Here is a 72,089-nt window from a genome sequence, read left to right as displayed (position 1 = left end):
AAGAGTAGCCCCCGCTCGCCGCAACTAGAGAAAGCCCGCGCGCGGCAGCAGACCCAACGCAGCCAAAAATAAATAAATAAAATTTAAAAAAAGCAAAAAGGAAAAATCAAGCTGTGGTAACCTGGGCCCACATTGCTATAATTAGATACTAGCTAACACTATGAACCAGGCAGTGTTCCAGGCACTTCACAAATTTAATCTAAGTAACAACTTGATTTTTATGGTTCATACTTTAAGTAAGAAAAAACGGAAGCACAGAAAGGTTGAGTAACTTATCAGAGAGCTAAGAAGTTGTGGAGCTGGGTTGCAGACCCAGGCTATCTGGCACCAGGGCCTGAGGGCTTAGACCTGGGGTGCAGCTGGGAAGCTGCAATCCCATTTAGAAAAGCCTTGTTGCCTGCAGGGCATGGTCCCACCACTTCCTATTGTTTTCCTGTCCCCGGCAAACCCCATCCCAGTCTGAGCATCGGTTGCCATTTATTGTTTTATTTGCACTGCTGTTTTCTGATATTGGAGAATTATTTATCTATACCAAGTAGAATATTAAAAATATTAAAGGCATCTAACTTCCATGGGTAAGAATTTTAAAATTATTTATTTGTGAAATTTCTGTTTGTATGTTATCTGGTCAGATAGAATTGATAAAAACAGGTTAGTATTTAGGTTAAATATGTATGAGAAACTCATAACTATGTTTCCGTGCTTCTGAAACAGTCACGCTTCTGATACATACTTGGGATCTATCATTCCCAAGTATAAAAGATGAAAATGACACAGAGCGAAGGCAACATAATATTAAATAACTAACTTTTCAATTTCAGACAGTTTTATTTAGATAAGGTTGATCTGAGACTGAGGTCTTGGGAGACTTTGACAGTATGCTTAAACTTAGTTTCAAGTCTTGGGGGAAAAATACTGTTTATGTCAGTTTGGGGTCTTACAGTCTCTCAAGTGGAAGAGGGGGTGGGGTGACTTCGATCGCTCACCAGTCCCTTCCTTAGTAAAAGTGTGAGAGGAGGGAGGTGGGGGTGAATGTTAAACGTACAGTATTAATGAAAGGAAAAGCAACAATTATTAAGGTTAGTCAAGAAGGTTCTAGGAATGATGGCACTGACCCAGGAGAAGGAGCTGGTATTTGGAAGGGAGGCTCACTCTGGGAGCTGCAGCCCCCGGCTTCTTGCAGGACTCCACTGGAGGGGAGGGGTGGGGCAGACTGAAAGCAGCAATCAGATAACCAAGGAAAGCCTGGGAAGTGTGGTGAGGCTCAGGCTCTGTCTGAGAGTGGGAGGGGAATCTGGCTCAGATGGACAATTTTGCTAAGCTCTGCCCCAGAGATCCCCAGGCTGGAAGTATCCTCCTGGCCTCCACCCTGGGAAGACCAACCACCCTTCTGAAGATTAACAGGGACCCCTGGAGCCCTTGTGGTCATGAGGTTCCCCTACCAGAATGCAGTCACTAATTAGACTTCTAAAATGAGAACCTCACACGTACAGTGCCAAGCAAACTGTTAAAGTAGTTAGTGCCTGGAATTATGCTCGGGTTGTTAAAAATAAATGATTGTCCACAACCAAGTCCAAACAAGAAACCAAACGTCTGGTTGGCCTTTTTGGATTTTGACAAAACTATATCCCACCCTTGAAGATCTTACTGGACCCCATCCTAACCCACAAAGAAACCATGCATTGTGCTTCTCCTCTGCGTGGATTGGGCAGTCACCACAAATGCAGACTTGGGGAATGGGGAAGATGATGCAAAACATTTTCACTGGTGCAAAAAAAGAAATGGGTATTTGCCCTGAAAGGAAACTTTCTATGGTTGGAAGTGGTTGGGTTCTCTGTATTTGTCTCATATGAAAGTGAAGATGAGGAGAACTTGGAACTCTCATACATTGCTGATGCGAATGTAAAAGGGTGCAGCCGCTTTGGCAAACAGCTTGGCAGTTTCTCACAATGTTAAACACAGAGTTATCATGTGTCCCTGCAGTTACAGTCCTAGGCAAATACCCAGGAGAAATGAAGCATATGTCCACACTGTATTTGTACAGGAATGTTCATAGCAAATGCATGTATCTCAATAAGGTTGTTTAAAAAAAAAAAGAAGTCATCTCTGGGCACAGGCTAAAAATATCTGAAAATTACTTGTAAAGTTAACATAAATATACAATTTCAGCTGTAATATGATTTGATTGTGGTGGAATCTAGACAATGTAAAAAGGGGAATGTACAAAAGTAGTCCTGCTTAAACTTCTGGGTCAAGCTTTAAAGACCGAAGACTTCTGATTTTAATTTGGTTACATTTCCTTATATCTTTCATCAGCTGTTAGGTGTCTAGTTAATACAATACTGTGATATTTTCATTTATTGTTTATTTTTTTAAAGTGGTTTTCTACACTACAGCCCTCTGTTATTAAAGATAAATAATGACACTAGTGCTAAGCTTATTAATTTGTTGACAGAATTTTTATATACTTTAATTTTCTTGATGGTATCTACTTATATTATTCTCTGGTAGCTTTTATCATGATCTTTTCCTGGCTTCCTATTTTATGGCTCATCTGCCCTAGAAATGCTCCGCAAATGCCCTCAGTCAAGAGGTATAGTCCTGGCTGTAAACAGCCCTCATTCCCAAATATAATAAGAGGCCTCTGGTGGCCTAGATGAAGCCAAAACAAATAATATTGCATATACATCAGGTTTCGAAAAGCAGTTACTGCCCAGAGTGCTGTCCTGTTGACCCTGATATTGGGAGGCTTATTTGGCCTGTACCATGGGGCACCCAATGGTAGATTGTGGGATGTTGCCCCTGTAGTCAGATCTCGGATGCTTAAAATGCAAGTGAACAGGGGATTTTAGTTGGGAAGAGTAATCGTCTATAAATAGACGTTGGCAGTGAGACATACCACCTGCATAATAACTTTTATTCTCCAAACACTTATACTTTATTTTTATTTATTATTTTTTTTGTGGCGGTACGCAGGCCTCTCACTGTTGTGGCCTCTCCCATTGCAGAGCACAGGCTCCAGACGTGCAGGCTCAGCGGCCATGGCTCATGGGCCCAGCCGCTCCGCGGCATGTGGGATCTTCCCAGACCGGGGCACGAACCCACGTCCCCTGCATTGGCAGGCGGACTCTCAACCACTGCACCACCAGGGAAGCTCTAAACTCATACTTTATATGGCCATTATGTTTCTCCTTCTGTGCTTACAAAATGCCTTATTCATATGTTCAGAGTAAACTCATCCGGGTTTGGTGTCCCCAGCTGAGCATCAGATAATGTCAGAACAGTCATAAATGTGCCTAGAGAAGAACTGTTCACATTATAAAAGGAACAAAAGGAGGGGAAACTATCAGTTTTCTGAGCTGCTTTGTATTCTATTCACTATAGAAAACACTGACTGGAGAATTTCAGTAGTCAGCGTTTGTGTATAGAATGAGTTTGGATCTTCATAGCCCAAAATGCAGGCAGTCTGTTGTAAAGATAAAAAAAAAAAATCATAATATTGGGAATGATAGCTGGGAAAGCTGCTTTTTGTTTTGTTTTGCTTTGTTTTTTGACTCAATTTTATACTGCTTGTACAGTGTTGACATTTATATTTTGTGTAAAAGATTTATTTATGCAACAGCATAGGGCTGAGAAGCTGTGCCTCTCCTTGGCCCCCTTTGTCACCGTGTCTCTCTCCTTGGAACTCTCCTTTTAGATGTGGCATACATGACAGCTTGGCAGATGTCACATCCACTCCCAACCCTTTTTCCCTTGCCTTCTTCTATAGAAGCCAGAAAGTTAAACATTCAATTTCCTATCCTCCCTTGAAGCCAGGAGTGACCATGTGACTCAGTTGTAGCCAAGAAGATGAAACCGCAAGTTCAGTGAATAAAAAGAGAGACTCCCAAAGAAAGGGGAGAGTTGTAGCTAGTCCTGCCTCAGCCTCTCTGTCCCCTTCTTCCTGCCTTGAGTTTGGATGTGATGCCTGAAAGTACGGCAGCCATCTTTCAACCATGGAGTTTCAAGCCAACACCTTAAAAACGGGACAGAAAGAAAGCTGGAGCCTGGGTCTTTTATGATGGTACCAGGCCTGGACTGCCAACTTGCTATGTAAGAAAAACATCATTTGTTTGTTTAAACAACTTGTGGCCAGACTTTCTGTTATTTTCAGCCAACCACATTCCTTTATGACACACGAGATTTCTTCAATGTGCTTCTTTCCTATTCTCAACTTCTCAGATGGCTCTTTCTCAGTCTCCACCCCCAGCTCCTCTTTCTCTGCCTATGCCTGAATACTGAGATTTCTGTGTCTTCTCTCCTTGTTCTATTCTCATTTCTTGAATAATTTTCTCCATGGGCACAGCTTCAACTGCCCCTTACATACCAACAAGTTCCAAATCTAGATCATGAATTTGGGCCTCCAACCTGAACCTGGACCATTATTTTCAAGTGCATTTAAGACATTTCCCTTTGTATGGCCCTGAAGCAAATTCCACCTATCCATAATTAAACTCATTTTTTTCCCCAGCCAAGCCTTACTTTTCTCCCTTCTCTTACTATTTTGATTAGTTTCACCACCCACTCAGTTATCTGAGATAGAAACTTTAGAATCATCCACTCCTTGTTTACCTTCACAGGTCACATCCAGTTAGTCTCCAGGTGTTACTGAATCCATCTCTTAAATTCTTCTTAGGTCAGCTCTCTCTCCTTTATTCCCTCACCATTGCCCTGGTCCAGGTGCCCACCCTTTCCACCTGGACTTCTACCCTCTCCTCCTAATTGGTTGTGCTGCCTTCCTACTCTCCCTATCTAGTGTGTTTCAACTGCTGGGGTCAACTTTCTAGAACACATCTGATCACTTCACTCTACTATTTAAAACACCTCAGTGCCTTGGCCCCATTACCTAGGGCCAGTGGTTCTCAAATTTTACTGTGCACCCGCATAACCTGAAGGACTCGTTTAAACATAGATTGCTGGGCCACTCCTCCAGAGTTTCTGATTCAGTAGGTCTGGGGTGGGTCCTAAAATGTATATTCCTAACAAGTTTGAGGATGGTGCTGATCAGGGACCACATTTTGAGAACCACTGGTCTAGGCTAAAATTAAAACTCTTTAACATCAGGTTTAAATCATTTACAACCTACCTTCCCAGTTTCTGGCCGCTGCTCACCACGTTCCATAAGTTTTTTTGGTTTTTTTTTGGCCGCACAGCATGCAGGATCTTAGTTTCCTGACCGGGGATCGAACCCTATCCCCCTGCAGTGGAAACATAGAGTCTTAACAACTGGACCACCAGGGAAGTCCCCGTAAGTTATTTCTGAGGTCACCTGCCACTCTTATGTCCAGGTCTCAATCATTCTCTTCCCCGTGTCTGGAATGCACATCCCCCTTCTCATTCCTGGCAAACTCCCTACCAGTTCTTCAAGGAAAGTCCAGCTCCGGCTTCCCTACTGAAGAATTAATTTACTGCTTCCTCCTCTACACTCTTTTGGCACTTCGTACACAGGGTACTGTAGAGTCCTGCTACTTAACTGGTGGTCCTCAACCAACACTAGGGCCATCACCTGGGAGCTTGTTAGAAAAGCAGAGTTTCAGGCTCCACCCCAGACCTACTGAATCAGAATCTGCAATTTAACAGGATCCCCAGATGATTCCCATGCCAGCTGAAGTGTGAGAAGCACTGCTGTGCAGGGCCTTGTGATTGATAGATGCTCTGATGACAGTATTTCCTTTAGTTCCTCCAGCATTCCCATGGCTCGTTATTATTGTCCACAATTTAAAAAGAGGAAACAGAGGCTGGTAGTAGCAGAGCTGCGATTCAAACCCAGGGCCGTCAGGCTTCAGAAATCTGTGCTTGCTCTCCATACTATACCCATCATCTGCCTATTACTGGTCTTCACACATAGTATTGTAATTATCTATCCATAAGTCAGCTCCCTGTCCAGGTAAGGAGATGCTGAGCGGGGCAAAGTCCTATTGTCTCTAGAAATCAAGGAAGAAAACTGCACTGAAAACAAGGAAGTACCTTTGTTCTTTCTCACCGTCAACTACAGTTCTAATAGCAACTTTGGGTAGGATGAGGTTCCTGAAAGAGTTTATACAAATTTTAAAAATATAGCAGCTTTATTGAGATATAATTCATAAATCATATAATTAACTCAAAGTATACAATTCAATGGTTTGTAGTAAACATATACACGGAATTGTGCAATCACTACCCCAAAACGAACCACATGCCAATTAGCAGTCGCTCTCCATTTCCCCCAGACCCTCCATCTCTAGGCAACCACCAACCAACCTCTGTCTCTATAGATTTGCCTATTCTGGGTGTTTCATATGAATGGAATTGTACAATAGGTGGCCTTTTGTGACTGGCTTCTTCCACTTAGCATAATGCTTTTAAAATTCAGTCATGCTGTAGCATGTATCAGTTCTCTTTTCCTTTTTATTGATGAATGAAATTCCACTTTTTATTTATCCATTCATCAGTTGATAGACCTCTGAGTCGCTTCCACCTTTTGGCTGTTACAAATAAATAATGCTGTTAAAAGCACTGTTGAAGTTTTGGTGTGGATATGTTTTTATTTCTCTTGGGTACTCACCTAGGAGCTGGGTTATGTGGTAACTCTATGTTTGACTTTCTGAGGAGCAGCAAGACTGTTTTCCAAGGTGCTGTACCATTTTACATACTCAGGAGCAGTGTATGAGGATTCCATTTTTCCTACATCCTTGTCAACATTTGTTATTATCTGTCTTTTTTAAAAATTCAATTTATTTAAACTAAAAAAAACAAAAACACCCCAAAGCCTGTGTTTTTTATTATAGTCATTTTAGTGGGTATGAAGTGGTAGCTCATTGTGGTTTTGATTTGCATTTCTCTAATAACTAATGATATTGAGCATCTTTGCTTATTGGCCATTTGTGTATCTTCTTTGAAGAAATGTCTACTCTGATCTTTTGCCCATTTTGAAGTTGGGTTTTTTTATTTTATTTTATTGAGTGGTAAGAGTTCTCTATATGTTGTGGGTTGAATGTGTCTCCTCCAAAAGGTATGTTGGAGTCCTTGCCCTCGACACCTCAGAATATGACTTTATTTGGAGATAGAGTCTTTACAGATGTAACCAAGTTAAAATGAGGTTTCATGGTGGGGTTAATCTAATATGGTGGGTGTCCTTATAAAAAGGGGAAAATTTGGACACAGAGAGACATGCATACAAGTAGAACATCATGTGAAGATGAAGGCAGAGAACAGGGTGATGTAGCAGAAGCTAAGGAATGCCAGAGATTGACAGAAAATACCAAGAAACTAGATGAGTGGCATGGAACATTTTCTTCCTCGCAGTCCGCAGAAGAAATCGAGGTACCTTGATCTCAGACTTCTATCTTCCAAAACTGTGAAGCAATAAATTTCTGTTGTTTAAGCCACCCAGCCTGTGATACTTTGTTATGGCAGTCTCAGGAAACCAGTACACTATATATTCTAGATACAAGTCCCTTAACAGATTATATGATTTGCAAATATTTTCTCCCATTCTGTGGATTGTCTTTTCAGTTTCTCAATGGTATGCTTTGAAGCACAGAAGTTTTAAACTTTTATGAAGTTCAATTTAATTTTGACTCCTCTGCAGGGTTAGTTTTTAAGGGCAGCCTTTGAGATTTATTCTGATCCCAGGAGGGGTCTTCTTAGCGGTTTCTTTCCCTAGTTCTCACTGGTAAACTAGCTGACCTGTGTTTGTTGACCTCTTGGAGCTACCAGCCTTCTCTTAACTGTCTACCACCATTGTGGTGGACAGTTTGAACATCTCCACACTCTGTTAGAAATAAAGTCAGTCAGCTTTACAAGCAGGGTGCTATGCTGGGGTCGTAGGCTCTGATCTTCTTGACCTGCCTTTTTTGGTGTGGAACGTCTGCCAACCAAGTAGGGGCTGGCTGGAGGAAAGGTGCCTCTACCTCTCAGCAATACTCACCTGGAAATTAGCCTAGGCAACATGGAGTCGTGGGGGGATGCGAAATGCTGGTGGCCTGCCCTTCCCACGGAGACTTCTTTGCCTGGGAGCAGGGGAGTCCCATCTTCTTGACCACATCCACTTGGAGTGTAGCTTCTGTCACGTTGAGTTGGGAGGGAAAGTGAGGTAGAGCGTGCATAGTGGTTTAAGTGCTACAGACTCTGTTCTTACCAAGTTTCAGCAGATTTTTTTGAATAAATGTTTCTTTACTTATTATACGCCCTTAGGATAATTTCTAGAGACTTTAAATGTTGTTATTTTTAAAATAATTTTCACCAATTACAGTTGTTTTGCTGAGGTGGGGGGTCTGTGAAACTCTTTACACCACTATTCCAGAAGTAATTTATATACTTTTGATAAAAAAATGGGATCATAGCAGTTGTGGAGGTAGGGGTAGGGGTGGGGTTAGGGATAGCAGTAGCAGAGTAAGTCAGGAATAAAAGATTGGGTAACAACCCATCAGGACTTCCAGTTAGCGAACAAGAGAGAAGCAGTAGGTGTGAACAAAACCAGGAATCACTAAAGAAATTCGGAGGCTTTATAACTTCCCCATTCCTCTATTTTTCAACATATCCCTTCTGCCTCCCATACTGATAATCAGTCAGATAAATATTCATTACCTACTCTGTGCCAGGCACTTTGCCTGGTCCTAGGGATAGAGTTAGGTTAACAAGATAGACTTGGTCCTTGCCCTCAAGGAGTGAAAAATAAATCCATTTGGGGAATCAGGAAAGGCATCATAGATGAGGTAGCATTTGATCTGGACTCAGAAGCAAGGAGAGGGTTATTGCTGAACCTAGATTTAGACAGAAACCCAAAAGCTAATGATAAGATCAGGGAAAGTCACTGTTATGTAAGATGCCAGGAGATCATTAAAAATATGATTTAACACATTTTGATGAAATTTTTCAGGTCTAGGCAAATTCAAAACAGGCCATTTGTCATTGGCACCCTACGTTCTAGCCACTTTCTCTCTCCTTTCACTTTCAGGTGACCTTGGGCCTTCCAAAACTACCTACTAAGGCATCTTACCCCAGCTGGTCCTCTCCTCTGGGCTGGATTCTTGGCTAGATTCTTGGACCTCACCAAATAAGGGATGGTATCTAATTTTGAAGAGTCCATAATCTGGGAGAGGGAGGTAAAGAGTCAAGTAAACAGTAAAGTACTCTCACAGAGGTATATCAAGGAGGTAATGGGGGCACACAAGAGCCCATCTAACTCAGACTGGGCTTATTACCAAACCAAACTTGGGTCCACTTGCCCACACGCAGTAAAGCCACTCTACTGACACCTGGTTGTGGTGAAGGATAGTACAGCGTTCATTGCAGGGCCAAGCAAGGAGTCCAGGGCAGCTAGTGCTTGAAAGACCAGAATTCCCCAAATGGTTTCAGGAAAAGGTTTTTAAAGATAGGGTGAGGTGTGTGATCAACTCGTGGACATTCTTCTGATTGGTTGGTGGTGATGATCAGAAGTCAACATCATCAACCCGGTTCCAACCGGTCTAGTGTCTACATGTTGTGGGCAGCATACAGTTAATTTCTTCCACCTGGTGGGGGTTTCAGTATCTGCAAAACAGCTCAGAGGACATGGCTCAGAATATTATCCATAGCCCTTGAGAAGGAACCAAAGGTCCTTGACTTTGTTTAACGGCTACAACTATTATTTTGTCTTGCTTGACTGTTTTCCTTTCTGCATTTTCTCACTTCTCTGATTAAATTTATTCTTTGACTAAAGTTTATCTATAGACAAAAGGCAGGCCAAGGATATGAGGGAGGGGATCCTGTTCTGGGAAGGCCCCATAGGGCTCTGCTTGGTTACAGGATGGGAAGAGGGTGATCACGGAAGCTCCCCTGAGGAAATGAATCCTAGCTCTTTCAGAGAATGTAGGGGAGATAGCTGGAGGTCAGGCATTCCAGGAGAAGGAAACCAAGGCACAGAGATGGGTAAGCCCAGGAAGCGTTCCTCCTCTCTCCCCCACCCCACCCAAGATTTGGGGAATTCCAAACTGTATTGATTTTGACAAGAAACAAAGCTTCCCTCTCCCTAAGGAATTCAGATCTTTCTCTCTCCCTCTCTCTCTCCACTAGCCCTTAGCAGCCAGTCAGGTACATGAACTGGTGTCAGCTGAGTGTTTCCACCGCAGATTTCAATCAAGGAGTCAGTGAGGTAAAGATAAATTTATTAGCATGGTGGCTGGGTAGGGATGTTCTATCCAGATTATTTTTGCTTAAAGATAATTGTGTGTGTCCTGCTTCATAGCTCTCTAGAGCTGCCCCAGTTTATGCCTATTTTCTAGGTAGGATACTTGGCTGCCTCATGAACTCTGTGAGCCTCTGCTACCTTCCAATAAATTTCCTATTCAGATAGTGTTGTTTCAGTCACATGCCAACAAGGAATTTTGATCTTAGGCAAACCACTTAGAAGGCTCTTCCATAGAGATAATGAAGGCCTGAACTAAGGCATTGGTAGGGAGGAGGGAAAGTAAGATGGATGGATAGATAGACAGATAGATCGATTTAGATATAAAGAGGAAGAGTTCCTGGCACAAGGTATGTACTCAATATTTGAATGCATGATTGAATAATAGGAAAAATTACTCTTAGGTTTCAGTCAATTTTGTTGCTATTAACCAGAAAGGAAAATACAAGATGAATCTTTTTGGAGAAAGCTGCTTTTGAGTTTCAGGTTCTAGTAGTCCCATATTAAGGACTCATACAGAAATTTCTAGAAGACATTTGGATATAAGTATCTTGTCTGAACATTTAGATTTAGGATCCATCAAATATAGTCATAACTGGGACCATAGCGGTGGATAAAATTACCCAGGATAATTATCTGCAGGGTAAGAAGAAAGCCTGATGATTGAGGATTTAGGGCAGAGGCAGAGGAAGAGACCATGAAAGAGAAGGAAAAGGAAAAGGAAAAGTATGGCTATAGACAAGATAGGAAAATGTCATCAGGAGCATCAAATTTGTTAAATAAGATAGGGACTTAGAATTTAACAACAAAGATATAATTGGAGCTCTTGGCAAATGTGATTTCTGTAGTGGTGTGAGTATGTGAGCCAGATTGCGGTATATGAAGAAGTGAAGCAAAGGAGAGACTTTTAAAAAACAGGGTTTAGCCAGAAAGGAACTTGGGGCTGCAGAAAGGATTTTAAAGATGGGAGAGGCTAGAGTATGTTTAAATGCTATGGGAGGCTTCCCTGGTGGCGCAGTGGTTGAGAGTCCGCCTGCCGATGCAGGGGACGCGGGTTCGTGCCCCGGTCTGGGAAGATCCCACATGCCGCGGAGCGGCTGGGCCCGTGAGCCGTGGCCGCTGAGCCTGCGCATCCGGAGCCTGTGCTCCGCAACGGGAGAGGCCACAACAGTGACAGGCCCGCGTACCGCAAAAAAAAAAAAAAAAAAAAAAAAATGCTATGGGAAAGTGCTCATAGAGAGGTTGAAAATCAGAGAAGGATGTAGGGCGAAGTCCCTAAGATGCTGGTTGAGTGGGATTCAGAGTTCAGGTGGAGGAGGGACACCTAAATCCTGAAGAAGAGAGACGATAGGAAAGAAGTATAGGAGGAGAGATTCTACTTCATGTCCTTTAAGTCTCTGAAGGAGAAAGCAAGATCAACTGCTGAGAAGAGCGTGGAGTACGCCAGGAGAGTGGCGAGTGAGTTGAAGCCTTGCCAAGAGTATCTTGCCCAATTGAAGTTGGAGATCACACAATTTTAGAGGTATAAATTAGCTGATTTTCTCTACCTGTGTTCAATAGCTTGGGAGTAGGAGCAGAGAAGGGCCAACCACTGGGATGATACACATGGAGGCAGTAGGAGAATAAGTGGAACGGGAGATCAAAAGGGTGAGCAAATTTTGAGTGCTGGTGAGTGTTGGAATGACATTGTGATGATGAAGTGCAGGCTGGAAAGGGATAATGGGTAACCCAGGGGCCTGCATGAAGAGGTGTTAGAAGACTGGAGATCTAGATAAACTCACAAGGAAAATCACAGAATGAGAGAGATGGAAGGAAAGGAAGGCTGTGGCAAAAGACAGAAAGGCTTTGGAGTTTAAGGTTTCATAGGAAAAATAATTCTGGGTGATGAAATGATCCGAGGAATGGCCTTCTGTGTTATTTGGGAGTGAGTGGGAGTGAAGGTCTGTTGACTAGAGGTCAAAACAATGTGAGGCTAGAGCAAAGGGATGGGTCCTATATGCTTAAATGACCCAGGATAATGGCGGAAATCAAAATTAAAGACTATGAGTCAGAGGTCAAAATTTGCTAACAAACAATTTTATGAATGGTAGGTATATGGAAACCACAAGTTGAGAAGTGGAAAACGCAACAAACTAGGACATTAGTGTAATGTTATTTCCATGTGTCAGTAAGCAGCCCTTCCCTGATTGCTATGTATTTCCTCACTTGACAGAAAGCTCTGGAGGGCAGGGCCTGTCTTATTAATCCCATAGCATCTTACCCAGTTCTTGGCAGCAGTCGGAAAGAAGAGACCATACAATCTCTTTACTCTAGAAAGTGCTGATTCTTTATTCCCATTTACACAGTTCTCATTCCCTGGAATCCTATAAGTTCCTCTATCATACTATATGTAGAATTTATCTATTCATATGTCTGCTTCTCCCATCATTCTATAAACTTTGAGACCAGGAACTGTCACATTCATTACTGTAATCCCAGAGGAAACATTCTGTCTGATCCACATTAAGGACGCCAGTGTTTTGTCAAATAAATAAATGAATACATAAACGAATGAACCTCTCAGCTGTTAAGAACTACCATTCCTGATTAAGCACCACTGCCAAGTACTGGGCTTTGGTCTCTTCTTTCCCGTTGATGCCAAGCACTGGGTAAGATGCTGTGGAATTAATCTAATAAAACAGGCCCTGCCCACCAGCAGCTTTCTGTAAAGTGAGGAAATACATAGCAATCAGGGAAGGGCTGCTTGCTGAGACATTACATGCTTTTATATTCTAATTTAATCCTCACAACAACAAGCCTAAGTAGGAAGAGGGGAAACTGCAGCCCCAGAAAGTTTGAGCATCTTACCCAAAGACACACAAGCAGTAAATGTTAAAGCTGGCATTTGAATACAGCTCTGACTTCAAAACCTATTTTCACATTATGTTGCCACCAAGCCTAGTCTAAGTGTAACAACTAGAACTTATCAGAAAACCAGGTTTAGTGGATCACTCCACAGTGCTAACTTTATCATTAAGGCAATGATTCCCAAGGGATTCTTTTTCCACTTGCTACACATGCTAGTCCCGTGAGAAGCAGATGCTAAGATGAGATCAAATGTGCAAGGATTTTAATAAAAACATGTAAGAAAATGCCCTGTGAGGGAAAACGTGGAGGGAGGGGGGGAGAGAGAGAGAGAAAGCTGGGAGAGCCATTAGACCCCAGAAGCAAGTGAAGGAGAGGGAAAGAAGGTTGGATAGAAGCATCTTACATTGCCATGTAGTCTAATGAAGGTTGCACAAAGCAGAAGGGGAGTCCTGGAGCCCAAATCCACCATCAGAAGGAACATGTGTGCCTTAGTATCCCTGTTACAAGTCACTGGCTGAAAGCAGCTGGTAGGAGGTGTGTGGGCTCAGCACAAATGCAAGATGGATTTCAAAGCCAGCAGCTGGGGCATCATTTGGTCAATTATGCTCTCTGTGGTTGGAGGCTAGTCAGGCCCATTTCCATAGCTGTCACACCATGCTAGAAATCTTCTTGGAGTGTTGCTTTCTGTTTTGTTTCACCTCCTCTGTTTACTCACCTACAGACACTGAATTCCTATAAAGCCTTACTATCTTTGGTATCATCCACCACATCTCAGTAGGAGTGTGTTAAGAAAGTAAATATGATCTTTTAAAAATCCTCTTTCCTCCTTTATCACACACCGTGTTTTTCTCTAAATAAAAAGATATGAGTATTCAAAGCCTTGACTCTTTGGACCGATTGGCACTTTGGTTGTACTACATATGCATTGATTATTGTTTATCAAACTATGACTCAAAAATCCTGTTTTGGGGCTTCCCTGGTGGCGCAGTGGTTGAGAGTCCACCTGCCGATGCAGGGGACACGGGTTCGTGCCCCGCTCCGCAGCGGGAGAGGCCACAACAGTGAGGCCCGCGTATCGCAAAAAAAAAAAAAAAAAAAAAAAAAAAAAATCCTGTTTTAAGGTATATAGCCTCTTGTATAAAAAACAGAATTGGTGGTTTTATTCACTAAAACATTAAGCACCTCTGTGCTGAACATGCTATTCAAACATAAACATGAACATGTGACTTATGAGTCTTAATTTATAGAGGTGACTGGGTGATAACACGGAGCAGTCAGTGCCATTGAAAGAAAAGTTTAGTGTTACAGTTCTCCTAGAAACAAGAGGCACAGTGTGTCATACAGGGCCACAGGGGAAGCACCAGTGTCAGTCAGGAGGCAGAAAGAAATGAGGGGGAAGCATAGGACAGAGCCTTTACTGGGGTTTCCATGGGTAAGTCAAGGCATAGCAGGGTAAACAGTTTAGGGTTGGCTAGTTTGAATAATCCCAGCTGGTTTGGTGACACAAGGGGTGGTTCTTAGCAGTCTGGTACCTGGCCCTAGGGTGATTTAGGGCACGGGAAATGTTGGTTTGGTGTGTGAGAGTTAAGGAGGCAGCTGGAGTTTTGGACAGGAGATTGGTTGGTTTATATATGAAAGCTGGGCTCACTGACAAGCTGTTTACTGCCTCTAGGAATTAGCCAGTCCTGGGAGGAGCAGTCTCTCCCCAGCCAGCAAGGTCCCCCAAAGATGTCAAAACATCATATAAAAAATATAAAAGACCCCAACATAATTAGGAGGAAATCATGCCTTTTGATTTTCTCAGTCTCCATTAACAGTTAATGAATAGCAGAGAGGCAGAAGGCAGGTTTAGCCCATTTTTCCCCCTCATTCTGTTAAGAGCACAGGTTATTTTTTGAAGAGAAAATTTAAATTATGAGAGGCTTCTATTCTCTACCCATTGCTCATGGTTTTCCAAATATAAGCTAATAAATGCTTTTAATTCTTTCAACTCCTTCCCTGACTTTGCATACTGCATTTTTGTCCTGAAGACAAAATGCATAGAAAAGGAATCAACATTTATATTCTCCTCTTCTGTGCCAGAACTCTGTTCACTCTTCAACATACATCCCATTATCCAACAAGCCTGTAAAGTGAGTATTACGACTGCATTTCCTAGAATAAGCAAAGTATGGCTCAGAGAGGTTAAATGGCTTTATGGCAGAGCACAGGTTGGAATCAGAGCCGATGAAGCCTATCCACTTTCCAGGTGTGGCTACAGAGGAATTAAGTGAAATGAAAACAGCTTTACATTTATTATTTAAGACATATTCTAACTTGCCATTTTATTTTGATGGCACAATATAAAAACTAAGCATAACAAGCTAAAGCATTGCTTGCACTTTTTTTTTTTTTTTTTTTTTTTTTTGCGGTACGCGGGCCTCTCACTGTTGTGGCCTCTCCCGTTGCGGAGCACAGGCTCTGGATGCACAGGCTCAGCAGCCATGGCTCACGGGCCCAGCCGCTCTGCGGCATGTGGGATCTTCCCGGACCAGGGCACGAACCCGTGTCCCCTGTATCGGCAGGCGGACTCTTAACCACTGCGCCACCAGGGAAGCCCCTGCTTACACTTCTGTAACATATCTTTTCAAGATTTTACTTTTGCTAATGTAAAATCAGACATTGCCTCTGCAGTAAATAATGTGCCCTCTTCGACACCTGCAATAAAATTTCTTAAGTTCTTTACTCTTGATATTACTATAAGGGTATTTTTGAGAGCCAAATCAAAAGAACACTACAGTGCAAATGTTATGGATCACTTTCATAATTAAAAATTAAAATCATAAAAAAATTCTGAATAGTAACACTTACATGTGGTTCACACTAAAAAACTGATTATGTGCATATTTATATAAATTACACACAATTCTATAGGAGTATGCAGTGAAATTGCCTTTTTACTTGTCCCTAAGCCACCAATTCCTCATACACACCAATGTTTTTAGCTTTTTGTTTAGCCTTCTAGTTACTTTGTGAACACACTAGTAAATACATATATTAACTTGTAATTTCCCCCACTCCTTTTTCAAACAACCACTTGAATATATTTAAGGTAAGACAAAACAACGAGCTTTTGGTAAATAAAATTTAATACAACCATAGTCAAGTAATAATGGTTAAAAGACATTTTTTATTAGATAGAACTTTTTAAAAATTAAAGACAACTATGCACAAAGTATATTTATACAAGACATATAAGTATTAGTGTGCTGCAACTAAATTGAAAACAAAGAAATACAAAGCTTTTTTTTTTTTCCCCCACTGTGAAGACTCTGGAGCATCTGAAAGCAAAAGACACTTGGCTGCCACAAGTCTGTACAAGCTGTAAAGCACATTATGCTTTTGTTCAACTCTATAATCGTGTTGTCTTAGATAGCTCCAGAAACTCTCAACAAGATTTAAATTAAGAAACCACGGGGAGGGGTGTTGGAGAAAGAAAGACTAAGAACTTTTTCAGGAAAGATAAATGAAAGAGCCTGTAGAAGGAAAAACAAAAGAAACAAAACAGTACATAAGAATGAAACAAAAATAAGTAGACTTACTTTTTTGACTTTAGATGCAGATATTGCAAATGATGTTTACAAGGGTTTAATCAACCTAAGATAGATGTTTTTCTTAATATCTTAAAAAGCACCTTGGCATCAAACAAAAAAAGTCCCCCCAATATAATAAAACTCCAAACACCCAACAAATGTTAAGAAAATGTTTCTTAACATTTTCTTTCAAGCAACCACAAGGCTGGTGCTCATTAAAGAATTCAAGAAGGGAAATTCACTCTATAGGAAACAAGTATGAAACTTATCTAAGGTAAGCTTTATTTAGACTGAAAGAAAAGTTGAAATAGCACAAGAGAACTTAAGGCATATAAACAAATTCAGATGCAGTTATTTTGAAAACATTAAAACAAATTCTTTTCTTTGGGACAATACATAAAATAAGTTATAACTACTGGTATTCAAAACATTTTTTAATGATGATCTTTAGCACTACAAAAATTTAATATCTAAGGCAATCACACAAATGTAAAACACTCATAAAAAACATTTTTAAAAAGTCTGAAGTATGTTGAAACTGTCTCTGGAATTATCAATTCACACTCCTGGCTCAAGTGGTTTCTGATGACTAGCATTAGACGTGACAGTAAGTATAACTAGCTAGTCAAACCTACTGCCTTAAAGGCCAACCAAATTGCCCCATTCTGGTTTCTTGGTATGGTGAATTTATTTAACTAAAAGGAATAATGGGGTGAGGTGATATAAACCTGGTTTTCAATATAATGCACAAGAAATTCTAAGAAAGGCCAAAATTATGTTGAGGTTAACTGGTGTCTTGAGTTTAGGAAAATAAAGGCAGTCCACAGGAAGCCTTTAAGAGACGTTATCTTATCACTTGGCACCACATAAAGAGCAATCTCTTCTCTTTGAAAATACAGTCTGGAGTAGAAGATATCTTTTCCACATATAAATCTCAAGAAACAAAAGGCACACACTGATGATTCAACCCTCTCTTTTCATGTATGGGTTCTCACAGCATTTCTTTTTAAAAAATCTATTGCCATATCCACACAACAGGAAAAAAAAATACACCTGGTTTGTACACTGACAAAAGTAGTATAATTGAACCTTTATATTTTCCTGAGTTTCATTTCAAAAGGGTATGACAGTAGAGATACATAAACAATTCATATTCACTAAGAGAAAATGTATCAGTCCACAAAACATTTTCATCTTTCTAAATATAAAAAAATGAATGTTTAACCACCGCCATGTGTGAAGCCCCTTTACCAAACTGAATTTACTCTAGAATCATGAACTGCAAGTTACTTAGATATGGCACTTTAAACACTCCAATTAGGCAAAAATGACAAGTTAATACCCTCCCTGAGTATTTACATCATTTTTTTGTTAACACCTGGTTTAAATGGAGTAAATACCTATATTTCAGTCATCTAGGGGAAAAAAAAAGGTTACTGAAGATACAATAGGCTACCATTTCATACCTGTGCAGTAAAGTCAGTGGGAAGATTAGAGTAGAAAAGGAAGAAGGCCTTTTTGTTGTAAAAACTAGACCACTTTATAGCTCATTCACATATAGGAACACATGAAAAATGATTAAAGTTCATGGAGAAAAAACTGTACATTTCTGTTGACCCACAAAAAATACTTTTGAATTCCTTCCCCACTGAGGTATATCAATGGCTAGGTTTAGCAAACTTGTATCTCCCGTCAATTTGTTTTCTGATCTTGTAAAACTGTATGCATTATATAGATTCTGACTGTATATGAGTCATCATACTAATATTCATCATGTACTTTCATATGTAACAAAGTATTCTAGAAATGCCCAAATTAAAAAAATATACTTCTGGAATTGAATTTAATAAGATCAACTAATTTTTACTTTATGTGCCTTTTTCTGATCAGAAACTGATAAAATTCTTGATGTCTGTATGTATGTGTGTAGATGAGCATACCATCTATCTACATATATACACACATGTATTGAATATATACATACACACTAACCCAAAGGCTTATACGAGCATCACCCACCAAAAGAAAATATGTCAACTATGTGATGAGAGCATGAATATAATCTGATACCATTTTGGTTGATAAATCCCTTTTGATATACTAATTATACCCTAAAATTCTTTATTACTTTATCAATGCTAACATCATTATTTATCAAAAATCAGTAAATGAAAATAAATAATTTAAGAAAATTAAAGTATCAGTTGGGTAACTTTAAAAATTGTTACTTTAATTTCATAGGATTCAAACTAAGTTCTTGGTGGCTACTTAATTTATGTAGTTTTAAATTATGTAGAGAAAAAAATTAAGCAATATTGGTATGAGGTCCATGTTTAAACAAATTCTGTTTTATAGGATTTCCAATTTACTACAACAGACACCTGAACATTAAAAATAAATGTATAACAAAATACAAGTAAATAGTTAATACTTTTATAATAGATGAAAGTACTAAAATACAGGTTATGTTGAGAAAGTCTTCTTTGTGTGAAGTGTCTATTTATGGATGGGCATGATCTTACAAATACACATGAAAATAACAAGTATCATTTGTATAATTCTCAGCATTTACAAAACACTTTTCTCATATACCACAGAGAATTTCTGAACTAAATAGGTTCCATTATCTACAAAAGGTATGATGCAGAAGTAGAAGTTTACTCTAAAATTAAAACAAGTATCCCAATTGTATCTACTACTGTCTTTCAACTAAAATGGTAGAAAAGTGGTTTCTGAATTGCTCTGATAATTATCACAAAAAGGTATACATCATTTCAAATTATGATCTGAAAAATAAAAATTCCTTAAAGATTTGTTAAGTGTTTTAGAGTTTTCCTCAGAATTCAGACTCCAGCTAGGCATTAAAAGTTGACTCTGTATAGGTTTATTTCAAATCTTTGCATCATTCTAAAATGAGAAAGAAAGAGTAGTTTATCAATGTTAGGTTTTTGATTACTACCTTGTTTTTAACAGAAATCTGGTGACACTATAATCACATATTTGCATCATTTCTCCTATGGCAAATATATAATTATGATGTGAGACAACAATAGTGCCTGGGGAAGTCGAAATATAGCAGGCTACCTGAACATCCCTAAAATGTTTTAAATTATATCTGTCCACCCAGGAATATCAATAATCACGTACACTATAGTTCCTGCCATTTCATTTGCCTTAGAAAAAGTTTTACACTCTTCTCTGAAAACCAGTAAGCTTTATAAACTGGAGTTGAAACATCTAGACAAAGGCAATTTGATGTAGAGAAGCTTGAGAATATTGATCACTATTTTACACAATGGGTACCAAATGAAAGATTTATCTTAGAAGACTGCAACTACTGCTGTTAGTTTCTTCAGATAGCTAATTTTAAAAGAAATATGGACCCACTGAGACACGTGGTCCCTGCTTTATCCTTTAAGGGCAGCTTAACAGTAGAGACTCCCAGGATTTTTAGCTGTTCACAAGAAAGTAGGATAACCAGGAAGAGGTCCTCACCCAAAGCACCATAGTAATGAGGTCAAACCCTACTGGGCTACGGAGAAAATCTGTCCCTGTTTTTCACAAGATAATATTGCAAAGTGGATTTCAACTCTTCTGCCATGTTCAAGAAAAGGCGCATCCCTTAGAGGATTTAGAGATGATATATAAATACTTTTGAGAGCCACAGTGGGTCATTTTCCCTTCAATGGTCTTAGATGATTTTTTCTTAGGAACTAACATGTAATTTTAATCTCCATTTTAAGGGCACTTGCTTTTGTATCTCCTCCCCCCAAAATACCTTTAATATAAGAAAATAATTCTAAGAATGAAGTCATAATAATTCAGTATTTTATGATACTCAGATTGTCATCATTACACTTTTATCAATTACAGAAAAAAACCCACAATAAAATTAATCAACTTGGATGTATTTTTTAGTGACAAAGATTTTTAAAACTGGTTTTTCTACCTTAGAATGATTCTAAGTATTCTAAGCATTATATGAGTCAAACTAAATGAAAACTTGCCATGCAATTATATATATATGTATGTGTGTATATATATATATATATACACATACACATATATATATATACACACACACACACATATGTGACAAAGTAAGGAATATACAGTCTTGCAGATAAACATACATAAATGAAGAAACCATCACAAATTCCTAAAAGGTACGCAGGCAGACATTATTTCCTACTCCACATAGGTTTCTTACAAATACTCACAAAGGTACACTCTCAAAGCCCAAGCAAAGACCACTATTACCTTCAACAACAACAATTTTTTTTTTCCCAATTACAGAAAAGCCTTTATTACAGTTTGAAAGATTGATATTTTGGGAAGAAAGGCATGACAATTATTATTTTTACTTTTCTGTGCATATTGCAAAAAGGAGATATGTCAAGTTCCCACTCTGGAGTTTTTAAAACCTCTCATCTTGTATTGCTGTGGCTTCTTGGGTGAGGTATCCTGGTTTTAGAGCTTAAAGCATTTCTCATTGTATCTATGAATAGTCACACATCCATGATAGGACACTGGCCTGGGCATTGCAGCTACCCCTGTGATGATACTTGTTGCAGGATCATAACAGAGAATAGTGTCTGTGGCTTCTCCATTTTCCCGTCTTCCACCCAGGATATATATTTTACCATTACATACAGACATACCACAGTTTTCCTGTTCAACCAAATTAAAAAAAAAAAATTAACTGTTGACAGTAAGGGATTTGGCAGCAAACTGAAAAGTAAAATAAGACATGCTTTAACAAGTCAAAAAAGGAGACATGAAATAATAAGCTCCCTTTTGCCCAACTCCTATGTGTGAATACTAGGTAAATTTGCATGGGTGAAGGGAGTGTTAAGATAGAATATATGTCACTAATTGGGGTCAAGATATGGGAGGTGAAGTGGGGGTGGTGGACTGAGAGAAGGGTTTTAGTTAACTTAATGGTAGTTGAATGAAAACATCCTTGAAGACTTGCTTCTCCTATTACAGGAAGGTCCTTTATTATAGAAAGTGGCTATTACATGATCAAAGGGTAGGAACATTATTCATTATAGGGGATTACCCACAAGTTGAAAGAATGAATGAGAGTTATAACCAAATTAAAGAAGCACTGTTATTAGGGGCCTTGGATGGGGCACAGAAACTCCCCAGATAACATTTTATAGTTAACTTTCCATGCAATGAGACTCTTAGCTAAATTTTACTCTTCTCTGTCAGTAATACAATTATTATATAAAACAAATACTCTTGCAAGGATAAGAGTGATTCTTCAAAGAAAAAAATTATACTAAAATTGTCTCACTATTGCATGAATCTGGTTATGCTGCAGGTCAATTATTCTTCCATTTAAATTTCACTTTAATTCAGAAAGTTATTGTATATTATTATCCTGTTTCCACATAACCAACAATGAGATGGGTTCTACCAGTGAGTACAATAAACATTTTTACTTGATCAGATTTGCTATATATAAATTTCACTCTTGTAGAAAAAATTAAATCTTGGTGGATTTCTATAATAGAGGATAGTATCTTTGGGTCTAGAAGAATTAGTGAATATTTTAAAATGTCTACATTAGAGTTTATATATTATATATAATATTATATTATATATAATAATATATATTATATATAATATATATATATTATATATTGACTTGGGGCCCATATATATATATATATATTATATATTGACTTGGGGCCCATTATCATCAGTGAATGACAAACTTTTATGTAGAATACCACCCATGAATTGTACCAATTATGTACCAGACTATAACATTTTCCATCGAAAGCACAATGAGCTCTTTCTATAAATTCTGAAAGTTCTGAACACAATAAAAGACAACATCCTTAGTTTTCAAGTACAAGCTGGCTTGCACTATTGAACTTTACAGTCACTTTGATGATGATTCTTAAACTATATAATTATAGGATCTATCTTGTTATTAACATCATTTCATAAATAGTGCTCAGAATTAAATGAAGCAAGCAACCTTCAGAACAGATATTCATTCATATCAGGAAATTACTTGCATAGTAGTTTATTTCACTCTATGAGAGTCTCAAGGGTAATGGCAGCTAGTAAGAAAAATAATTCATCAATACATGAAGTTTTAATGTTATTTTTCATGACTTAAATGAAACACAATCTTAATATTGTAAAATATACCCCTCTCCTTAATTATTATTTTTTATAATGCTTAATGCTTAAATGTTAAAACGCCAATAAAGAAAAAGAATCAGATTTCTTTTCAATTATTATTCTAAACTTTAACGACATTTTAAATACCTAATCCGCTGAAGAAGGGTAAAAAAAAAAATCTTCGTCAGTAAAAAAAAAAAGTTCCTGATGAAAGTTAAAAAGCAAAATATGTTTAAAATAGCAAGTTGTGGAATTTAGGAATTATGCAAAGTCAAAAGGCATGGAAATGGCGAGGTAAAAACAGAGAAAAAGGCTGGGTCCATTAGGACTGGGAAAAAAAAGCTCATTTTTTCAGTTCTTTTTTTGTCATTCAACATTCTAAGCATTTAAAAACACCACAACCTTTGACTCAAATAGCTGTCTACCATGAAATTACAGTTGATTTATCATTTTTCATTTGATTAGTATTAAAAGGGTAGGCAGGACTTCCCTGGTGGCGCAGTGGTTAAGAATCCGCCTGTCACTGTAGGGGATATGGGTTCAAGCCCTGGTCCGGGAGGATCCCACATGCCGGGGAGCAACTAAGCCCGTGCGCCACAACTACTGAGCCTGTGCTCTAGAGCCTGTGAGCCACAACTACTGAGCTCACATGCCACAACTACTGAAGCCCGTGTGCCTAGAGCCTGTGCTCTGCAACAGGAGAAGCCACCACGATGAGAAGCCCGCACACCGCAACAAAGACTGGCCCCTGCTCTCCACAACTAGAGAAAGCCCGAGCACAGCAGTGAAGACCCAATGCAGCCAAAAAAAAATTAAAAAAAAAAAAAAAATTTACCGAGCACCAATCAATCAATGCAAGATACATGAGATGAGTTAGAAAACACAGTATCCTTAAGAAGACTGAATTCCAGTATAGAAATGAACATTTATAACTATAAGGAAATTTATCACTTGCATTATAGAGGTGTTAAGTGTAGTGACAGATCAGAAAAACAAGAGATTAATTCTGAACAGGGCAACCTCAGTTTGTTGTAACTGTGAAGTGGTACTTGAAAGATGAGTAGAATTACAAATAGAGAAGGTAGAAAAGGCATTAAAGGCTAAGAGGACAACATGAATCAAGGCAAGAACACATACCATCTGGATAGCAAATGCAAGCAACAGATACTTAATGTAATTTGGGTAAAGGTGAAGAAAGTGAAGCTAAAAGGCAAGAAGAGGTCAGACAACAGGAGACCTAGAATGAAGTGGGAAAACTTTTAGATTTTATTCAGTACATTTCCAGAGAAGAGACATAATTTGATTTGCTGAAAAATAACTGGTGGTAAAATGGGTTAGAAAAGCAAGACATTAGAGAAAGGAACACTACTTAGAAAATACTGTTTTAGTTTAGGTAAGAACTGATGAGAACCTGAACAAAAGCAAGAACCACAGGAATGGAAAAGAATAGGAGAAACTCTTGAGGACACAGAACTGATACGATGGATTGATTCAATTTAAGAGAAATCAAGAAAAATTTTAAAAATTAAGTTTCTAAGTGTGAAATAATAGAAAATACATATCAGCCTCTGCCCCCAGTTCCTGACATAGAGCTCCTAAATCCCTTGCAATTTCCTGGTTGATGGGAGTGTCTTTTGTTCTAAGGAGGGACTGTTGCTGGGCTCCTAGATGGGGGTTGGTCACCAGAGAAACCAAGCCATAATTAGAAGCTTGTAAGTTTCACCCCACCCTCCCTTTTCTGGAGAGGGGAGCAGGGCTGGAAACTGAATTATAACTGATCATGTCTACATGATAAAGTCTCCATAAAAATCCCAAAAGTATAGGATTTGGAGAGCTTCTAGGCTGGTAAATGCATCTATGTCCCAGGAGGGTGGTGTACCTCAAATCCATGAGGACAGAAGGTTCTCTGCTTAGGACCCTTCCAGACCTGGCCTTAGGTACTTCTTTATCTGGCTGTTCATCTATGTCCTTTGTAATATACTTTATCATATAACAAACCTGTAAACATAAGTAAGTGTTTTCCTGAGCATTATTACTGAACCCAAGGCGGGGGGGCTGTGGAAACCTTGATTTATAGCTGATTTGTCAGAAGTACTGGTGAAAACCTGAGACTTGTGACTGGCATGTGAAGTGGTGGCAGTCTTGCGGGACTGAGTCCTTAACCTGTGGAACCTGAAGCAAATTTCAGGTCATGTCAGAACTGAATTGAATTGTAAGACACCAGCTGAAGACAGAGATCGGTTGGTGTGGGAATAAACCCACATACCTGGTGTCAGAAGTGCTGTCAGGGAGAAACAGAGTTTTTCCATTCACTAGGTTGTTTGGAAACAGAAGAAGTAAACTTGGGGAAGAAGGTGAATTCTGTTTTAAAGTCTTGGAATGCCACGGAAAACATCAAATAGGCAGTTGGAAATTTGAGTCTGGAGCACAGGAGAGAGGCTTTAATGGAGAATAAGATTTGAAGTCATCAGTACTGAGCAGTAAATGTGATCACTCAGGAACGGAGTATAATCTGGAAAAAGGGCAGGGAAAAGAGGCTCAAGGAATACCCATATTTAAGGGTTGGGTAGAAAAAAACAAGAGAACATGAATGAGACTCATGAGATTATTAATGACCTTTGGGAGTACAATCTCTCTAGAGTGGTACAGGTAGAGCCAGATTTCCAGCATCAGAGCCATCAAGCATTTTGATGGTGGAAGGAAAGAGGGTAGAGCCACGAAACAAAAGGCCAAGGGAAGGCCTTTATGGGGCAGGGGTAAAGGCCATATAAGGGTACAAGTGCAGTGTGGATGAAAGAGACCCAAGTACAGCCATTTTCTTTATAGCAAAAACAACAAATTACCTAGTTTCTAACCGCAGAAGGAAAGAAACCAGTTTGAGAGAATTTCTTCTCTTTCAAAAATGTGCTAGAGAGAGGGATAAGAACTGGAGTAGGAGTCTCAAAAAGGTTAAGGGGAAAAAAACCCAACAGCCCAAGAGCAATACCTACTTTACCATGGGATGGTAAAAAGTAAGTTATTTCAGGGAAGGAAGTCCAAAAGGGAGGGGATACCTGTATGTGTATGGCTGATTCATTCTGTTGTGCAGTGGAGGCTAACACCGCATTGTAAACCAACCATATTCCAATAAAAATTAATTAAAAAATTAAAAACAAAAGTAAGTTATTTCAATAAATTCCTTGGAAGGAGTTCAAAACAAGAATACCATATGCTTTATGTGGAGTTTAAACAATTTTTGAGGGACTTCCCTGGTGGCTCAGTGGTTAAGAAACCGTCTGCCAATGCAGGGGACATGGGTTTGAGCCCTGGTCCATGAAGATCGCACGTGACGCAGAGCAACTAAGCCCGTGCGCCACAACTACTGAGCCTGCACTCTGGAGCCCGCGTGCCACGACTACTAAAGCCTGCGCGCCTAGACCCCGCGCTCCACAACAGGAGAAGCCACCGCAATGAGAAGCCCGCGCACTGCAGCGAAGATTAGCCCCCGCTCTCCGCGCTAGAGAAAGCCCGGTGGGCAGCAACGAAGACCCGACGCAAACAAAAATAAATTTATTTATTAAAAAAAAATTTTTTTTTTTGGAAATAATCCAAGCATACATGAAACACATAAATAGTAAAGTTACTGTATATTCATACTGGTCCTGTACTTGGTCTCTCCTACATTGATTATTCTTTTGGACTGTTTTATGTTATTACCTGTCGGCTGAATGTATTCTGTACATGCATCCAGTAATCTTCAACGGGATCATAACAGTATATTGCCTTGGTCAGTCCACCAGCAACATATATCAGGTTGTTTAAGGATACGGCTGTTATACACCTCTTGGCAATTGGGATAGCTGCACGAAGTAGCCAAGAATTGGTTTCTGGATCATAAGATTGAACCTAATAATATATAGAAGTACTTAATTAAAATTTCTCAACAAAAATGCAAATTTACATAATAAATAGTCTGCCAATATACAGAAACATGATTAAAAATAAAATCCCATTAATTCACAGAATTAAGGGAGGTTGGCTTGAGAGTAAAATATCTGAATTATGAAATTCTCAAAAGAAATACAAATTTATTACTATCAAGCAGAATAGAGTAAGAAACACAGACCGTTTCCAAGATGAATGTCTAGCAGGTTTGCTTTTTTTTTTTCCATTACAAATAACAGTCTTCAAAAAAAATAAAATAAAATAACAGTCTTATAAATTCTGTTATATAGGATAAGTATGCCTCAATTTGAATATAATTTCTTCACATGTTTAGGGAGTCCTTTCTTCAGAAGAACACCAGCGAACCTCAATTCAGTATACTTTGAATTATCACAAATTCTGAATTAATGAATTCTAAATATGTAACATTTGACATTATATTAAAATTTAATTTAGAAAAAGAATTTATTGATTGACAAAGTTCAGTAAACTATTGCTAAATGAATTAGGCATTAGACACGTTTGCAGAATAAACGGGGTATTTTCTGAGATGTCAGGATGGCACATGTTCTTTTGTCTCACGAATTCAATGAACTGCAGCAGCTTTGAGCCATCCTATATTTACATTAGAGAGGTTTTCTTTTCTTTGTTCTAAGAATATTTTCAAAGTATGCAGAAAATGACCCAGTTGGAAGCAGTACAGTATCTTACCCTTTGCTAATTCACTTCCCAATTGTTTTATGTGAATAATTTTTTGATTTTGTAAACTATACCAGTAAAAAGTTTTAAAATGGTTTATAGTATAATGCTGAGATCAGTTTCATCTCAAAAAAACTGGATCACACTTTTAACAGAAAATTGTTGGATATGTTATGATCTCACTTTATGATCTCACTTTAGTAACTTGAAACTCAATGTTTTCCTCCCTAAGTATAAAGTACCAGACAATTTTTAAAAGCCCCCTCACTCTAAGGGACCAAACTACCTACTTGATAGGCCTTCCATATTTCTCTTCTTGTGTATATCATTGGTAATTTCTATTTAAAAAAAAAAAAGAGAGAGAGCATGGCTTACCTTATCAGAACAAGTATTATCATCAGGTCCTCCACCAATCACAAACAATTTGCCTATACAGCTAGTCACGGCAGGAGAACTCACTGCTTCCTTAAGGGGGGCAACTTCAGTCCATCGATTTGAAAAGGAATCATAACATTCTACACTGCTAAGTCTGTTTTGCCCATCATAGCCTCCAACAACATATACCTATATGTAAAATACATGGAGAAATCTTAATTATCAAAAGTTTGAATTTTTAACTAGTTGGCTAAAGAATTAAGGGATGGGGGCTTCCCTGGTGGCACAGTGGTTGAGAGTCCGCCTGCCGATGCAGGGGACACGGGTTCGTGCCCCGGTCCGGGAGGATCCCACATGCCGCGGAGCGGCTGGGCCGGTGAGTCATGGCCGCTGGGCCTGCGCGTCCCGAGCCTGTGCTCCGCAACGGGAGAGGCCTCAGCAGTGAGAGGCCCGTGTACCGCAAAAAAAAAAAAAAAAAAGAAAGAATTAAGGGATCTCTCCCCTTTAAAAAGCCCTTGGTAACTGTAATTGCAATATATTTAGCTCAGTTTCTGGACCTTTAAAAAAAATTATCATTCTCTCACCACCACCAAAGAGCCTTTTTAGACATTTTTTTCATAGTAGCCCCCTCCAGTGAAATTTTTAATACCACAGATATATTGTATATCTGTTTATATATTGTATCTGTGCTTTATACACAAAACAGTATGATTTTTTTTCACCCGCCCAAGAACCAATCTTCATCCCCTTAGGAGCAATATTGCTTGCACTGAGAATTACAGGATTTAGCATAAATGCTCATACTCAGGGATGGTGAAAATACTTGAATATTATAAAGTAATAAAAGCTATGAAACTAAAGTATTAAGTAAGGATTACTAGACTGTGAGATCTTTGAAGGCAGGGCCTATCTTGTTCTTTAATTTAGTCCCTGCAGTACCTAGAAAAGTACCTGATACATTATGAACTCTAGAATGTGTATTTCAAAGGGCTTCCATGTACATTTTCTTTTCACAAATATGAGGAAGGTAGGGCAGATGAACTAATCAACAAGCCATTAATTAAATCAGTTACATGCAGAATAATCCATTAAGCATCACAAGATATACAAGAAACTTTTAACCTATAGAAGCTCTCCTAAAAAAGAAAAAAAAAAGCTCTCCTGTTTAACACCTACAATTCTTTTAATGAACAGTCATCATCAACTCTTTTCTGCATCCATATCTAATTAACTATTAAGTTCTACCAAGCGTTCTTTCACAGCATCTCTCACGTCTGTCCCTTCCTTTTGTTTCCCACTGCCACCATCCTTGGGGTCCATATCATTTCACACCTCTCAATCTCCTGCTCTCCACTCTTGTACTCTCTGAACCACAGCTTAATCTTCCTAAAACACCTCATCAACTCCTTTTACTAGTTTAACAATGAATGCCTAAGGGTCAAGGCCAAACTTTATACATTGTCATTCAAGTGTGTCCACAAATCTATCTTTCTGTACTCTTCCAAATTTCCTCAGCAGCCAATGCTATTTCAATCTTGCATTTCTCACATTATGTGAAAATTATCTGTTGGTGGGTTTGTTCTCCCAACAGCAGGCAGCCCAGAGAGGTTAAGTAACTTATTCAAGGTCATGCAGCTAGAAGGGGTATGGAAACTGTGGCACAATGTAGTACTTAAAGGTATGGGCTTTGAAATCAGGAGAGGTAGGTCCATATTTAGCTCTGCCACTGCAAGTAAGACCCTGCTTGGGCAGTTTACCTATCTTCTCTGAGACTCCATCTTAATTTCCTCAATTTAAAAATGTAGACAATAATAGTACCTATCACATAATATAATTTTGAAGATTAAACTTTATTACTATTCCCCTACCTGCATAAACTAAAAATATATGCTGTGCGCCTTAAGATAAAAGGCCTCTAGGTTAGGAAAATCTGAACTTTTACCCCTGCTTTATCACTTTCTGTGCAACCTTGGGCAAATGACTCGATCTCTCTGGATTCAGTTTCTTTGTAAACTAAAGAAGTTACATTAAATATTCTCTAAGATGCCTTCTTGCGCTAAGATTCTATATTCCAAATCATCCTAGGTTTCCTTAACAGAGTGCATTTACAACTTTAAATAACTTTCTGTGTTTGAATTCAGCCTATATTGTAGTTTTTGGGATAACTGTTTTCCATGAATTGAGTACTTGCTGTGTAAGGCAGGAAGGATTCCTTTTATTTCTTGATTTAGTGCTTCCAAGTTTTGGGCACCTTCAAGTCAAATATACTAATATTTGTCAAATAAATTTGTGTTCATCAATCCATATATGATATTTGAGACATCAATCTTTTTCACATGCCTCTGTATGTTCAGACTAAATAATTATAATGTTTTTAGTAAGACCTCATCTCTTTTCAACACCTTAATTATTTTAGCTGCCACTTTCCAGTAATATTTTGTCATCCTTGAGGTATAGCTACCAAAACTGTATATAATATAGTAGGTACTAACAAACCAGTGGTTTTAGAAAATACTCTATTAGTATTTTATTTCCATTACATCTACCTCAAAGTCCTCATTATTTCATTGCTCTTATAGACAGCAGCAACACAGTAGATCAATACCCTTAGGAATTAACAATACCTTTCAAACTGCGCTTTGAGAAGCTCTAGTATTCTATAGTATAGAGATTTCAAGACCTTTCTGTGGGGAGATAGGAGGAGGGAATCAGAACTGATGGGTGGCTGAGTAGGAAGGGTTCCTGGCATTATCTCTGTTCCAACTAGAGCAGTTCTGCTTTCTCACTGGTGGCTCTAAAATGTCTTCAAGAGAGGGCTTAAGAGGCAGCAATCTTTTTAGAAGAGAGTACTAGGGGACCAGACAAAAATATACATGCAGTATATTCAATATCTTATGATAACCTATAATGGAATATAAGCTGCAAACAAACAAACAACACCCCTAAAACACGAATCACTATGCTGTACACTTGAACACAATATTGTAAATCATCTATACTTCAAAAAAAAATGTGCGAGCAAGTATGCTGCTTTTATTTAGATTGCTCATTAATTTGAAGTGGCTTTGGAGGAGATGATAGAGACAGAGGCAGGGAAGGGCTACAGAGTCCAAGTTAGCCCTTGATACACAGCTGTATTTTTATCTGCTTTATGTAATAGCTTTTTATATTAGATTTAACTTCAAAAAAGTTACTAGTCTACTAGTGATTCAAAAATCACTAGTCTACAAGTGATTCTCAAGTTCCTAAGGACAGTAAATGGTCCAGAATCAAATTATATGTTTTTCATATTTATTAGCTGCAGCCAATAATAAGTTTGCTTTAAAATATGTTGGTGAGTTTATCTTAACACTTATTTGTTTTGTCCCTACTTGTACAAATAAAAAAGATAAAATAATATCACTCTACATAAATATATCTTGGCCTGAATGCCAAAGTCAGTAAAAGGAAAAAGACTGCTTGGATTAGACATTGGCCTGTTTTTGTACTTGATGTAACTGCTTTATTTTCCAGTGCTTCTCAGTCATTTAGACCTCATTGGTGCCTGAGAAGAGAAATGTGCTGCACTGCTACAAATTCCTAGTTGGGAGAACAAAATATCCATTCAAAAGTACAGTGTCAAATTGTTTATATCTTCAGTTTATGTATTGAGGTTAGAAATGGAAGGAAATACAATCTGAGTTCAAAATACCCAGAGGGTGAGTAAAATCAAGGATTCATCTGTGGTATTCATTCTGGAAACGTAACAGCAATAATAATAAAAAGTGGTTTCTCTTACTTTACCAAGGAGGACAGCCATTTTGTGACGCCATCTGCCTTTATTCAGAGAAGCAACTCTGATCCAAATATTCAACTGTGAGTTATAAATCCAGACATCACGGCCATTGATTCTTCCACCTTTAAATGCAAAACAATGCACACACACTAACATGTGTATCACCAAGGGATCTTTGCCAAAGGCATAGATAATGAAAACATTGAGTTATTCACCCAGTCCGAGAATTTGAGGATTCAGTTCAATAAATGAAACAAGGACCCTCTTAAAACTTAAAATGCAAATGGTTCTACAGAGCAGATTTAACTTTGTCAGTTGTTATCCTGAGAAATAATAACTATATGTCCCAAATAATAAAATGCAGAATATGAATTTACTAAATGTGTAAGACTGTTCATTTAAGAGTCAGACAACAGAAGCACCCAGACAAAAGAGTTATTCTAGAAAGATTTTTAAAAATCACCCGTTTTTTAAAAAGCATACCATTGTACAAAATAAAGTATGCATTGTTATATTGTTCAACGTGTAGTAATATAGTAACCTGCAAAGGTGGTAAAATTAAATTTAACTAACAAATTAATCAACAAACTTAATTAAACTTCAGATTATAGATCCTATAGTTATACTTTGTATATAAGTCTGTCACTTTATTGTCTGTTTGATTTTAGAGGTAACATATCACATATTATAATAAAAGTTCAAGTTAAGAATTTTAAGGAAAATCCTATTTCATAAACGTTGGGGAGAATTTCAGAAAACATGGGTGGATTAGAGATGATTAACTGAGTACTTTTCATTTTGCATACGTTACTGTGTTCCTTAAAACAAAGTAAACAGGTAAAAGTTTTAAAAATTGTACCATATTCTATATGCATTTGAGAGCATTTAAAATACGATATGGCCTATTGTTTAGTGCAGGGAACATAGTCAATATCCTGTGATAAACCAAAATGGAAAAGAATATGAAAAAGAATTTATATATGATAACTGAATCACTTTGTTATACAGGAGATATTAACACAACATTGTAAATCAATAAAATAAATTTAAAAAATATGATATAGTTGAAGGCATTTTCTGGGGAATCTTTTGTAAATCATTCTGCATCATCTTGTGCCTGTTTTTAAGAGCAAAAAGTCATTTTCAGTTTTATTTGTTGTATAATATGATCTGCCTAAGGTGGGCATATCTACTTTCACTGTTTTCTTTTGACACTTATGGTTTAAAATGGCCAAGCTGTGATTAAATTAAAAGTAGCTACTGTAATAATTCTTTATTTACCTGAAACAAGAATGTCATTCCTTAGAGCACAGACCGCATACTCTGATTTGGTAAATTCTGGAAGCTTAGCCAAAGACTTCCACTCTCCTGTCACAGGATCATAGCACTCAGTGTATGGAAGATTAAATCCTCCAACTCGTTCACAGCCTCCAACGACAACTATCACCTCAGAATAGCCAGTTGACCTAAAATAATTATTATAAGAATGCAAAATTAAAATACCCTCAAGATTGTTTAAAACCCTAAAAGCATACCATTGTCATAAAGAAAGTAGAACACTATTATAAAGTGAACTGTTTATTCTCTCAGTATATGCCAACTAATACAGCTTGCTAATTTACTGACTTTGAGAACATTTACAAGGGATTTAGTGATATCATCTTTCCACAGAAAATTTCTATGGGTATTTTTTTCTATGAGTTTTACCTTAAAAGTTATAAAATGGTCCAAAGATCCTACCTAATTCAATTGGAACCCTGGTAATATCAAGGATGACTTTCAAATGCAGTCTTGCAGCAATTCAGATATGCATAACCACACAAGGTAAGATAATGCACTTTTTCTAAGTGTAGGAAAATGGAGCTTTTTCATCAGATTGCTAGTTCTAAAAAAACATTCACAGTACAATCTAAGTACCCTTTAGAGAAGTATATGTACTTGTTCAGACACTAGTTTTAAAAATAAACTTGGGCTTCCCTGATGGCGCAGTGGTTGAGAGTCCGCCTACTGATGCAGGGGACACAGGTTCGTGCCCCGGTCCGGGAAGATCCCACATGCCGCGGAGCGCCTGGGCCCGTGAGCCATGGCCGCTGAGCCTGCGCGTCCGGAGCCTGTGCTCCGCAACGGGAGAGGCCATAACAGTGAGAGGCCCGCGTACCGCAAAACAAAAATAAATAAATAAACTTTTTTTTGGCTGTACCTCGTGGCTTGCGGGATCTTAGCTCCCCAACGAGGGACTGGACCTGAGCCCTAGGCAGTGAAAGCGCAGAGTCCTAACCACTGGACTGCCAGGGAATTCCCTAAAAGTAATTTTTCTAAAGTTAAGTAAATTAAGGTAATCCAGTTCAAGGTGTTGGGTGGTCACTAAAGATGTTAACAGAGTTTATAACAAAGAATGCTAAAGGAAAAAAGCAAGATGAAAAATTGTACAGAAGGTCTGATCAATACTATGTAAATAATGTGTCCGGAGAGAGCATACCAAAGTGCTAATGATGGTTTTCTCTGGATTGTGTGGCTTCCTCCTTTATATCAACACAAATTTTCAAAACAATAATGAGCATGGGCTACTTTTAGAGTGGAAAAGACAACTTTTAAGAGCACTAAGGGAATCCAAAGTTTACGTTAATTACTGGCTTCTTTTACTTTGTAGTTTAAAAAGATACTGACAGGAAAAACTAAAAGCTTATCCAAGACTTTTCTTTTTGTTCATAAGGCTCATGGAAATGAAAAAGTCTTGTAATTGCATTTTATGACTGCTACGATATTAAGTCTCACAAAGAAAAATGCTAACAATGCCTCTTCTCTTACTTAAATGTGGAGGGAAAAAAGACAACATCAGAACACTTATTTGTAGTTTTAGAGTGATGTTTTACAATTACACTAGAAAAAACCAAAGTAAAGCGACATTGGTATGTCCCTTTAACAGAGCTGCTATATTCTAGCTACACTTACAGCTATTTCAACTAACAATCATTCACCTAGTCCATGCCAGGCATACTTTTTCCATTATAAAATCAAAAATATATACTGTAGAAAAGAATTTTGTTCACAGATGCAATAAAAATTACTTTCAGGAACCCAGCAAATTATATTACCCTAACCTAGAATATAGTAAAATATTATCAGAAGGACTCAAATACTATCAATAATATTTACTATTTTCCAAATAATTCCCAAATGAAAATATTAAAAGTAAATAGTGGACAACACCAGACACTTAGTAGTATAACTAATGACTAATTTATCCTTCTTTCCATAGAAGTATTATTTCCTAAAATCTTACTTAAAATACTTCTGAGACAAACCCAGGTGATATTCCTCAAAGTCGTATTTACTGATTGAACAAAACAAAAATTGTTAAATACTGTCACTGGGGTTCAGTCACTCCTAATAGTTTTAATACAAAATGAAGTTAATTATTACATAGAATTTTGACAGAATTTTGTTTTATACTTTCCTTATAGCAGTTTACTTGTTTTATACTTTCCCTTTGCTTGCACTTGCTTGCTTTTTCAAGACTTCTTAGCCCAGTAAACATATATTGTCTGTTTTGCACCTTGGAACAAGAAGAGAAAACAGCACAAAAAGCTAATGGCTAAAACATTTAGTCTCACTAAATAAGGGATTATTTTAGTGTCTATATGTGTAAGTATCTGAAAGGATCAGCAAACTAGTAATTTTGCCTGACTGAAGGTCTTATTTGCGACCAAATGGCTTTTAACTTAATTAGAGACAAATCTGGTGTTCTCATTAGAGACTGTTAACTCAATAAAATAGTTATTTTTATTTCTTGAGCTCAGAAAAATACTTATCTCAGGCAGGAAGATGACTGCCTTAAAGGAAATGAGTTGCTGCAGCTGATAACGGTGACTAGAATAAAAAAGTGGCCAAGATGATAGTATAGGATGAATAAAATTCTGGATACCCATGCAATCTATTTTTTAGGGTGAATGTTACTTTATTAACCCTTTTAAATGAAAATTCTGATTTTCTGCTGTGACAAACAAATATTTGCTGCTTTAGTATTACGTCTCACCATTTGTTCCTATGAAAGTGGGACAAGCAAATTCTCTTTTTTCTACATTGGTAAATATTTTTTAAAAAGCCATCACACTCTTTTATCATAAACTTGAGAAAAGATCAAATTAAAAAGTCACATTCTTGGATTTATGTGAAAGATAAAATAATTATAAATCCACAGAATATTCTAAACCTAATCAGTAAAATGGATAGTAATTACCAGGTTCAGTTAAAAATCTCAAAAGGTGAAATAAAGGACTTGCTAGCTGAAATAACAGACCTACTTATTATCAATGCAAACATGCCAGAGACAGATGAACTGCCAAACTAACTTTCATCAACAAAAAGGGTTCAGGGCTTCCCTGGTGGCGCAGTGGTTGAGAATCTGCCTGCCAATGCAGGGAACACGGGTTCGAGCCCTGGTCTGGGAAAATCCCACATGCCGCGGAGCAACCAAGCCCGTGCACCACAGCTACTGAGCCTGCGCGTCTGGAGCCTGTGCTCCGCAACAAGAGAAGGCCGCGACAATGAGAGGCCCGCGCACCGCAACTAGAGAAAGCCCTCGCACAGAAACTAAGACCCAACACAGCCAAAAATAAATAATAAATTCATTTAAAAAAACAAACAGGGTTTCCCTGGTGGCACAATGCTTGAGAGTCCCTCTGCCGATGCAGGGGACACGGGTTCGTGCCCCGGTCCGGGAAGATCCCACATGCCGTGGAGCGGCTGGGCCCGTGAGCCATGGCCGCTGAGCCTGCGCGTCTGGAGCCTGTGCTCCGCAACGGGAGAGGCCACAGCAGTGAGAGGCCCCCACACCGCAAAAAAAAAATAAAACAAACAAACAAACAATATCTTAAAAAAAAGGGGGGGGTCAAAAGGTGATCCTAGCTAATAAGAAAAATAACAATATATTTAAAAAACACAAAAGGAAATGTTTCCATATAGTGGGAAGTTGGAAGGGAGAAGGGGGAGGTGTTAGTGACATAGTCTATTTACCATTCCAAGACTCAAAAATACCTGAAAACCAAGCCATCACACCAAAAAGTGAACTTAAATAGAGATATGATACTTTAAGCCATAAAGAGAGCAAATGGCTCTCTAGTCTGCAGGATATGACAGTTAATAAACTTAATATATTAACTATATATCAAAAGAGGGGATTGGTCAGCCCTAGAAACAATAAGTAAATGAGTGAACAAATGAATGAAAGAGTAAATAATAATCACAGAGGCAAACATTTTCTGTGCCCATTCAAGTTATTGTCTAAAGGAAAAGAGAAACCTTAGCTAAGCTAACTAGAACATTACTGGGTTTTTGGTAAGAATATTTTATGGTAGGTGAGACTTTCTCAAGCCATACTAGCTGAGAAGACTCTGGTTCTAAAGACCTACTAGATCCCTTTGTTTGGATTCTAAACAACCTTTTTGAAAACTTTGGTTTCTCAACTGGTAACCTGCACATAGTAAGAGAATATGCTGGAAAGGGTGACTTAAAATATCTAGTCTGTTTGACAGTTCCACTTCTTATTGCCAATACATGTATATAAACTAAAAGATAAATGAGTTAATCAGTCTCTCATAATTAACATTAAATCTGCCCCTAACAGTCTGATCTTACTGTATCAAAAAAAAAAAGTTTCTAAGCCTAGAGGAATCACTGGATTATGGTTCATCAATATAAACGAATATAAATGACCCCTTAAGAGGCTTATGCCAGCCATAAACCTAATGGCTTTCTAAACTTAGTAAGGACAGTTTCAGCTTGTGTGGTAAGGCTTTCCACCTGAAACTGGAACAGACAGAATGGGTTCTATAAAGAAATGGTTGTACTGAAAGATTCAAAATGTTTACTCTTAAAAATAAGCAATTATATAAGAATTTATTATCAGGAGCTGATCACAGATGTGATTATATAGCCACAAAGATGTTCATCTCACTTACTGGTAAAAAATCAGGAAGAGTTCAAATTTGGGTGGGATGGCTATGGTTCACTGTAGATTTCATGTCATGAAAACATGTTTACCATCTATTAAATAATAACAGCAAACTATGAAATAGATTACAACTTTGTAAAAGAAATAATAAATTCCTAGAGAATAAAAGGGAAGAATAAAGCCAAATGCCACAGTGCTACCTCTCGGAGATGGGAATATGGATATTATTTTTTATCTACAATTAACATAAATTACTCCACCCCCTCTTTTTGCCTCAAGTTAAGAAAGAAAAAAGGAGAAAACCCATACCTTTCTATTAATAGCCACTACTGGGTTGTCTGCTCTTATATATGGGACAAGCATTTCTGCTATCACTTTTCTGCTACATGATCCTGCTCCCAAGGCCACAGGTAACCGTTCAGAGAAGGCTGTCTAGCTGAATCAGAGATTATCTCTCCACATGAGATGGGAGACATTCAGTCTCTCTGAGTGACTGAACTTGTAATATAGAAACCAAATCCCATGAGTGGTCATATTCAACCAGACTAGTGAGAGAGAATGATGCAGACATGCAGAGAAAAGCAGAGGCAAGCGTGAAGAAGACACAGTTTGGTTTCTGATGGCTTTTCCGTAGCCTGTTCTAGTCTTCTTGGAAGTCCTGTTCAATTTCTGCCCTCAGGTTCTACAAGATAACGACTTCCTGGACCCTTTTAATACATATATCTGCCTTCTATGCTTACAGCTGGTGAGCTGGTTTCAATTACTTGCAATCAGAATTCTGATACACTAGAGTTCAATGAACTGCAGAAAAAAACAACCTACAAATGGTTTTCAAACTCAGGAAAAGAGGCTCAATCTTCCACATTAAAGAAAGGCAAATCAAAATTATGGGATATAAATTTTCACTTTCCAGAGTAGCAAAGATTTACAAAAACTAATAATACACTGTGCTGGGAAAGGAGTGAAGAAATAGGGACTTTCGTATTTTCAGATGAAGTATAAATTGGAAGTCAATTTTTACAATATCTACCAAAATTTAAAATGCACATAACCTCTGACTGAGCAATTCCACTTCTAGTAATTTATGCTATAAATTATCAGACATATGTATAAGAATATTCACTGAGCACTGTTTGCAATGAAAAAAATCTGGAAACAACCCAAATGTCCATCACCAAGAGATGGATTAAATAAATTATGGTATCCATAAATGTGATACTATACATCTCTTTAAAAAGAATGAATTTGAAATTTTCCATAATGAAGAGTAAAAAAAAAAAAGAATGAAGACCTATAAGTGCTAATATAGAACAACCTCCAAGATTTTTTTTCGGTACGCGGGCCTCTCACTGTTGTGGCCTCTCCCGTTGCAGAGCACAGGCTCCAGACGCGCAGGCTCAGCGGCCATGGCTCACGGGCCCAGCCGCTCCATGGCATGTGGGATCTTCCCGGACCAGGGCACGAACCCGTGTCCCCTGCATTGGCAGGCGGACTCCCAACCACTGCGCCACCAGGGAAGCCCAACTCCAAGATATTTTTAAGTGATTAAAAACAAGGTGCAGGAACTGTGAGAGAAGTACACTACGGTCTGTATAAAAAACAGTAGAGACATATGTGTACATACATACACACACACACACACACACACACACACACACACTTCTATATGCAAAGAATATTTCTAAAAAGTTAAAAAATACTGGTAACAGGGAGATATCCTTTGGGATGAGAACTGATATATCAAGGGTCAAGTAGAGTGAGACTTAGGCATGTATACAGTACTTTTATGTAAAAATGAATTCAAAATAACAATGAACTAACATGTATAAAAATGGTAAATCATGCATCCGATGATATAGTAGATTATCAGTCTTAAAAGGGACTGGAACAAAAATTCAGAACACTCAGTTCTAAAATTTTATTTCTTAAAAAAAATCTTAACCTTAGTCTTCTCACTGATTTACTCAATAAGAACTTGAACCTTGTCCTCATTATGACAATCAGGTTCCTATTTTCATTATATAGTAACTGCTTATCAGACAAGAGGTAGTAGAAAGTATTAGAAGAGACATGTACTTAATTAACCAATTCCAAACTCAAAGTGATGAACTTATTAAATCTTAGCTATCTCTATTGTTTAATGGAGTGTGGCAGATATTTTTCCATAGTATGAACAATTTATACTTAAAATAAACCATTTGATAGCAAGCATTTCTGTCTCTCAAACCACAATTCCTATTCTATAACAGTATAGCTCAAATTTAAAATGTATTTTGATTATTCACAAAACCAGCAATAATTTTTATTAAGCATTTTTGTGTCAAATACTAGGTTATGCATTTTTCATATGACAGTTCTAGTCCTCACAACAATCTTACAAGGTAGATGGTATTATGCTTATTTTACAGATGAGGAAACTGACACATAGAGAAGTTAAAGTGCTTTGCCCAGCATCACAGAATTAACTAGTTATTAGAGCTAGGTTCTAGTCCAGAGGTCTATCTGATTCTGAAGCCAGTACTTTTGACACATCGTGGGGCTTGCACTATGTGTTTATTAAAAACACTATTATACATTAGTACAGAAATTTAAAGTTGTATAACATATATTAGTAAAAACAACTATTCCTAAGCTTTACTCCTTCTGTGATTGGTCTCCACTATTTCTTCTTTATATACCCAAGGTTTACAACTGGCAGTACCGATTATCAAAGTTTTCATGGTCTTATGTTCTATAGCCTCTTCCTAGAAACCTGCCATCACACTCCACTTCTAATATAATGTATCTTGGGTTTTTTTCTGCCATTTGAGACACATGGATGTATATAGGCAGACTATCCAGTATGGCTTGAGCTCTGGAAAATACTTGGCACACAATAAACACTAAAGAAATACTGGATGATGTGAAGAGTATAACCTAACTGCACAGTGGTGGGATGGGACTGTCACTACCCTAATCCAGAGCTGATCTTTGCCATCACTAATGGTGGAACAACCAGATACGCTGTGTCTCCCAACGTGATGCAATGTGATATATACATTACCTAGGATGAATTCTAATCAAAAATATTTAACTTGTCTCCATCGAGCTGAAGCTAACTTCCAGTTTCCAGGAAACAGCTAAATGCAGCTAAGTGACACCATAAGGAAGCAATCAGACTAATACAGAAGGTGGAATATTTTTCTGGTCAACTTGACCATGAACAAGTCAGAATCATAAAAAAGAAACTTTTGAAATAAAAGACTTCATGGAAATAACCAGGTGCAATAAGTAGTCCTGGACTGGATCCAGGTTCATTAAAGGACAGTTTGGAAAAGACTGGGGAAATATGAATATGGATTGGATATTAAATAATATGAAAGAATTATTCTTAACTTTGAGGTTAATTTTGCCTATGTTATTGTTTTAAAGATGCATCTTCAAGTAAATATATATATTTTATATATGTATAACTATATGTATATAATTAAAAAAAAACATTGGCTGAATGACTGAACAAATGAAAAAGTCTGGGCTGGAGATATAGTTTTGATAGTCAATAGCAAGCATGGTAATCAAAACCATGAGAATAGATGAGATCATCTAGGAAAGTATCAAGGCAAGACGAAGAGAGATTAACCAAGGGAATATCAACATTTCAGACACTAGAAAAAGTGCTATCAAATTGAAAATGAGTAGCTAGAGAAGAGGACCATGAGGGAAATTGTACTCCTGAAGCTAATGGAAGAGAGTTTCAAGACAGATTAAAGCAATTAAAAATGTCAGATCCTAAACAGAGATCAAGGTGAATAAAGACTGAAAAGAGGCTAACAAATAACAAACAGAAGGTCACTGATGACCTGATTGAGAGGAGTTTCAGTAGACTGACTGGAGCAGAAGTCAGAGGAGTGAGCTGCAGTTGAAGAAGTGGAGGCATCACTCCTCTTACAAAGTTTGTAGCTTCTCAGAAAGATGAGAACCTGTATAAATAATACATATTGTTCAGATAAGGAAATTCGTAGTGATTAGTACTAACATGCAGTAACAGGTAAGTGGAAGACAGAATATAAAGGATAGAAGGTGATGGCAGAGTTGTAAAATAAAGGATTCCTCCAGATTCCTCACGTAATACATAAAATATAAGATTTACATAAAATAAATATCTGCTATTATATTTACAATAGTTTGCAAATTCAATAAAACTATAGTTTGATTTTTTTCCTGCTGGCCTCCTAAAGAAAAGTGATATCATAATCTTATATAGATGTGTTTCACTGTATGAAATGGATTGGTTCCCTTAAAAATTGGATCCCTTAAAATTGTAATTTTGTAAATCAAATAACTAAGAAAATCAGAAAATTCTCTAGTTATAACGTAAGGCTAATTACCTTTAGGCTGTACTCTGATTTCATTCCGGTCATATCTTTATAAACAAATAATTTTAATATAAATGACTTTTGATTCTACAACATATATTCCTTGGTCCCTATTCTAATCCTATGCAGATGGGAGATATGGGGGATAGATATTATTAACTCTATTTGACCCAAAACCATTCTGTCTGCCACAGGGGATTCTGTTTGTAAAAGTATACGATTCTACCCTTGGAAAGACCCTGTTTGCCCAGAAAAGTTCTGGAACAGTCCCAAAGCTGTTTAGCTTTCTTAAGTAATACATTTAAGAACCTTGGTCTGTCACATTCTCAGGCTCAGTCGAAGTCTCTTAACAGTCCTAAATGGAAGAACTTAAAAAAAATCATCAGTATATTTTATAGAATAAAACTGCAGTTTTTGTTCTTTGTTAAAAGACTAGGAGTAAAGTATTTTATATTTCTTTTTTTTAAATTTGTTTTATTTTTTTGGCTGCGTTGGGTCTTCGTCGCTGCGTGCAGGCTTTCTCTAGTTGCGGCAAATGGGGGCTACTCTTCATTGTGGAGCACAGGCTCTAGGCACGTGGGCTTCAGTAGTTGTGGTGCACAGGCTCAGTATTTGTGGCTCACGGGCTCTAGAGTGCAGGCTCAGTAGTTGTGGCTCACGGGCTTAGTCGCTCCACAGCATGTGGGTTCTTCCCAGACCAGGGGTCAAACCCGTGTACCCTGCATTGGCAGGCGGATTCTTAACCACTGCATCACTAGGGAAGTCCTTATATTTCTTTCTTATAAAACAATTACTTTTAACTAAAGTAGCCTGACTTTGAAGAGAAAATGCACTCTAACCCTAATACGAAGAAATATTACGTTAATTTTTTTAAAAAAATAAATTTATTTATTTTTGGCTGTGTTGGGTCTTCGTTTCTGTGCGAGGGCTTTCTCCAGTTGCGGCGAGTGGGGGCCACTCTTCATTGCAGTGTGCGGGCCTCTCACTGTCGCGGCCTCTACCGTTGTGGAGCACAGGCTCCAGACGCGCAGGCTCAGTAGTTGTGGCTCACGGGCTTAGCTGCTCCACGGCATGTGGGATCTTCCCAGACCAGGGCTCGAACCCGTGTCCCCTGCATTGGCAGGCAGATTCCCAACCACTGCGCCACCAGGGAAGCCCCTACGTTAATTTTTGTAATAATAGTTACTCAATATTGTATCCAATTTATAAAGAAGTTCAGACTGTAAAGTACTGGGAGTTTTCTTAAAGTGGGTCAGACCAACACTACACTATATAAATAATAATGGCCAATAATTTTTAAAGCACTTCCTATGTACCACTTTCTATGCTGAGAAGCTTAAGGATTACTGCATTAAATAGTTTCAATGGCAAAACCTGTGAAGTAAGCACCATTTATCATAATTTTCATTTTACATATGAAGAAACAGATTAAATATTGCTATATCCAAACTAGTGTAGATTTTAAAGACATGTTATCTCACAGTATGCTGAATTTTAATTAAAAACATGCTATCTCACAATATGCTGAATTTTAATCACATGCCAAAAAGAATGATAATCAAAATCAATGCCAAAAATGTGGTTTGAGAGCTACGCTATAGTAAATTTATAGAAAAAGTGGAGGTGGTATGGGAAAATAAACATCAGTTTCACACAATGTGAATATATTTAACACTATTAAACAGTACACTTAAAAATGGTTAGGATGGTAAATTTTATGTTATGTGTTTTTTACCAAACACACCAAAAAAGTTAGCTTTGTTAGAAAAATATTTAAAAGATTCTTTACTATAATATTTCTCACAATAGCCAATTTTGGCTTATTCACAGTAAAACACGTTTAATACTATTCCTTCCCTTATTAAGGCATAGAGATTATTTTTCTACAATTTATGAATTAAAATCTATAGGTGTTTCAAATCTAGTAACTGTGGCAATGAGAAAAGATCTGAAGCCTTGGTTTTACATCTGAGAACCCCCTCAATCTATATTAGCTTACTTACTTCACCTCTATATTTCATGCTATCTGTTAGGAAAACGGTTAGTCTGTGAATATACAAATTGTTTTTTATAAGTAGAGGCAGTCCAACAGAGTCTAACAAAGTCTAGCTACCTTACATCCAAAGATCTTTAGGGAAAAAAAAAGTGGAATAAATTTGTTACCCTACAAAGGTTAAGAGAAATTAAATATGTTGAAACATACATAGCTGCAAAGACCCTCTGCAGTGCCATCTCGTAGCTCAGAATAACAGTAACGAAAAATGCTATTGTTGAATCTAGTCTTCCCTGGGAGAGAAATTCTAATGATTTGTAATCCAAAACAAATCTCAAATTATATAAAGCAACATGCAGATGATACATATAAATGACTACACTGAGATTACACTCAGGAAGTTTTAAAATATTTTAAAAACAAAAATTTTTGTTAATTATATTGTAGTTAATATGTAAACAGTCTTCTTACCTGCGTGGCCTTGTCCTTGGGGACATCATTTCATTCCCAAGTATGTGGTACCGTCTTGCTTCATGCAACAGCTGATAACACTCAGGAGAATTCTGGATCAGTTGGTCCACCTCAACTGTCTGAACAAAGTAGTTGGGATGCAACAGCGGGAGTCTCACATGTGTCAGGAGCTCATGTAACAGTGGTCTTCTCAGATCAACAGCACGATAGACCCAACGCATGACGGCTTCAAAAACCATCTCCTCTTTGCCAATGACAAGTTCATCACTACAAATATAATCAATAAGTTCATCTTTGTCAAGCTCAAGAAATTCTTCATGCTGGGACACATCCTCAAAAGTCTGTAATGCAAAATGCTTGCATTTTGTGAAGAGTGTTTTGAGGGAATGGGTATCAGCAAAGCGCTGGATTCCTAAGCAATTGCAAGGATCAAGTTGCTCCTCCAAGAACTTGGCACATGCATCACGGAGAACACTAATCTGAAAAAGGCTTGATGTTTCAAAGAGATACTGTACATTCTCTGTAGTGATCTTCACTTTTCCAGTATAAACATACTGCAAAAAACATTCCATAGCTTCAGCTAAAATACCATTGATCTCAACCAACATTTCTCGGCTTTCCCTGTGGTCATTACAAAACATAGCTCTGAAGTAGCTACTACAGGCTGAGAGAACAGCTCTATGGCAAGGAAATTCTTTTCCTTCCACACAAATGATAACATCTGTGAACAAACGACTATCTCGGAATTCATTAAATATCTGGAGTATGTTTTCAGCATGGGATGATCCTGAAGAGAAGTCAAAAAACTCACGGCCTGTCAGAGATTTAGGGTCCATTTCAAAAACTTTACGCTTTGTTGCTGGTGAATCACGCACTCCGAGATCCTCTCTGTTTAGTCTTCGTCCCAATATTAGTACCATTGTTACATCAGTTGACTATATAATTGTTGAGAAATAACTGTTAAGGATCTTCCTTATGTGGCTAAAAGTAAAAAAAATTAACCCATTTCAATATGTAGAAAGTTCAGTACTCAACTGACATTTCATTTTGATGTAAACACTACAATAAAATTACACAATCAATATATTTCATATAGGCTTTAGAGCACTATATCTCATTTTAATAAAAACTGATAAATAAAAATTTATACAATTAGAACATTAGGGGTAATTTGCAATAGTAGTCCTTAAACCCCCCCAGTTGAAAAGATGCTATGTAAGTTGTGAATTACTAATAACCTTCTGTTTCCCTTTTACACAACTGGGTTTCAGTTACTGAATGTAGAGTTAAGTCAGAATGCTGTAAGACACAGAACTTGAGTACATTCAAACCCTAATATAAATGTTTATTATTTTAACATAGTGCTGCTAAGAAGAATTCAGCTATATCTATCAATGGCCTTTAAAAATATGTATGTTGTTTGAACAGTAAGTAGATAGATTGCTTTCCAGCAATCTATCCTAAGGAAATAATCAGGATTATACGGAAAGATTTATCTATAGTTGTTCAATGCTGTATTAATAGAAAATACTTAAAACAACCTAAGTACCCTACAATAGCGGATTAGTTAAACCATAGTACATATTAAGGATGGAACACAGTCCCTGCAGCCATTAAAAACTATATAGACTATTTAATGACATGGGGAAGCATTAACCAGGTAGTAAGTAAAAAGCAGATATCAAAACATATGCAAAAGGGTATAAATACACTACCAAATGTAAAACAGATAGGTAGTGGGAAGCAGCTGCATAGCACAGGGAGATCAGCTCGGTGCTGTGTGTCCACCTAGAGGGGTGGGATAGGGAGGGTGGGAGGGAGACACAAGAGGGAGGAGATATGGGGATATATGTATATGTATAGCTGATTCATTTTGTCATACAGCAGAAACTAACACACCATTGTAAAGCAATCATACTCCAATAAAGATGTTAAAAAAAAAACTGAAGCAAGAGTTAGAGCTGGACTAGGGGTATCTGATAAGAATTTTTCTCAGATTCTCCCCATTCTAGGTAGGTCTCTAAGAATTTTTATCTAAAGCAGCTGGGAGACTTATGAAGCTCTCTGTATGCTACGTAGGCACAAATTATAGTATAGATGTATGTATGTATAAATGTTTTTACTGCTGGAAAAGGAAAAAAAATACACAAAAAACATACAAACAAAAAACATATGCAAAGAGGGGTGCAGTGGATAAGACTCTGCACTCCCAATACAGGGGTCCCGGGTTCGATCACTGGTCAGGGAACTAGATCCCATATGCATGTCGCAACTAAGGAGCCGACATGCTGCAACCAAGAAGCTGGTGAGCCGCAACTAAGGAGTCCATGTGCCACAACTAAGGAGCCCACCTGCCACAACCAAATAAATAAATATTTTTAAAAATACGCAAAGAAAATAAAAAAATTTAAGTATCATTACATCTAGGCATAGAAAAAAGGAGGCACGTATGTCAAATGATAAGTATTTATTTATCTTCTGTCTGCCTCTATTTTACCCAAAATCTGCACTATAATTATATAGTACTGGGTTTTTAGATTTTTTTAAATGTATATTATTTATGCCCTGCTCCCTTTCACTGATAAGAAACATACTCAAATCTCCCTCAAAAACGGCTCTGAATAGGTAACTGATGGATTGAGGCACTGGACTATAGCTATCAATTCTCTTAAATTTTGATTTTTAAGGTGGTTCTTCTACTCCTACTCTCTTTTCACAAATCTCTATAAGTTGATATGTGATCCAAAGTGTTATTTGTAATTGGCTTCTACCTCCATACATTTAAAAAATATATAAATTTATTTATATTTAATTTTGGCTGCATTGGGTCTTCATTGCTGTGCGCGGGCTTTCTCTAATCGCGGCGAGCGGGGGCTACTCTTTGTTGCAGTGTGCAGGCTTCTCATTGTGGTGGCTTCTCTTGTTGAGGAGCACGGGCTCTAGGCACATGGGCTTCAGTAGTTGTGGTGTGTGGGCTCAGCAGTTGTGGCTCATGGGCTCTAGAGCACAGGCTCAGTAGTTGTGGCACATGGGCTTAGTTGCTCTGTGGCATGTGGGATCTTCCCAGACCAGGGCTCGAACCCGTGTCCCCTGCATTGGCAGGCGGATTCTTAACCACTGTGCCACCAGGAAAGCCCCCATACATTTTTGCTTTCTCAAAGTTTAAATGAAAATGTGTTCAGAATGCAAAACAAAATAACATACTGCAAGTACTAAGAATTTCCCTTTGGCTAAAAGTGACAAGTAGGAAAACATAAATGAAAAGACACTCTGCTTTCTGTATCCAATAATTTTACTGTATCTGGTATTTGTTATCTGGTATCTTATTGTATCTGTATCTGATAAATTTGGGGATAGCATATTGAGTGAGTTGGATTACTATAAGGCTGATTAAAATTTTATATAAGTTAAAGGTCTTTTTATGCTATTTTCTGCCCCTGAATTCTCACGGCTATTTTCTTTGATTGTTGACTGCCAAGAGGTCTTCCACTGCTTTACCAGAAAATCCTGAATTAGAATAGCTATAAAATCACCTGGTATTAAATGCATTCAACAGCAACAAGATACTTGTCTACTGCTTTGTATGTAAAAGAGACTATCTCATAGATCTGGGCTATTTCCTTCCAAGAAGCTTCTGTGTGGCTTTTTGGACAGCCTCACTTTCTCTGGACTTTCTGAGAACTCTTCCATGAACTAGTCCACAACAGCACGAAATATAAACTCTTTGTATTGATGACACACTAAATGATTTATGCAATTGTGTCTTAGGAATATGAGATGCATTTCAGAGTGTATCCTTTGGGCTTCCAGATGTAATTCAGTAGACTTTAAAATTAGACTGAATTCTTCTAAAAATTTAGCAAATATCAAAGCATCATTATTCCCATCAGGAAAAAGTAGTAAATAAGTAGGCAAAACATGACGACAATGTTTGTTCCCGAGAAATATAATGACTGAAAATAATACCTACATAAGTTAGTGGATGCAAGGGTGACTGGACTCTCAATGACTGACTGCCAAAGACACATAATTTGTCTAGAAAAGGTAGTATCCCTCTCTTTCTCTCATTTCTTTCAGGAGCTTTATTCTTGGAACTAAACTCTCACTTGAAAGGAAGAATTTTAAGAGAAAGATTCTTCTGGTTAAGAGTACTCTAGAGTTTATTTCCAACTACAGAACTCATAAATGTTGTAGACCTAGTTTCAGATTGCTAGGTAGATTTAAAAATTACCTGTTTTTGGCCTATGTCCCAGAAAAATGAAGGGAGATAACTTATTTTAGTGTCTTTTGGACTGGAGAAATGGTAGAATAGGGACTGAGGATATTCGGAAGGAGTAGAAAGGAGTGTGTAAACAGTTTATCTGGGGGCTTCCCTGGTGGCACAGTGGTTAAGAAGCCGCCTGCCAATGCAGGGGACATGGGTTGGGTTTGAGCCCTGTTCCGGGAAGATCCCTCATGCCACGGAGCAACTAAGCCCATGAGCCACAACCACTGAGCCTGCGTTCTCAACTAGAGAAAGCCCGCATGCAGCAACGAAGACCCAACACATCCAAAAATAAATAAATTTATTTAAAAAAAAAAAGTTTATTTGGTAACAGAAAAGTCTGTGATGCTGCCTTCCTATCTGATCTTGAGGATAGAATTGTTCCCTGTTACTCTGATGGTCTGTGACCCCTGGTTGAAGGAAAATGATTTACATTTTCTAATAACAATGCTTAGAGAGTTTATAAACGTTATAAATATAATACCTTTTTAGCATTTGCTTGATCAAAGCCCCAGTTTTTCCACACCTAAAATAAATGGAAAACAGCAACACATAAATCAGATAGTAATCACTTTGTGTATAATTGGTGTTATTTACTAATATGTTGAAAGAAGGTTTTAGTAGATTTCAGTTTGTGACTGGAAGTTAACTTCTGCATAGGAAAACCAATCCTGAATAATCCTTAAAGCAAATTAATAACTTTATGCTATATCTAAAATAGTTTCCTTATTTATCAACTTCCTTACTTGACAATTTTATCCTGCAGTAAGGTTTCTTGAGTGAAAGATGAGTAAACAAATATTCATGTCAACATCAAGCTAACGGTGGAATTGAGATGAGGAAACATATCCTATGATAACTCTGCACTGGATATTTGAAGAATGTCTGGTAACTAATGTTTCATCTGAGTTTGGGGTCATTAAATAATTCTGAGTTGGTCTATCAATACTACCCAAAGCAAACAGTTTAGTCATTATATATTTTATATAACTATGAAAGCAATGACAAAATCTCAAGTATTCTGGGTAATTCAGGAAAAAACATTTCAGTTTTTAATTCTTAGTTATCTAGATTATCCATATAGATCACCATGCTTATCAAGTAATTATGTTAAATCTTTTAGTATATAAATGCATATTTCTTCTGCTTTTTTGATCCTTATAGACTTTAGTACCTGTAGAAACCAACAAATTCAGCACAATTTTTCATTGTTGTTGTTGGAAGGGGAAGAGAGGAATGCTTAAGAGAGAATACTGGAACCTTGAACTGTACACAGAATACCAACAGTATTTAAGCACAAGTGATTCTGGTTTCTGGCCTAGATATCTATAAATAGAACTCATAAATTCTTAACAAGTTTAGACAAATTCAAAAGTGGATCCAGAAAACCAAGATATGGACTACTGATTTTTTTCTACATGTATACACAAACACACATCTCTATACCCTGATTATTGTTTGATTGCGAAGTGAATGTTATCTTGCTTGTTTCCTTATTTGCAAAAGTCAATCTAACTTGTGTATATCTTGGTAAAGAATATTTCAACTTGGTCAAATTAGGGGACTGTTAGTCCTAGCTAAGTAAGTTTTTCCCCCAATAAGACAATAAGATCCTGAGCCAATGTAGGGATTCAAGTCAATTCAAGAAACAATTCTAGAAAGCCTACCCCCTGTCTGCCACTGGGGTGGTGAATATTGGATTCAGATCCAATTTTAGATGCTGTGGGGTTGGTTAAGATTAGAATCAAACAAGAACTCAAAGATTGATACTACAATAGATTCAAATTCTCAGTGTTTCTCTAGCAGAAAACACAAATTGTTTTTCTGCTGGAGTGCAAATGGGAATACATTCTCTCATGACTGATCTAGTCTAGAATTATACCTTAAGGAGTAGAAGGGCAAGGCAACTCACCCGGGCATTTTCTGCAGGGTTTTTAGGTAATACTTACCAACCTAATCAGTAAGGGCTAGGGACCAAGGAGGTCAGTGTAGGAGGTCCAAAGGTGTTATATAGTATCAGAATTGATTTTAGAGTGTAGAACTGCAATCAAGCTTATTTTTCCTTTAGCATGCAGGACCCCTATACAAAGAAACAAGTTACTATTAGCCTTAAGATAGCATGGATTAGTGAGGGGTTTACAAAGACTAATAAACACCAGATGGTAAAGGAAACTAACAACATTTTGACTAACATGGTCCCTGCAACTTGCAGTAATGAATTGCTACATGCTATGCTCCACACTACTACTCCATTTTCTCAAATTGAACTTTGAATGAAGAACAACATAGCAGAAACAGCAAAATTACTAAAGAATTAAGAGTTTTATCTTTAAAGATATACAGTAACTCAACAGAAGGAAAGTCAGAAAACACTGTAACATAGTAAATCTATTATTTAAAAATAACTAGGAAATATTTAACATGGAAGTATCTGAAACCAAGCAGTTTTTTTCACCACATTTTCTCAAACGCTAATTTATTTGAACCATTCTATTTAATGACCACTTTTTAAAAGTTGTAAATTTATACTCTTCAATTTAAACCTTTACTCTTGGAGTAGTGGTTCCTGAACCAAATTTTACAAATGCAACACCTAAAGTCCAGTCTTCAAGCTGTTATTTTCAACATTTCTCTTTTTCTTAATGAAACCACCAATAACATACTTACTCACCATAAGATATCAGAAACCAAAAAAAACCCTTAAATTTCTTTGTCTAGAATTATAGCAAGTGATTATCCCTTGTTTACATGAATCTGAAATAGTCAATACATTATTACTTTGATTAATGAGAGAAAGAGAAATAAGAGGTATCTGATGATGAAAAATTCAGGAGTTCTTAAGCAATGTGTCAGACTAAACAATTATGGTTCTATAACTGAAAAAAGAATACTGTCTTCTCCCAAATCACAGAACAAAAAAATTGAACTTATCCATTCACTGTTTCGCTCCCTTGCTTTAAAACTTTTGGCTACTAATATTCCCCAACCCCCAAAGGAAGGAAAAAAAATTGTTAATCATCATACTTGATATAAAGCTGTCCTACTGAACCTACTTGACATGTAAACTTAATGTCCTTGGTTTTATCTTGCTAGAAGATATCTAATGCATTGTTTTATTTTAAAATCTTAAGACCTGTAGATATATAGTTATCTTTTCTTTTAGCGAAATTGTTTTTGGGGGCTTCCCTGGTGATTCAGTGGTTAAGAATCCACCTGCCAATGCAGGGGACACGGGTTCGAGCCCTGGTCCGGGAAGATCCCACATGTCGCAGAGCAACTAAGCCCATGTGCCACAACTACTGAACCTGTGCTCTAGAGCCCGCGAGCCACAACTACTGAAGTCCACGTGCCACAACTACTGAAGCCCGCACACCTAGAGCCTGTGCTCCACAATGTGAAGCCACCGCAATGAGAAGCCTGAGCATGGCAACGAAGAGTAGCCCCCGCTTGCCGCGACTAGAGAAAGCCCGCGCGCAGCAACGAAGACCCAACGCAGCCAAAAATAAAAATAAACAAAATAAATAATTTTTTTTTAAAATTGTTTTTGGTTCTCTTATTAGAATTAATTAAATCTGCAAGGACATGACCCAGTACTCTGCCACTTGAACAAGTTTGAGATCCAACATTTTTCGTGACCTCTCTATGGATAAAAGCACTTTGAAGTCAGTGATTTTTATTTACCTTAGTGGTGATACAAATTATTTACAGAAGTAAGTTTTAGAAAGCACTGAGTAAAGAGCAAAGCCTAATAACTTTTATACATCAATTTAGCAGACTTTAAGATGTGCCAAATGCTGAAATATTGTAGCCCCTGGGTGATGAATTTAGGCAGAGTGACAAACTTTAATTTAAAAAAGCTAGTTTAGCTATTGTTTGTTTGTTTGTTTTTTGCGGTACGCGGGCCCCTCACTGTTGTGGCCTCTCCCATTGCGGAGCACAGGCTCCAGACGCGCAGGGTCAGCGGCTATGGCTCACGGGCCCAGCCGCTCCGCGGCATGCCGGATCCTCCCGGACCGGGGCACGAACCCGTGTCCCCTGCATCGGCAGGCGGACTCCCAACCACTGCGCCACCAGGGAAGCCCCTAACTATTGTTTTTAATAGGAGAAAGAATAGAGTTTTAAAATATCAACAGTTGTTAAATGGCCACATACTCTTTGTTTCAGTCACAACAGAAATAGAATCATACAAAATATATATGCTTATATATTTCATATACTTATGAGGATATACTAGGATATTTTATTTACATTTTTTATACAATCCATACCTAAATATTTATTGAAAAAGGGTGTCCCAAATTCCTAGGTAAGAAAAAAGTACATACAGGGACTTCTCTGGTGGTCCAGTGGTTAAGACTCTGCGCTCCCAATGCAGGGGGCCAGATTTCGATCCCTGGTCAGGAAACGAGATCCCGCATGCTGCAACTAAGAGATCCCCCCGTGCTGCAACTAAGACCTGGTGCAGCCAAATAAATAAATATTTTTTTAAAAAAGGAGTATATACAAAAAAATAACTGCAGTCCCTCATTTAATGAATAGTATTTGTTTTTCACAGGCTTGACCTTTGGGTTTTAATAAAATGGCAGAAAAACAAAGAAACTAATACAAAGTTTTCTGAAAAAGCATTAAGGTTTTAGCAACTTGGACAAAAGCCAAGAAAGTTTAAATTAAAGCTGATAGTAAACCCCAACTCAGAATATTATTTCTTCTTCCTGTTTAGAGACTAAACAGGCTTTGTCTGGATAAGCAGGCTTTGTCTGGATAAGCAGGCTTATGAGTGGTGGTTTTATTTTTTACAAAGGTTAGAGGTTTGCAACTTGTACTTATTTAGAAATGTTAAATGCCTTCAATGCACAAGCGATGAGGCAGTTCAGGATCACAGAAGCTGCTCCTTCGGGCATAGTCATCCCAACTTGAATTTTAAAAATAAATTAAGAATGCATACAATGAGAACTGTTCATAGTCAATTCCTGCTTCACTCAGGGCGCTCAATCTACCTCCTACAGAAATGCACTGTCTTGGGTGAATTCCTACAGATTTATAGGAAAATAAAATCTGATAAAACCCAAGTTACCTATTAAATCACAGATTAGGAAAACCGCATCTTCAACACACTGTGGCTAAAATGATTGTTCTTGTAGATTTTATTACTGTCATCATAGAAGAGTGAGCTATAATCCCCCAAACAAGGAAACAACTCATCTAAACCGGGGTATAGAAGAATCTTAACTTTTTGGGGGGGGCGGGGGGGAGGATATCCTCGTTATTTTTTTAAAAAATAGAATTCTAATTTTACATCTTAGTCGACAGCAAGCAGATTTTTCATCTATTTTACGTATTTGACAAAAACCAACCTCGCCGGTGGACATAAACAGTCTGTAGCTGCAAATACTAAGTGATGATTTTTAAAAAGCTGTTCAAGAGAGCAAGTGATTAATCATTAAAATCCACTAACATTAACTGCGAAAGCTCGCTGCCTCAGGAGTGACCGTGAGGCACTCTAAAATGTGGCTTTACGGTCCTTATTTAGCTATTTAAACCCTGTTTACAGAACAGGCAGGAACTAATTCGCCTGATGGCTTTCTTCCCACCATCTGGGTAGACAGGGCGACAGGAGTTAAAGAGGGATAATTTTCCGGTCCTCCGCGGGCCCCAGAACAGGCTCAGGCAGAAGCCGCGGCAGCCACCAAAGGATAGCGGGTCAGCTGGGCTTAGCTCCCGAGTCCCCCGGCTCGGCAGCGCGCGCCGCCAGATGCTCCGCTCGGGTCGCAGCTGCACAAGAGGCGAGCGCGCGCTCTCGCGTGTCCTCCAGATCACCTTCAAGGGGGCGGGGAAGAACTGCCTGGGCAAGTCCACCTCGCGACAAGACACCCACCAATAAACACTCGGAACTCGCCCAGTCGTTCCGCCCGAAAGCACCCGCAGGGCCCCAATCCCCGCCGCGTTAACAGTCTTCGCCCCGAGTGTCCAGAACCTGGGGGCGGGGCCATTAGGAACTAAATTAAGAAACCGAGGCCTGGAGTGGTGGGAAGGGGAGATTAGGCGGGGACTCCGCCGGCGGAACGCCCGCTCCCCCGCCCGCGCCCACTTCCGGGGGACCTTCTTTCTAGGGCCCGGCTCCCGGAGCGGGCCCCCAGGCGAGCGGTGGTAAACAAAGGCTCGCTGGCGGTGAGGGCGGGGGTAACGGTCAGGTGACGGCGCCGAGCACATTTCGCAACTGCTTTAATGGGGATTCTCTAGCCTGCAGCCCTGGGACCTAACTTGACCCTAACAGTCCTCCCTGTTAGGATCAAACTGTCGCCCCCACCAAGCGGGAAGGTTTGATTTCAGACCTTCGCATTCTCAGCGCTACCTTCGATTAAAAAAGCGACGTTCCGTTCGAAGCCCATCGGCAAAATGCGGGACCCCTCTCCCCAGCCCTGTCCGCCAGCTGCTCCCCGTCCCCCAGGGTGACTCGCACCTGCTACCCCCCGCCCCGGCGGCCATGCCCCTCCCAACCCGCCCCCGGCGGGTGCGCCAGCAGCGCCGCGGTTCCGGGGCGGTAGTGTCAGGAGTTGGGGGTGCCCTTCCTTTCAGAGTGTGGTTGCGGAACCGGGGCTGACAACCCCCAGCGGAGCCCCGGAGACCTCTCGCCCCAAACAGGGGCCCTGCAGCCCCACCCGCAATCTCTCCAAGGACCCCTCCTCTGGCTCCGAGAGGCCGACCGCCGCAGGCTTCCCTCCTGCAGACATCCCCGTGGTCAAGACCTCGGCCGCCCCTCCGCCCCCGGCTCTGGCCGGTTCCTCGCCTTTCGGCCGGTCCCGGAGCTGTCATCCCCAGGTACCTCTCAGCGAAGGCTGGAGGCGGCCCCCGCCGTACCTTAGCTTCCGGCGGCGAAGCGCTGTCTCCTGCGCCGGCGTCTCCTCGAGCCACCAGTCCCTCCGCACCTCACAACAAAGGAAACATGTGACCGCCCGGGCCAAAACACTGAGCGTCACGCAACCCTGGCCAATCCGAGTGGGCGCCCCCCGCCCCGGGAGACCCTGGGAGTTGTAGTTCCTATTCCAGGGGGAGGGGTGGCCGCCCCGGCAGCTTGGATTTCCCGCTATAGGGCGGGTGTCGGACGTGGGGCTTGAGATCCAATCCAAGGGCTATTGACTCGGAAACAGTTTTAGGTAGAGATAGGTTAAGAAACTGCATCCGTGTTAGGAGCCTAGTGGGAAACCTCAGTCGGATGTTTATTGCCACGTCCCTAGGCAAAAGCACATAATCAAGAATTCTCAGAACCCTAGAGTTTGGGACCAGGCTTTAGAGACCTTTTAATTTGACCCCTTGGTATAGAATCGGGAAATCTGAGGATCTGAGAGATGAAAGGGACTACAACCCTAGTAGCTAGACAGCGCAGGGAAACTAAATTTCACTGTAAATCTATTACTGTCACCTGTATCATCCTGGGTTAACTTTCTATTTTAAAAGTACATGCAAATCAGACAAAGTTTTCACAAATCCCTGTTTTCTGATTCCCCAAAAGACAGTATTATTTTTTTAAATTTAATTTTATTTATTTTTTTGTACAGCAGGTTCTTATTAGTTATCCATTTTATACATATTAGTGTATATGAAATAGAGACACAGATGTAGAGAACAAATGTATGGACACCAAGCGGGGGAAGCGGCGGGGGTGAGGGCATGATGAATTGGGAGATTGGGACTGACATATATACACCAAAAGACATTATTTTATCTTTTTGTTTCAGCAAATATTTTTTTCAAGGTTGAGTACACCTCCAGATTTTGAAACATTTAACTAGTTTTTGGTTTCTGATATCAAAATTATAATTTCTCTCTCTTCCATAATTTATGAATACAGTCATGCTTTTATTAAATAAGAGGATGTGTTCCAGTGATCAGAGGTGTATATAATATAGAAGGCTTGTGTCCAGGCCTTTTAAACAGGCATTTTAGTTCTCTTTTCCATCTGTTATTAAAAATGAAAATACCTACCATTTATTGAGTTTCTACTAAGCTCTAGACAGAGTGTTAGGCACTTTACGTATATCCTTTAATCTTCATAATAACCCAGCAAGATAGTGTTATAATCTCATTTTACAGGTGAAGAAACTAAGCCACATAGGGGATAAACATTTGGCCCTCGTCACTCAGTTATTAAGTGTTGAGGCTGGGGTTGACACATTTAAAATATATATATATGTATTAATATAGGTACATAATTGTCTAAAAAGTGTATTTACAAAGTTAAATATTACAAGTCTAGTAGTACAACTGGAGTACCATCTCCCACCCTTCCTCATTCTTCATTCTCCAGAAGCAGCCACTTTCAACAATTTGAGCTATTCTGATATTTACACTTATCTTTCCATATAATGTATGGCTATTTCCCATTAAGGGAGCTGTCATCCCTGTCCCCCATCCTTCCACTATCTTACATTTCTGCTTAACTAATTATTTAATGTTTATGTTATTAAGACTATGTATTTATTGTTCAACGATGAGTTAAACAGTATACAACTTCCTTTCTTGGATGGCTTTTCATTTTTCCTTGGGTAGAAAGGCAGCTAAGCACCTGGGGGTCCTCAATACCATCATAAAGTTCCAACTCCCTGAGAGAGCATTTAAGGGTCTTCCTGATGCACCCTGGGGCCCAACTCTGCAGCCTGAACACCAGCCTCAGTGAACTTCCCACAGGACTCTTGCCCAAAGGACTCTCGCTGTCTGTCTCCAGGCCATTCCCATCCATATCCTGCTCCCTATGCCCCTTATGCCCCCTCTTCCCCTTCACCTCATTCACTAGGTTAGCTCCTGCTCTTCCTTCCAGGAGTCAGCCTGTGAGTCCTCTTTCCAGGAAACCCTCCATTCATCCTCATTGCCCTCTGGGCTATGTATCTCCCCTCCTTCTTCCCGCAGCAGCCCATCTTTACCTCCTTCCCAGCAGTTATCATACTAATTGTGTGACATCACACTAATTGTGTGCCATCACACTAATGCAGGGGTTAGGGGCTCTCATCCTCTGCACACCTGAAAATCTGTGTATAGTTTATAGTCAGTCCTCCACATACCCAGTTCCTCTGTATTGCTTCCACATCCACAGAGTCAACCAACCCTGGATGGTGTAGTACTGTAGTATTTACTACTGAAAAAAAAATCTGCATATAAGTGGACCTTTGCAATTCAACCCTTGTTGTTTAAGGGTCAGCTATATATTTACATGCCTTTCCCAACTGAGTATCCTCTGAAATGCCTGAGGTCAGGGATGATGTCTTATTCATTTTGTGTTGCAGTATACCAAGTAGATGTTCCATATGTATCTGTTAACCGGTGAGTGATCTCTACTTCTTGAGGTTAAGGGGCCTTGAGAGAAATAAAAGTGCCTCCAGACCACTTGGGACGCCCTTGGACTGGCCTGCATGATGAGGTCCTCAGATTCTCTTGGGGCAGATGGATGCAGGGTGATCAATCACAGTTCTGAGAGTGGAAAGGAGTGAGGGGACTCACAGGACAGCAGCCCCGGAGACAGGCAAGGGCCTATTGATGGGTGTGGGAGCTCCTCAGGCAGCCCCCGGAACAGAGGTGGTTTTGGCATTGGTAGAGGGCCCTGGGAGTTATGCATACCCCACAAATCAGTGAGCATGCCTGCCTGGCAGCCTTTTCCTCAGCTGGCACTGGAACAGAAGCAGAGGTGTCAAGTCCAGGGGCAATCTGCTGAAATTGAGTGATGGTAATATGATTTAAAAAAAAATTTTATTGGAGTATAGTTGATTTATAGTGTTGCGTTAGTTTCAGGTGTACAGCAAAGTGAATCAGTTATACATATACATATATCCACTCTTTTTTTTTTTTTTAGATTCTTTTCCCATATAGGCCATTACAGCGTATTGAATGGAGTTCCCTGTGCTATACAGCAGGTTCTTATTAGTTTTTTATTTTATATAGAGTGGTGTGTATATGTCAGTCCCAATCTCCCAATTCATCCCCCCCCCTCCCCCTGTAACATGATGTATTTTATGCAGTGTTTACAATCCAGGTCAGTTTGATCATTTGAAGTAGGTAACTACTGAGGGGAATCCGAGGGTCTTCAGACCAATTTCCTCTCCTTTCAGGGATACAGTATATTGCTGCATATTCTGTCTTCTTGCACACACCACATGGAAGTTCTTGTTCTGCTCTCCAGAGCATTCGTGACAGCCTTTAAGGTCTGAAGGTGGCCAAGCGTCCGTAGCTCCTCCAGCCATTCTTTTACTTCTCTCCAGCCTGCTCCTCTTCCCCACGCAGACAACAGTTGGGACATAGTAAATCATCACTCCCTAGACATACCACACACTTTCAGACTTCCCTGCCTCTGCTCTAGGTCTCTTGCACTTGAAGTCCCCCTGTCCCAAATTCCAGTAGAAATATTGGTCATCCTTTAAGGCCCATCTCTGGTGCCACCTGTTCTGATCCTCTCCTCTCTCCCTCACCCGTTGTGAAGCTGTGCACACCTCCCACATCCTTTATAATGTGACACTAGCACTGTGTTTATACCCAGCCCTTGAATGCAGCTGGATCCTTTGACCAGCTACGGGCTCGGCACATTTGCCCCTTCCCTGCAACAAGCCCCAGCTGCAAAGCACTTGATGAATGGAGATTTTACTGATGGTTTCACAAAGAGAATTATACAGCATCTCACATCGCAAAACTCCTTAACAATTCCCTTTAAACATCTCTGCTCCCTCACCTCAGCTCCTCCTTGGTACCAACTACTCCTCTTTTCCCACCATACACCCTTTCTCTGGGCCTCTGTCCAGCCACAAGATTGGGGTTCCTCCCCTTCCATGATCTCTGCCACCTTCCCCCTAGACAATCCCCTCTACCCTTCCACCCCGCCCCCCGCCATCTCTTTTTCAGTACTTTGCATTTTCACACTCATCACCTTTCAAACAAGAGAGTTCCACTCTTCAGAAGATACAGAATGCCATAAATAACAAATTATCTCAGCGCACTCCACCGCCACCCTTTTTTCCTCCACAGACATGTTTAACATCTCAGCAAGTCTGTTACACAATAACTCCTCAGAGTGCTGAGTGGAGACAAGAGTGAACACAATACACTATTTGCTCGTGGCACCTGAGCCTCTCCAGTCTTGAGGCCTACCCCTTCCCTCCCTTCTCTGGTGAAGAGAGATGTGACTCATCTCTGCAGCTCTTTTGGATACAGAGGTCTGACTCTCTCTGACTCTATAGTTACCAGGAAGGCTGTCTCACCCAGGCCCAGAGAGTCGTGGGCCCTACTAGGCCAGTTAAACCTTGGAGTCAAACACAGTAGTATTAGGATTTAGCAAGGAAAGACATAGATGGAAAATTTTCCATTTTGAGATCTGGGAAAAGAGGTAAGTCTTCTGCCACCTAGAAGGTGAGCTCCCTACCCCTGCTCCCGAGCTTTTCCTTCTGAAACAAGAAATGTTTCTCTTGGGAGTGGTATGGGTGTAGTGGCAAAGCTTGCTTTGTTCTTGAAACCATCCTTCACAGGTTGAAGTCGATGAGGTGCCAGGAATTGGTACCTAGGTGCCTCGGATCCTGTTTGTGACCAAACTTGCCACACCAGATGCAGGTAAGGATGACTGCTTACCACCGTGAGCCCTGGGCTCTGACTTCAGGGGACTGAGGCATACTTGCCTCCTCCCTGCATGTGATGCTGGTCCCTGTTTTTCTCTTCATTCTTCTGCCCCAAGGACATCTGATTTCACCTCCCTCTCTTCTTCCTGATTACTTCCCCAGTAATGAGAATTTAGGTGGCCCCTCTGGTCTCTGAAGAAACCTGATGTTTTGGAAGTTACTCCTGCCCTGACTGCTCTAGGTAGGCCTGATTCTCCAAGGGACACCTCATAGCACCTTGTCCTATGACTTGCTGCAGAACCCTCTCAGGTATGAACACATATGGAAAGTGTCTTCTCCTGCTCATGGCATCTGGTCACAAGTTTAGGCCAGTTTTTAAAAATGACCATAATCCCACAGGCTACTCAGCAGTCTGTCCCACAGATGGCTGTGAGTCCACATAGAATTCCTGCTGCTGGTCCCAGCAGACTTCGACTTCATCTCCAGTTTCTTGCCACCCTGTGACATTTAAGAGGCATGTACTAATTCCAACTTGATGTTCCTCTGCTGTCTCTGGCACTCTTCTTCCAAATGCCTGCAGTTTAGGACAGTGTGTCTTGTCCATCTTGTGTCTTGTCCATCCCTTTTGCCTGATGGGCAGCCTTCCCAGAATCCTTCAGTAGGTATGAAAGGGCTAGACCTGACCACGAATATCTGCAGCAGACGTTTCCTATTCTTGAAAGACTCCATCCAGTTTCTTAGGAGATTGTGTTGGTTGAGGTTGGCCCACCTATCTCCAGCCCAAGAATTCTCACTGCTCATTGGATGCTCTGTCTGAAGCATCTGTTGCGAACAGTGCAACCTCCCAAAAACTTTAATGCAGATCTCAGAGCAGTTCCCACACACTGCTAGTCCAGGACCACCCTAATTTGTGCTGTTATTTTTCACTCCCTTACATAGCTTAGCACTTTGACAGTCATGTTCTCTATCTCCCTATGAAGATTTGAAACCTAAGTGTTTCCACTGGCGCTTTAGACTTGAAGAGTCTAGGTTCAAAACTTAGCTTTTTTTCTTACTAGCTATATAGTCTTGTGTAAATTACTTAATCTTTCTCAGTTTTCTCATCTGTAAAAATGAGGATAAAAACATCTACCTCATAGAATTGTTTTGAAGATGAAATGAGAAAAAAAATATAGTGTCTGGGATATAGTCAGTGCTCAATAACAACCAAATTTATTACTATTATTACTGTCCCCTTCCCCACCAATTCTAGCTATGTCCTCTATGCTCTGTCCTTTGCTTTAGGAGGGGTAAAGAAGGAAAGAAAGGAGGAGTAAAAGAACATATAGCCTTTGTAAACTATATTTGATAAAAAAAAGCCTGAAGACATGAAGTGATTTAGAAAAGCTAGAAACCAAAGCCAGACTTTTTGAACATTCACCAGGGTGCTGTCCTCTAACTTCTTTTGTCTTTCCCAATGGGCATTTATAAGATTAAAAAAGAGAGAGACTGCCCACAAGATGTAGAAAAGCAATTTGCCTCTGCTCATAAAATATCCACACTCAAAGGCCACATCGCTAAACTTAAACCATGGTTGCCTTTGAGATGCAGACCAAGGGACTAAGAGTAGGGGTCGAGACCTTTGTTTTTTTCAGTAAGCTTTTGACAATTAAAAAAAACAAAAACAAAAACTACCTACATATATACACTTTTCAAATTAAAAAAAAATGTTTTAAATAGTGCTTGCCTGACTAATGTGATTAAAAATAAGCACCTGTGCTAACTATTGTGCAATCTCTTTTGCTTCCAGCCCCAGATCTCTCTGCAACTGGCCTAGAAAACAGCGAGGGCTCCTAGGTCACCAGCACACAGGGACAGATACTCGACGCTGCTTGTGACAGCATTGCAAGCACATGCCTGACATACTTTGGAAAGGCTGCCTGGTTCTATTACTGGTGCATGAAAGTTTTGCTCCGGTAGGAAATCTCTAAATTTAGATGATTTTCAGGATGAACTCTGAGTGATCTTTGTCCCCAACACGAGTAAGGAATTGGAGGTCACCTTGCTTTTTACTATTTATTTTTTAAATTTATTTACTTTATTTTAAATGCCAGAGTTGATGTTTTATAATGCAAAACTTTTGAAGATTGCCATTTAAAAAAATAAATTTATTTATTTATTTTCAATAATAAATAATAAATAAATAAATAATGATAAATAAATTTATTTTTAATAAATAAATTTGAATCTTCGTTGCTGTGCGTGGGCTTTTTCTAGTTGTGGCGAGCGGGGTCTACTCTTCCTTGTGGTGCGTGGGCTTCTCATTGTGGTGGCTTCTCTTGTGCGGAGCACGGGCTCTAGGCGTGCGGGCTTCAGTAGTTGCGGCTTGCAGGCTCTAGAGCGCAGGGTCAGTACGGTTAGTTACTTAGTTGCTCCGCGGCATGTGGTATCTTCCCGGACCAGGGCTCGAACCCGTGTCCTCTGCATTGGCAGGCAGATTCTTAACCACTGTGCCACCAGGGAAGTCCCAAAGAATGGAAAATAAAACAAACAAACACAAGGGAGTATCTAAGATTTCTCCTTTACGGTTCTCATAAAAATTTTACCCTGAGTTCCTTTTTTTTTTTGGCTTGAGTGTGCAAATCATTATTATAATAATACATCATAATAATACTTTGCACACTCAAGTGAAATAAAAACAAATCCAAGGTAAAAGCTCTATGGAGGTGTTTAGGATGAATCCAGTTTAGGGATTTAGTTCTTATATAATGTCAAGATGCTTAAAGGTTGCCATTTTAATTGAAGAAAAGACAATTTCACTAATGAGATAATTTTTTTTTCTTTTGCGGTACGTGGGCCTCTCACTGTTGTAGCCTCTCCCGTTGCGGAGCACAGGCTCCGGACGCGCAGGCTCAGCCGCCACGGCTCGAGGGCCTAGCCGCTCCGCGGCATGTGGGATCTTCCCGGACCGGGGCACGAACCCGTTTCCCCTGCATCAGCAGGCTGACTTTCAACCACTGCGCCACCAGGGAAGCCCACTAATGAGAGAATTTTAAGGAATGCTGAATTTAATGGAGAATCAGCTCCTTGAAAGACGAGACTCTACAGAGGATTTTTTGGTATGTGTACAGTCAAGGTATTTTTATTTATGTACTTTAAAAAAATTACTGGGGTGTATTAGACAGTAGAGTTTGTACAGTTTAATGGTTTGATATACGTACACATTGTGAAATGGTTACCACAATCAAGCTAATTAACATACCTATCACCTCAGATAGTTACCGGTTTCTTTTTTCCTTTTTTTTTTTTTAACATAAGTTTATTCTTAAATGTAGAATAGGTACTAAGACTACACTTCAGGGACTTCCCTGGTGGCACAGTGGTCAAGAATCCGCCTGCCGATGCAGGGGACATGGGTTCGAGCCCTGGTCCGGGAAGATCCCACATGCCAGAGAAACTAAGCCCGTGCGCCTCAGCTACTGAGCCTGCGCCCTAGAGCCCGCGAGCCACAAGTAATGAGCCTGCGTGCCGCAACTACTGAATCCCGTGCGCCTGGAGCCCGTGCTCTACAAGAGAAACCACTACAATGAGAAGCACGCACAGAGCAATGAAGACCCAACGCAGCCAGAAATAAATAAATTAATTATTTTTTTAAAAAAAGAATAAGACTACACTTTTCTAGCTATAGGTGGCAACCGATGTTATGGCAGGGGATCCAAATGTTTAAATAGGAATGGAATTAAGGACCATCGTTGCCTCAAGCACAAGGAACAGCTTACTTTTTGCCAGATTTCTTAATTCCACCTGTGACCTGGGGGCCCTTCCCTGAGGCCTTCGCTTTTAACTCCCTGAGTTTCTTCTGCTCCTCTTTCTGTTTCTGCTTAATGCCTTATCTTCCTCATCCATCTCCTTGGCCTGCTTCTTGGGCTTCTTCTTACCACCTTTGCAGCTGGACATGGTGTCTGCCACTCCTTCCCCAGCTTCTTTCCCTTCCTTATGCAGTGAGAACACTTAACATCTACCCTTTTAGCAAATTTCAAGTATACAACAAAATATTGTTAACTGTAATCATGTTGTTCTACATTAGATCTCTAGAACTCATTCATCATGCATAACTGGAACTTTACATCCTTTGACCCACATCTTTCCGTCCCTCTGCCCCCAGCCCCTGTTAGCACCATTCTGTTCTCTGGTTCTATAGCGTCAACACATTTTAGATTCCACACACAAATGATATCATGCAGTATTTGTCATTCTGTGTTTGGCTTATTTCACTTAGCATAATGTCCCTCACATTCATACATGTTGTTGCAAACAACATTTCATTCTTTTTAAAGGCTGAATAATATTCCATTGTGTATATATAGCCAACAGTGTTTCTTTATGGAGAATCAGGAAGGTAACTTTGGATTCAGATGGACTGGGTTCAGATCCTGACTCTGCTACCACTGTCAGGGTGACAGTGGATGGTTTATTTAATTGCTCTGAAGCTCAGCTTCTTTGTGTGAAACCTAATAATACCTTCTTATTATGAGAATTAAATGCTTATGAAAAGAGCACATAGACCTCAATAAATGGTTAAGTATTATTCAGCCAGGACATAATGGTTAAGTATTATTTTGTCAAAATATAATGATAATTACTATTATGACAGGACATAATGGTGCATTGACAGATCCTAGCAAAGAAAGATTCTTCCTGTTTAACAAAGAACAACATGGGGTAATGGAAAAAATACATAGAAAAGAGAGGGATCCTGGGGAGCCCTGCCATAACTTACTCAGTCACCCTGGACAAATCACCTAATCTCCTTGAGTCCCAATTTCTTCATCTCTAAAAGGAGCACTGTGCCTTCCACCATGAAGGTGTTTGGGTGAACTATTTCTAAAGGCCTGTCTAGTTTTAGAGGTACAGGAAGTTTGTGTATTTTTTTTTTTTTTGGTACACGGTCCTCTCACTGTTGTGGCCTCTCCCGTTGCGGAGCACAGGCTCCGGACGCGCAGGCTCAGCGGCCATGGCTCACGGGCCCAGCCGCTCCGTGCGGCATGTGGGATCCTCCCGGACCGGGGCACAAACCCATGTCCCCTGCATCGGCAGGCGGACTCTCAGCCACTGCGCCACCAGGGAAGCCCCTTGTATATCTTTTTTTTTTTTTTTTTTTTTATTTTTTTATTTTTTTATTTTTTTAACATCTTTATTGGGGTATCCTTGTATATCTTTTTGATTGAAAGGACTGCAGTGGAAAATTTCTTTTGGTTCAACAAGCACCCAAATCAAGACATTCCTGGGAGCACATAGAATTCTTTGGGAAGGAGTTGGGTGGCTGTAAGAGGCTATGAATGACCAGAAATTAGTTTCCAGCTCTGGGAGTGAAAAGCCTGCTTGATAGGCTAATGGGATTTGGGGGAGGACACGGCTGCTTCCTTTGTGATCAGACTGAACTCGGTTTCTCTACTGAACCTTTAAAACAACTCTCCCACTCCTGAAGCAATACCCTCCACAAAGTCTTTCCAAGCTGGGTCCCTGGACCAGCACGCCCTGCTTATGTAGCCGTACTCTTAAGGGTGGACCCCAGTCAACCACCTTTCCCTCCAAGTCACCCCACTCCTGTACTTCACCTCAGTTTGCCCTGCTCACAGCCCTTCTTGTGGGACTCATTACCCCCCCAAATTCAGCCCTCAGCTCTTTCTATTTTTAACTTCCCACTCAGTGACTTTTAGGAGTGAACAGTCACATGTGCTGGGGAATTTATGACATTACTGGCTCACACTCTCCCTCTTACCTTCTCACTAATAATCCCTTGCTTTAAAAAGAAGAAATTAATAGTTTTTAAAGTTCCCTTCCTCCAAATTTAAAAGTATTACATGCCAACTGTAGGAAACTTTAGAAGGGATAAGGAAGAAATTGGATATCATCTATGATCTTCCAACCCTAAGAGAGCTACTGTTAGCAATATATTTCCAACCTTTTATTTCTTTGTATCTATATTTATAGTGTGTCTATAGCTATTTATACATATTTTTGCATATTTGAATTAATACTTACATGCAAAATAAACTCTTATATATCACCATTTAATAGGTGGCTTTCTGTTTCCTTCTCTCTGATCTGTCTTGATCTTTCACCTCTTGGCAGTCCCAATGACACTGACCTGCAGCTTGGAACTAGCTTACATCAGCATGTTATTACTAAATATTGAGAAGAGTTAGAGTTTTATATGCTAATAAAAAGATATCTGTCCGCAAAGTGAAGATGATTTAGGTTCATCAACTCTTCAGACATGAATACCAGGACAAATTTATTGATGTTTTTTGAATTTCTCAGCATACAATTTCTTTCAGTGTTCCCTTGCTTTTTATTTTTAATTTTATTTTTATATCCCCCTTTTCATTTTTTATTAAACAGAAATTTGCAATAAGGTTAAAGTAAATCTTTCATTAAAATATTACTCATAATGCCATTATGCTACCAATACAACTATTTAAACATTTCATATACATTTCACATAGGCTCAGAATCTGATTACATACTATTATATAAATATATATATTTTTAACTTAAGACTCTATGAGGAATATCTTCTGTGGTGTATTAAGTCCACCCAATTAACTGTTTTCTTTGACTTTATATTAATAATGAGAACAGTAATGGCCAACATTTATTGAGCACTATTCCAGGTGTTTATTAAGTGCTTTGCCTGCATTTTCTTATTTAATCTCCACAGCAACACTGTGAGGTAGCAACTATTATTAGCTAGCCCCCGCTTTTATAAACAGGAAAACTGAGATTCAGGAACATTAACTAGTTTGCCCAAAGGCTGGAGCGTAGAAAATCTGACTCTGGGGTCTGTGCTCCTTCTGAATCATTATACAGTTCTTTTTGCTTAATAATGTGCCTTGGTAGATATGCTATACTTTGTTAAACTACTCCATTGGTTTTGGATACTTATGTTGCATCAAATTTTTTCCCCCAATTTCAATAACTCTGCAATGAATCAGTTTCTGCTTCTCCTGCATGATTTCCTTATGGTTAGTTCTCAGAAATGGAAACGGAAAATAATTTTATTCAAAGGGAGCTTATTGGAGGAGCTGTTGGGAGAAGACAGGAAAATTTATTCAGTTTTTTAGCCACAGGCTCTGTTCCTGAACCCCACACTATGGAGTTGAAGGAGGTGTGGAGGTAGGGATACTGGGGCGTTATGGAATCTCGTCCCTTTCAGGCTGTGTTTGGGGCCTCTCCTACTATGGAACACTGGACTTCCTGTTATTGTAATGTTTATTAAAGACATTTAAACTTATTTTATTTTGTTACCCCCTAAGAAAAGGACTGTCTATTTTTCTTTTTTGTATCCCAGGGCTTAACATAGTGCTCATTACATAGTAAGTGCTTAGTATATGCTTGTTGAGTGAATAATGAAGGTTAGAGAAAGAAAGACCTCTCTTAACTGTGAACTCTCAGTTTCAATTGAATTAACTGTGATAGTAAGGACTAATACCTAGTCAGCGTATGTATTAAGAATCGGGATGGGTTAAGTCTTTTTATTTTTGACACTTTTTGCAGCTTAGCTGACACCGGAAGGTTCTGTCTTCCCAGGGTTAGGAAATTCCTACAGATAAGCAAACAATTCCCCTGGGAAAGCAAACCAACCAACTCAAGATCACACCCCAACCACCTGGTTTATTGGGTGCTCCCAGGACTCTCACCTTTGGGCCACTATTCCCCTGTCCTAATTGCCTCAGGGCTAGGTACCTGGCAACTAGAGACGGCCCCAACGCCCCAGAGTCTGCTGAAATTATTCAAACTAGACAATCCTAAACCTACGTACCCTGCCTCACCTATTCCTTCCTGTGAAAACTGTAATAAAGGGTCTTGCCCACATTTTCCCCTTGATTCTTCTGCCCCCTGATCCACACTAGTGCTTCCCCTTGTGGCCCTGTGTGGCGTGATGTGCCCCCACCTTTTGGGAACTCTGAATAACGAGTTATCTTTTCAATGGCAGTCACCTCCTCCTGTGCTGGCCTCACTATACTTGAATAATAATGAAACCTACATCTTAAAACAGGTACTAAAGTTAACAGTGACTGAGATGATGGTGGGTGAAACATTGTGACGATGTAAGGGGACAGTAGGGCTGCAAGATGTAACTGACAGTAGTAGTAGCATTAACTAACAAGGTATATGGTTAAAAGCCAGGGAGAGGGCATGATAATTATGATAATTAATAGCAATAATAATCACATAAACTTTGCACTTTAATAATATTAATAATCTCACTATTTTATACAGCACTCTCCTACATATTATCTAATTTGTTTCTCACAACACATACCTTTTAGATAACATTATTATCCTGTCTGATTACAGAATGGCCTAGGCCCATTCATAGAACCAGAAATAAGATTGAATATCACCGGATCCAATCTCCTCAATGTACTTGAGGAAGCTGAGGCCCAGTGAGGGTGTGATGGTTAATTTTAAGTGTCAACATGATTGGGCCATGGGGTGCCCAGACATTTGGTGAAACATTATTTCTGGGTGTGTCTGTTAAGGTGTTTCTGGATGAGATTAACGTTTGAATCTGTAGACTGAGTAAAGCAGATTGCCCTTCTCAATGTTCATGGGCTTCACCCAATTGGTTGAAGACCAGAATAAAACAAAAGGTGGAGTAAGAGAGAATTCTCTTTCTGCCTGCTGTCTTTGAGCTGGGACATTGGTCTTCTCCTGCTGTTGGGTCACTTGGGCTGGAGCTATACTATTCATCCTTGCTCTCCGGCTTACCAACTGCAAATCCTGGGGCTTCTCAGCCTCCATAATTGTGTGAGCCAATTCCTTATAATAAATCCCATTGCTTCTGTTTCTCTGGGGAACCCAGACTATTACAGAGGGGAAAGGACTCTGACTTTGCCTTACCCCATCCCTCCTAACTGTGGTCGTAGGTATCCTCTGCTGGCTAAACCCAACCTAATTTAGGAGCCCTCTCAGAGCCCAGTAGGGGACGGGGCAGAACCCCAGCAGCTGGTGGTCTTGGGATCAGTTTCTAAGGCTCCCATCCCATTGAGGTCTGGCTGACACCCCTTGGTTACCACCCAAGGTCCATCCCATTTACCTTAGGCCAGAGGTAAGCCAAGACCCCAGGGTGGGTCCTCTTACCTCTGCTCACAACACTTCACAACAGCACCTGTCAAGGCACCTGAGACAGTACTTAAGAAGGACATGGCTCTTCTGTAGGGTAACTGCCTTCATATCCCTGGGATGCCAAGCTGGCTTGGACTTGGGAACCCAAGAAGGGGATCAAGGTCATCTGAGGTTTCAAGACAGGGGCTTGGTTGTAAACCATTCCCATTCCATTAGTGGGTTCAAAGTGGAACTGGCCACAAGATGAGGATACAGAGGCCTGAATTATTGGTCCAGGTACCTCAGACTTCCCAGGAATGAAACTTGCCCTAGAGTGTAAAGTGAATTTGCAGCCTAGAGGGAGGTAATGTATAAAGCCCTACAGAGCAGGGAGCTGGCCAGTGCTGCTAGACAACTTTACCTCTGTTAGTTTCACAAGTTCTCAACCTTTATTAAAGAACCACTGGGAGCTGGAGGACTCAAGGTCCAGCTGATGGGTCTGACTCCGCTCAGAATCAGAGAACTTCTATTTGAGACAACATCTAATGGTGACAGCAAAGCTTGGTGGGAAAAGAGAGGCAGCGGAAAGTGCAGACAAAGAGAAAGAGCAAAAATGGAGAGCACGCGAATTGCCTGAGCTAGTTTCTGTGCTGTCAACTCTAGCCAGGAGCTACACAAACTCCTGCTGATGTCACCATCAGAAATAAAATCTGACTCCTTTGCATCTCTACCTTCACTAACAAAATGTTGTGTCTATCTGTGTGCTGAGGACAAGATCAAGAGCTGGTGTGAGTGTGCTGGCTGGGTGGGTAGCCAGCAGGGGCAGAGCAGGGAATCAGGGGCTTGGCAGAAGCCAAGGGCTGGGTCACCAAGGGGCTCAGACAGGATCTGGGGGAGCTGTGGGCATAAAGAGGTATCAGATCAGTAAACCCTCAGAGGGAAGCTGAGTTCTCTGATTTACAAAAAGATTCTGAACCAGAGGAGTGGATAAGGCAGAAATGGAGGCTGCAGGGCTGGAGACAGCACCAGAGAATTTCCAAATTTCCCTGAGAGGAGGGCACAGCCCTCCTTGGATCAGGATTTTTCTCCCTTTGTGGAGCACAGGCTCTGGACGCGCAGGCTCAGCGGCCATGGCTCACGGGCCCAGCCGCTGCGCGGCATGTGGGATCTTCCCAGACTGGGGCATGAACCCGTGTCCCCTGCAACGACAGGCGGACTCTCAACCACTGCGCCACCAGGGAAGCCCTGGATCAGGTTTTTTTAGAAAAAGAAATTGGATTAAGTTTAATTAATCAGAGATGGTTCAGGTTTTTGCATTTAAATTTAATTTTAAAATTAATTAAATTTTACAGACAGCTGCACGCACAGGATGGTCTTTCTAGGCCTGCAGGGACCAGACCTCTCAGGGAAGCCCAATGCCCACCTGCATCCTCACTTCCCCAGAGGCCCATGACAGATGGCAGGCTGTACCTTTGGGCAGAGGGGATTCATTTGAGGATCAGGGATCATCTTTGAATTTTTCCTTCAGGACTCAGCCTCCCACCTTTTGGGATAAGAACAAGTGGTGGAATTATAGAAAACATAGAAAGCAGGGTAAAGAAATGGAATAAGCCGCCCACAATTCCACTCTTCAGAGGCAATCACCCTGCTTCTGCACCTGTGGAGTGGGCATAATTACTATAATGGATTGTCATATTAGATGAGGGAGAAGCTATTTTAACATTTTGGTGTGTTTCCTCCTATTCTTTTCATCAAGCATTTTAAAATTGGAATCACACTGTATATATAATTTTTCCCCACATTTGTTCCTTAATAAATATCATGGCTATTCTCATAGCCACAAATATACTGTGTGTGTGTGTGTGTGTGTGTGTGTGTGTCTGTGTGTCTGTGTATGTACGTTCCAGTAAAACTACCTACAGAGCAGATGATGGGTCAGATTTAGTCGTGGGCGGCAGCTGGATGACTCTGGGTGTAGAGAGTCCAATGCCTGGCCTGCCCCAGTGCAGAACAAGGGGCAGCCCCTGATAAAATCACAGCTGACAATGTAAATGATGATGCTCTCCTCCTCAGGGATTCAGAGGTCAACTGGTCACATTTCTACTTACAGGAAACTCACCATCTAAGATGTGTAGGGTGCTGGGGGTTAAACCAGCAAGAGACGAGATTTAAACAGATTGCATTCTGTTTAAATCTGTTCAAGCCCCATTTAGTCTGGGGTTCCCTGGGTCCATATTTAATACCTAACACAGTGGCATGAGTTCTCTGAGAGAGGAAAGTGAGGACCTTATCTCATAACTGAAAATTTCCTGGAAGCCCCAGAAGAGGTGGCTGATTCTTGCCCTCTGTGGCCCTGCCTCTCACCATCATTTTGGAGGGTATCTGGACCGTGCCTCCAGGGCAGGGGAGTGCAGGCAGGAGCCAAGGACTTGGCAAAAATACTTTTTTCAACTGTCACTTTTGATAATTGCTTTATATTCTATCACATGATCAAAATGTAATTTATTTATCCCTTTTCATTATGTGGACTATTTAGGTTGTTTCTAGTTTGCTGTTAAAATACTATAAAGAGCATCTTGGTACATAAATCATTCTCCTAAACTTAAGCTCTTTTGTGAGTATTAGATGGGAGGAAAACTATCTTAACATTTTGGTGTGTTCACTTCTAGTCTTTTTATTTGGCATTTTAAACATGATTGGAATCATACTGAATAAATAATTTTATTCCACCTTTTTTCTTAATAATATATCACAACTCTTCTCATGGTTATGTTTTGTTTACCGATACAACTATGTTAGCATCTGAAAGCTTAAGGCTCTTACTACATATTATCAAGTTGCTTTCCAGAT

General features: G+C 39.5%; 1 protein-coding gene and 1 pseudogene across 8 annotated transcripts; both read right to left on the bottom strand.

Moving 5' to 3' along the window:
- Positions 1–16,182: 16,182 nt before the first annotated feature.
- Positions 16,183–55,489, bottom strand: KLHL24 (kelch like family member 24). Of its 7 annotated transcripts, XM_082654100.1 has the most exons (10): positions 55,417–55,489; positions 50,508–50,638; positions 49,043–49,084; positions 46,010–46,082; positions 44,295–45,275; positions 32,804–32,988; positions 31,526–31,644; positions 27,748–27,936; positions 26,446–26,634; positions 16,183–21,276 (listed from the first exon to the last, which is right to left on the bottom strand). In XM_082654100.1, exons 5-10 carry the CDS (start codon positions 45,212–45,214, stop codon positions 21,076–21,078), a joined length of 1,803 nt encoding a protein of 600 aa, XP_082510226.1. In that variant the 5' UTR covers positions 45,215–45,275; positions 46,010–46,082; positions 49,043–49,084; positions 50,508–50,638; positions 55,417–55,489; the 3' UTR covers positions 16,183–21,075. The 7 variants fall into 7 exon arrangements, with proteins under 7 accessions (XP_082510226.1, XP_082510224.1, XP_082510228.1 ...); XM_082654098.1 differs by lacking the exon at positions 46,010–46,082; XM_082654102.1 differs by lacking the exon at positions 50,508–50,638 and having other exon boundaries at positions 55,417–55,458.
- Positions 55,490–63,900: 8,411 nt separating this feature from the next.
- LOC309822643 (translation machinery-associated protein 7-like) lies at positions 63,901–64,082 on the bottom strand (annotated as a pseudogene). The gene has a single exon. The product of its transcript is annotated as a translation machinery-associated protein 7-like (transcript).
- Between the last annotated feature and the right edge of the window lie 8,007 nt (positions 64,083–72,089).

The sequence above is a fragment of the Grampus griseus genome, assembly GCF_964374135.1.
Source record: "Grampus griseus genome assembly, chromosome: 5".
In the NCBI taxonomy this organism is placed as follows: Eukaryota; Metazoa; Chordata; class Mammalia; order Artiodactyla; family Delphinidae; genus Grampus; species Grampus griseus.
The sequence above is the reverse complement of the archived record's forward strand: the minus strand, read 5'-3'. Positions and strand labels throughout refer to the sequence as shown.

What these genes read in the sequence shown, in the direction of transcription:
- KLHL24 (XM_082654100.1), bottom strand. Translation starts at nt 45,214, where the DNA reads ATGGTACTAATATTGGGACGAAGACTAAACAGAGAGGATCTCGGAGTG. An exon ending in TGGCTGTCCTCCTTGGTAAA is followed by an intron (nt 27,937 to 31,525) that starts GTAAGAGAAACC and finishes TTTTACATATAG; the next exon opens with GTATATGTTGTTGGAGGCTA. An exon ending in ATAATACTTGTTCTGATAAG is followed by an intron (nt 26,635 to 27,747) that starts GTAAGCCATGCT and finishes ATATATTATTAG; the next exon opens with GTTCAATCTTATGATCCAGA.